Source organism: Phalacrocorax carbo, chromosome 23, assembly GCF_963921805.1.
Source record: "Phalacrocorax carbo chromosome 23, bPhaCar2.1, whole genome shotgun sequence".
Lineage (NCBI taxonomy): Eukaryota > Metazoa > Chordata > Aves > Suliformes > Phalacrocoracidae > Phalacrocorax > Phalacrocorax carbo.
Window position 1 is genome coordinate 2224116 of NC_087535.1, and position 58618 is coordinate 2282733.

At 58.4% G+C, this 58618-nt stretch overlaps 3 protein-coding genes across 5 annotated transcripts; 2 read left to right on the forward strand and 1 right to left on the reverse strand.

Annotated features, from left to right (window-relative positions):
- Positions 1-2756: 2756 nt before the first annotated feature.
- AHCYL1 (adenosylhomocysteinase like 1) lies at positions 2757-29148 on the forward strand. Of its 2 annotated transcripts, none has more exons than XM_064471775.1 (17): positions 2757-3097; positions 17898-18009; positions 18389-18532; positions 19314-19414; positions 19709-19811; positions 20072-20166; positions 21036-21142; positions 21222-21338; positions 21550-21613; positions 23047-23135; positions 23608-23678; positions 24130-24224; positions 24309-24407; positions 24986-25054; positions 26237-26315; positions 26794-26918; positions 27060-29148. In XM_064471775.1, the coding sequence occupies exons 1-17, from the start codon at positions 2990-2992 to the stop codon at positions 27108-27110; spliced, it is 1629 nt and encodes a 542-aa protein (XP_064327845.1). In that variant the 5' UTR covers positions 2757-2989; the 3' UTR covers positions 27111-29148. The 2 variants fall into 2 exon arrangements, with proteins under 2 accessions (XP_064327845.1, XP_064327846.1); XM_064471776.1 differs by having other exon boundaries at positions 26794-26914.
- Positions 29149-29721: 573 nt separating this feature from the next.
- STRIP1 (striatin interacting protein 1) lies at positions 29722-40424 on the forward strand. 2 transcript variants are annotated; one of them, XM_064472251.1, is made up of 21 exons: positions 29722-29873; positions 31546-31615; positions 31903-31977; positions 32495-32629; positions 33003-33123; positions 33462-33530; positions 33954-34060; positions 34508-34635; positions 35072-35254; positions 35373-35590; positions 35869-35934; positions 36171-36234; positions 36750-36821; positions 37096-37170; positions 37365-37462; positions 37755-37881; positions 37974-38074; positions 38301-38367; positions 38642-38746; positions 39041-39245; positions 39541-40424. In XM_064472251.1, exons 1-21 carry the CDS (start codon positions 29823-29825, stop codon positions 39786-39788), a joined length of 2385 nt encoding a protein of 794 aa, XP_064328321.1. In that variant the 5' UTR covers positions 29722-29822; the 3' UTR covers positions 39789-40424. The 2 variants fall into 2 exon arrangements, with proteins under 2 accessions (XP_064328321.1, XP_064328320.1); XM_064472250.1 differs by lacking the exon at positions 29722-29873 and adding an exon at positions 29887-30047.
- Positions 40425-41769: 1345 nt separating this feature from the next.
- On the reverse strand, positions 41770-49721 carry ALX3 (ALX homeobox 3). Its single transcript, XM_064472302.1, has 4 exons — positions 49429-49721; positions 45812-46116; positions 44446-44508; positions 41770-43828 (listed from the first exon to the last, which is right to left on the reverse strand). The coding sequence occupies exons 1-4, from the start codon at positions 49673-49675 to the stop codon at positions 43511-43513; spliced, it is 933 nt and encodes a 310-aa protein (XP_064328372.1). The 5' UTR covers positions 49676-49721; the 3' UTR covers positions 41770-43510.
- Positions 49722-58618: the final 8897 nt, after the last annotated feature.

A 58618-nucleotide genomic window follows, 5' to 3' on the forward strand; every position in this document is an offset into this window, starting at 1 on the left:
CCCCTTCCCAGGGAAGTGGGACCTATATATATCCCGCCAGATTCAGGCCACAATCATTATGGTCAGATTTGGGGGGGGTATTTAAGGTCAGAGGCTGCTCTTACGGGTGGGCAGGGTGCCTGGGCTTTGGGGTGCTGGGGGCAGCGAGACCCTGTCCTGCAGACAGCGCCAGGTGGAAGCCAGCTGCGCAGGACAGGGTGTTAACTCTGGAGCTGAATGATGGCACAGCTATGATAGCAGCGTAATGCTTTGGTAGATCGCGGAGGAGCAGTGGTGGGAGCATCCCTGGCTGCTGGCCGGGATGTGAGGAGCCCCCTCTGTATTTACACCCCACAAAGACTCATTACTGACCCCCCCTGGCTGCTTCAAGCAGCCCAAACCTGTGAAGGCACATGGAAAATGCAGGAAAAAAGTGAAAAAGCATCTCCCTGCCCCAGGGTTTGGGCCACGGGGGCCCCTCTGCTTTTCATGTCCCCAAATGGTGGCCCCTTCCCCACCCTATCACCAGCCCGGCTGGGAGGGTGGTGGCACTGCCGGGGTCTCTCCTGGGGTGTAAAATGGGTGTTTGTGCCTTAAAAAATGGCCTTGATGGGGTGAAAAGGGTGATTTTTTGGGGGGGGGGAAAAGATGGCTGGCAGAGAGGAAAGCAACACTGGGTGGCCCCTGGGACCTCCTGGGGGTGGAACAGAGCAGGGGCACCCTGCCCCAGCACCATCCCCTGGCACCCCAGCACCGAACCTGGGGGGTCCCTTGCATCCCCAGCGCTTGTGGCATCGGAGAGGGGCTGAGATCCCCAGGCTCATCCCACTGCCCCGAGACCCCAAAACTCCCCTCAAGCACCCTGAGAAGGCTCTGCCCACCCTGGGAAACCTCCCCCAGCGCTGCTGTGGGCACTGCAGAGCTGCTGACGGGGCAGAGGCGCCCGGAAAGGGCCCAGGGGCCGCGGTTCCTGGGGCACAGCGGGTCCGGGACAGGGTTTTGGCCAAGGAGCTGCTGGAGGATTTTGGTGGCCAGAAGCCATTTTGTGGCCAGACGTAGCGATTTTGGTTAAAAAAACAAAGTTATCTGCAACCCCCCCCTCCTGGGGTTTTAACCCAAATGTTGATGTTTTCCCGGCTTGTATTTTAGGGGAATGCCCCTGGGAAAGCAAAGCCTGAGCAGGGCTCGGCCACCCTGGCTGCTCGTGGGGGGTTTGGGGACAGGGACGGGGTCAGGGTGCCCCGTGGGCAGGGCTGCTGCCATCCTGCCTGTCCTGGGACAGAGGGGTGGGCCCGTCCCCAGAGCCCGTTTGGGGACCCCGCGGACACGGGGGGTGATGCGGGCAGGGTGGGTGAGCACCCGTCGGCGGGGCCAGGAGCGGGGTGATGCCCAGCAGGACAGACAGACACCCACCGGCAGGGTCACGACCCATACGTGCACCCTACCCCCACCTGCACCCTCAGACTGGCCCCCCTTGCGTGCTGCCCGAGGGGTGCGGGTGCTCTCGAGGGTCCCGGGTGGGTGCTCAGCCCTGAGCCCCGCCATGGTGCAGGATGCGGCCCCTCAGCGTCCCTGGCCCCGTGGGGAGGGTGCGGGTGTCCCTGCCTGACACGAAGGGGCCAACGCCGACCCTGTGGCGGGGGAACCCGGTCCCTGGGGGCGGGGGAGGAGGAGGAGGTGGGGGAGGAAGGCAGCCCTGCCCAGGCCCAGCACCCCCAAACAGGGCTGAGCACCCTCTGCCTGGACTGGGGATGCTGGCGGGTGATTCCTGTGGACTTCGGAGCCCCACTCAGCTCATTAATGGGTAACGAGGGTTGGGGAGGTCAGGGACCCAGTGCTGTGCTGGCGCTGAGCCCGGGGCTGCTGCGCTGGGAGGGGCTGACCCGGCCTGGCACCCAAGGGTGCTGGCACCCACGTGGGACCGTGCACCCACCGGGGGCTGTGCACCCACCCGGGCACCATGCACTCGCTGGGGGCTGTGCACCCACTGCGGAGCTGTGCACCCACCCGGAGCTGAGCACCCACCCGCACAGGACCACGCACCCACTCGGGGCCGGGCACGCCCCCCCGGAGCTGAGCACCCCCACCCCGATGTCCCTGGCTCCCGTCCCCCTCTGCCTTCCCGGGCTCAGAGGTGACAGTGGGCCAGGATCAGGCCCGGCACGTCCCCGTCCCACAGCCCTCCACCCGTGCCCCGGCACGCACAGGCCGCATCCTGCTCCTGCCACCATCCTGTGTCATCGGCCTTTTCCCTGTAATTTCTCCATTTTCTTAAATTTTAATTTTGTTTCCCGAATTATTTCCCTCCCCGATTTATTTCTTCTATGATTTATTTTAATTTTTTTCCCTGATTTATTTTTAATTTTTTCCCCAATTTATTTCTTCCCCCATTTATTTCCCCCCGTGATTTATTGTATTTTTTTCTCCAGATTTATATTTAATTTTAATTTTACCCCCGATTTATTTCTCCCATGATCTAATATTTTCCCCTGATTTATTTTTAAATATTTATTTTATCCCCTGAACAAACATAAATATTTTTCCCTGAAAAAAACCCCCACCTTATTTTACCTTTTATAATTTAATTTGGATTTGTTCCGTGATTACTCTCCCCGGCCCCGCCCCGGCCCCGCCCCGGCCCCGCCCCCGGCCCCGCCCCCGGCCCCGCCCCCGCTCGCCGCCGCCAGGGGGCGCCGCTGCGCCGCGCCCGTTCCTCCCGCCGCCGCCGCGCGGCTTCACTTGCCCGGCGGGTGCGCGCTGACGTCCGTGCGCGCTGACGTCACGGCAGGGCCGCCCCCGGCGCCGAGCGCGGCGGCCGCAGTCCCCGCCGCAGCGCCCCGTGAGCCGGCGGCAGCGGAGCCTCCGCCGCGGCACCGGACGGGCCCCGCCGAGCCGGACCGGGCTGAGCCGGGCCCAGCCGAGCCGAACCGGAGCGCTCCCGCCTGCCCGCCGTGCCCCGCCCCGCCCGGTGCCGCGGGCGGCCGCGGCCCGCCGCCGCCTCCTCCTCAGGATGTCGGTGCCGGAGCCCGCCGGCGGCGAGGAGGTGAAGCAGGCCAAGGAGGTGGAGGACGCCGAGAAGTATTCCTTCATGGCCACCGTCACCAAGGCCCCCAAGAAGGTACCGGTACCGGCGAGGGCCGGCCCGGTTCGGGGGGGCAGCCCCCGGTTCGGAGGGGGTGAGGCTGGCCCGGCTCTGGGAGGAGCAGCCCCGTGGTGGGGGGGACACGCTGAGAAAGTGGGGACTGGCCCAGTTGGGGGTGACTGGGAAAGGGGGGGCTGTCGCCATTCAGCGGAGGAGAGGGAGGTCGGTACCGGCGGGGGGGCGGGGACTGGTACCGGCAAGGTGGGGCTGGCCCTGCCTGGGGGCGGCTGGCGCCGGGTGTCGGGGGCGGTGGTGCCTGATGGGGGATGCTGGCCCAGTTTGGGGTGGAACGGGGAGAGGCTGGACGCTGGGGTACAGCCCTGGCCCGGCGGGGGGGCGGTGGGGGCCTGGTTCCGTGGAGGCATGGCCCGGTTCGCGGGAGCTGGGACCAGGTCTGGTTCAGCTGCGGGGAGGAGGAGGAGGAAGGTGGGGAGCAGAGCGGGGGGGCTTGGCTGTGGTGTAGGGGTTCCTGGGGGACAGGGTGACCCCAGGCAGGTAAGGTCAGGGGGGCAGGTCTGGGGACCCTGAGGCTCTGCAGTGGGGTCAGAGGAGGGGGACCTGTTAAATAGGACGGGCTGGCAGCAGTGACCTGCAGATCCTGCGGTAGGTCACCCCGAAGGGTGGCAGGAGGAAATTCGGGGTGTTGAACTCTTCTTTGGGGTAGGGGATCTGTTGGTGCTGTGGGTGGGAGCACCTCTGGGCTTGGGGAAGAGGCTGCCAGAGCAGCCCCCGGCGCTGACCTCTCCTGAGTCACCTCTTTACCCTTTCATCCTTGAAGGCCTTCTTGCAGGAGCTCCTGAGATCTCCTGGTGCCGCTGCCCGTGGTGTAGGTCCTGCTTGCTTAACCCTTGCGGGGTGTACGGATGGCACCGTGGGTGGGCGAGCGCTGGCTGTGCCGCCATAGCAGGGTGCAGGACCTCCACTAACTTGGGTAGTCAACCAGCTTTTAGATGAGTGAGCGTACGGAGACGTGCGTTCCTGCCTTGGTGCGGACCTGCCAGGCTCGGTAACGTGCTGCTGAAGTCCCTGGTCTGGCCAGTGAGGTGGATTTGTGCTCCGAGCGCTGCACGGATCTGCGCAGCTGCGGCTGGAGGTCCCCGCTGTGCTGAACATCGGGTTTCCCCTGGGGCTGCAGCTGCCTGCCTCCGTGCTGGAAGCAAAGGCAAAGCAGTGGCAGGGAATGCGAACGTCCTCCTTCTCTGGGGGAACATCTCTCTTGCCTGCTCCGGCCAGCGGCGGGATTAGGGAGCATCTGACCCTCGTGGAGGGGCTGCTGTCAGGCAGCTGTGTCTGAGGCATCTCTCCTTGCCCAGGCTTATGGCTGCTGCTGGAGAGCAGGGGCCTGGAGGCTCTCCCTGTGACCTGGCCCTGCTTATCCGGGCTGCGGACATAGCCTGGAGGAAGGAGCAGAGGAATGTGGAGCTGGGATCTGCCTCTTCCAGCAGTGGCTCAGCACAGCTCAAACTTGAGGGTTGTTTTTACCTTTTCATTACTGTCATCTTTCTTGAAGCTGGGAGCTGACAGTGCGAGGCGGCAGCTGGCTGATCTGAGAGGGGAGAGAAAACTACTAATCCTGGAGTATCCTGTGGGGCCAAAATAAGTGTTGTAAAAAGAAATGCGATGTATGTGTAGGGGGGAATTGATGCAGCACCCTCAGAGCTAAAGTTTGCTGGTGTCTTCAGGGGGTATGGGATGTTGTTTCACCTTGAATTTGCTGCTGCACAGCCTTGTTTGCACGGTGTGAGGAGCCACAGTCAGACTCGGCGGCTGCTGCAGCCTTTCCTGGCTGTGAGATGATATTAAAGGTGCCCAGAGCGACGCACGACATTTGAGGTTGATAACATCAGCAGTCAGTGAGATCTTGGGGAGCATGCGATGCGGCTGAGGTCAAGGAACAAAATGCTTCAGGCCACTGTTTTCCTTGCCTGGCTAGTTAATGCGAATAGTGCTCGCGGAGGCGTTGGCAGAAGGATAAAAGGTAGAATTGCCCTCCTGAGATAAGATGTTGAGTGCCCCCGGCTCAGAAGCCTTCGAAGCAGGATCGCAATTAAACTATTAAAATGCCTTTCTGATTCAACGCAAGTCAAAGTGACTTTTGTGCTCGCTGCCTGCGGAGCTCTCAGCCTGGTCAGAGGCCAGCAAGGAAGATGGTTGAGAGAGATGATTTACCAGCATCGAGGTAGAGGAAATCGTGGCGTGCTGCTGAAGCAGCTCCCTCCCTGGGTTTTTAGGCTCCTTGAACTTTGCCAGTGCAGTTTGCATAAGGAGTTCGGAGATGGGGAGGGCGGGAATGCGGCCAAGCTTAGTGCAGGCTCCGTCTCCTCCGTGTGACCTGCTGCTGAATAGCTTTTCAAAGAGGGGGCCTTAACTTGTACTGGTGCGTGGGGAAAGAGCCAGCGTGCAGCGGAAGAGCTGGCGTGAGCCCACCAGCATCCTGTGCCCAGCTCGGACCTGGGGGAGTATCCTGGATGTAGCTGGTGGCACGTCGGCCCTGTGGGTGCTGTGGAGAAGTCGGCGTCCTCGCTGCTGTTGGAAGGCTGCGTCGGGGGCTCCCGGAGCGAGCCCGAGCTGCGCAGCCAGCCTGGGGGATCGCTGACGTCTTTGTTTCCTCTCTTGTCAGTGACTTGTTTAAGGTGAAAAAGTGAAACAGCGGGAGGTAAGAGATTAAGAGATTAAATATGATCAACTCCGGATTTAAGTAGAAGCCGACGCAGTCGAGGTGAACGGAGCTGTAGCCTTTCTGCAGAAATGGGGCGGTTTTCCCCCAAGAGCTGGGGTTGCCTGGCTCTGCCGACGCTCCTTTTTCACTGCAGTTTATGGGAAATTGGGCTGTCAGCAAAATAACACCGGCTTTGGTCAGAGTGAGGCGGTTCTTTGGCAGGGAGTGGTTTAAAGGCAGAGGTGAGCGATGCTGAGCTTTCTACTTTCTCCAGTGTGTGCCTTGATGTTGCTGGGGGCGGTTTGGAAACACTGAGGCTTGTGTCTTGCCCAGTTTAAGTGAATGCGGGCGTGGGGATGAAGGGAGAGCTTAAGGGCACAGGTTGTGCTCTTCCAGATCCCCGTGTACCATCACCACTGCATCTGGGCATCTGCTTTTCTGCCTCCCTGGAGGCTGTAGGTGCCCTTGACAGCAGTTGCCTTCCGAATCCACGTCAGCCAGTCAGCAGAGCCTTAAACTCCCAGCTGAGCCGAACCGTGGGAGCGGGCAGGACGCATCGCTGTGCTTAGGGATGGGTGGCAAAGCAGGGGGGCTTGGCAAGTGCTGTCCCTGTCTGTCACTTCACTCGATCCCCATTGCGTCCTTGTCGTGCTGGGATCGCCGTCCGGCGGGCTCCTTCACACCTGGGTGCCGACAGACAGACGCTCTTCGGCCAGATCTGCTTACTCATGCAGCATGCCCGGGGTGTGAAGTGGGGCTAAAGCCTGAAATTTGCTTTCGGGGAGGTGAGCTACAGGGCACCTCCGTGTCCCAAGACGCCGGTGAGCCCGCAGCCGGTGTGTTTGGGTTGGTGCTGTGCCCCTGCGGATGCTGGCGCCGGAGGAATCCCGCTGAGGCTGTGCGGCGGGGAATGCTAATGCACAGCGCTGCAGCTTTGCAGTGGTAGTGAGCCGGAGCGTGCGCTGGCTGACGGGGGTGGCTGGAGATGGGAGCGGGGGAAGGCTGGGGAGAGGGGGATGGAGCCCGCGGGGAGCTGCCCTCCCCTGGGGAGGGCTGGATGCCTTCTCCAGAACATCGTTTCTGCTGCTGCTTTTTGCAGTTGCGTGCAGAGCTGCTCTCCTGCTGCCTGAGCAGGGTCTGACCTTGCTGCAGTCTGCTGCTTCCCTGCCTGCACACAGCCCCTTCCCAGGGCCGGGTTTTCTGCCCCATTTTTCTTAGTCCCGAGTCATCTCAGGTCCCTGCAGCTCTGGCAGGCCGGGTGCTAATAAACCACCTTCCCTTTTGGTCTGTTGGGAGGATGAGACTGTCCTTGTTTGTACTGACAGAGCTCCCGGAGTCGCTCGTTTTTCCTTTCTTTAATTTCAGCCCTTAGACTGGCTGCTCGTAAATCCTCTGCCTTTGTGTGCTTGTCTGGGGCAGTGGCCACCACCTCCTCTCCTGGTTGTTCAGCCAGATGCCGCACACTCGACCGTCTTTGCTTCCTTGCCCAAACCCTCTGCTCTCTTGCTTTCTCGCGCTCCTCTCCCTGCAGTTTTTCCTGCTCACAATAAGATGCCTGGGCTGGGATGAGTTGAAGGGCTCATCCTACTCTGTATGGACCTGGGATGGGTCTGGCCTTCCTTGGGGTGTGGGAAAACCCTAATAAATGAACACGTTGCTGTGGTTAGATGGTCACAGGCTGAGCTGGTCGTATCCTGACCTGTGGTGAGAGCAAACCACAAGGGTGTTTTGAATGGAGATGATTTACTGGGGGCTGGGAGCACACAGGTCACTGGTGGTGCTATGGTGAATGACAGAATCGGAATTATTTCTGTTAGAAGTTGCTCTTGGGTCCTTCTCGTCGCTTTGGCTTTTTGGAGGGCCTCATTGCTGTCCAGAGGGAGGCTTGTCCTTGTGACCCAGCACTACTGCAAGGCCAGAAGATGCTTAATTAAGTTATTGAACTGGAGAGCAGGAAGAAAGGAGGCTTTTGGGGTCTGGCAGACACAAGCCGTCCTCAAAACGATGTACCAGGGCATGTGGCTTTTGCTTCTCCATTCTCATCCTCTTGCAGTTGCGTGAGGCAGGCTGGGTTTCCACTCTGATGCTTGGCCTTTGGAGATGGGAGAGGAGTTGGATATTCATTCTGCCCAGTCTTCAGAAGCATCTCTCGTCATCTTTTGATGGTGTGGGTGTGGAGGCCACCCATCTAAGCAGCGCTGGTTCTCCTGCGAGCCCTGCTGTGCTTGGTGGGAGCCTCCTTCCCATGTGAGCAGCCAGGTCTGGAGCATGGGAAGTCTGCTGGCGGCAGGAGCGCTGTGTTTTCTTTAGGCCTTTTCCAAAATGCAAGATTATCTCTGCTAGGGCCCAGCCTACCACAATACTTTCTTTGGGACCAGAAGAGTTTTCACCCTGCTTTCCAGCCCATGCGAATGTTGGAGCCTGTTCCTGCACTCCCTGTTAGAGGTTGAGGCTGGGGTCTTTAGCTCGGGAAACCAGTTCTTCAAAGCCAGGTTGGAGCTGATCCTTTCGGATAACTACCTGGCTTGATGCAGGGCTTTGTAGGTGAGGATCCTGTCCGTGTTGTTCCTCCAAGGGATCGGTGAATGCCTTGTCCCAGGTGTTTGAGCAGGGGAAGGTGTGGGACTCGCCTGCTCAGAGCAGCGCTCAGCTGAAGAGATTTGCTCGTGCCTGGCTGTGACTTTTATCATCAGGAGTTTCCTGCAGGTGACGTTCGCGTTTGCAGAAGGCTTGTTGCGTTTCCTGCTGAGCCCTTTGATCAGGGCTGCTTATCTGGGGACTCTGACTCACCTTCACTCAGTAGATTGTGGTGACGTTTGAGGTGACTGTCCCAGGCCCTGCCGCTGGCCCTGTGGAGCCGTGGGTGCAAAGGACCTTTTGCTAATGCTTCTGGCAGAGCCTGGCGCTGCTCTTTCTCAATGGGACTGTGGGTTAGGTCAGTGCGGGGCTGGGACCTGCTGTAGGAGCGTCAGGCAGCCCTACCATGGAGGAACATCTTGTTACCATCTCAGCAGGGTATGCTGGAGCCCCTTTCAAAGCCCTGGAGACTTGGCCACCCTCAGCAGCACCTGAACCTGCTCTGCACCGTACCCTTCGAACCTCGGGCTAAGCATCGTCTCGGCACGCTTCCTTGGCGTGGCTAACCCTCGGCAGGGCACGGCACGGGGAACGGGTGCTCTGGGGCATCTTGGCTGATGGTCCAAAGAGAAATCTGTCACTGCGGGTGGTTTTTGAACAGCTGATCTTGTCCAGTGGGCTCCCTGCCTCTGAGAAAGCGGGATGCGGAAACTGGGGCTATTCATGCCTTTAGGAGGCTGCCCCAGTTGCCCTGTTGCATTGAGCTGCTCTAACAGTGAATTTTAATTACACGTTGGGATCAATACGGTGGCCTTGGTAACGAGCTTATTGCTGCTGCAGAATCTGTTTACTTCAGGTTGGTGACAGCCAAAGAACTTAGGTGGCCGAGGACATGATGTTCCAGCTTGTCAAACAGGCTGCATTATAATTCGGGTGAGGCTCCTGCAGCCCTCGGAGGTGGGTACAGCTTCCCCGTGGCTGCCTCCTGCGGACCTGGAGTTTGCTGGCAGGACCTGATCGTGCCTGGCGGAGGAGCTGCCTTAATTCATGAACTGTGATTTGGGTGGGGGTTGTGGAAGCCTGGCTTATCTGCAAGGTGTGGGCGTAGGGAATAGCTTCTTCCAGGCTTTTGCAGGGAGAGAGAAGGTAGGCAGCTTGGAAAGGAGGTTCCTCAGGGCTTTGCCTTGCCAAAATTCATGTTTTGGTGTCCTCCTGCCAGATGGCCTAGGGTTGAGGTTCAACCTGTGTCTGCTGTTTTCTGTCTGCTGATTTTTGTCTCTCTTCCTTTCACCTCCCCACAGGGAGCCCCGAATATCGCACATTCTTGCACCATGGGGAGAGGCTTGCATCCAACCTGGGCATGTTTTGGAGCAGGAACGTCTGGCTGATCCCTGTTGACCTTGGAGCTGTCAGCTTCTTACAGGCACCGCAGCCGGTGTCTCTCCTTACTTTAATCAACCCCTTCTCCAAATATTCTCTGAGCTCGCCATCCCCGCAAGGATGTCACTTCTTATCCCTCCTGCCCCATTTAAGAGAAGGGGGCTCAACTGAATCAACCCTGTCTGCAGGAAGGGGTCGGCTTTGCTCCCACATCAGGAGTTGGTGTCCGGGAGGGTGATGTTTGTCCATCCTGGTAGTGATTCCTCTGAGTCCTGACCAGCAAATAGCCTAAGGTGAAGCCTGGGATTTCCTTCCTTCCTTTTCCTCTAACCAGATGTATCAAAAGCAAACTCTTTTCCAGAGCTGAAAAGGGAGTACGTTGGTGAATGAGAAATGGGCAGCTCTAGGTGATGCACGTGTGGAAATACCACTGTGAGGGGCTTGGGGGGATCAGCCAGGGCTGGAAACATGGGGAGGAGGTATTTCCAGTTTTCTGACTGCACAGCTGTATTTCCTGGCTCTTGGGGATGTACTGTAAACAGGCTGCTCCGCTTTCCATGCTGATCCTGCTGGGCATTTTCCCTTAGAGCCGTGGTGTAGGGATGGAGGGTTTTCTAAGTGTAGGCAAGGGTAGCTGGAGCCTTGCCTGGGTGGCGTTTGCTGTATGGGTCTCTTGAAAGACCAAATGCTGTGATTCTGCAAGCCAGTTCTCAGGGAGAAATGAAGGCAGGTGGGGCACGTGGGGTGCTGGGTAGACTGGTTCCCGCCCACCCCCCAAAACACGGGGACTGCTTTAGTATTATAGGGGAGAGGTTTGGGGTTTTCAGTTTGGGATTTTTTTTGTGGCTAACCCTCGCTTCAGACCCCTGTGGTGGAGCTGAAGGAGCCTTCTGACAGCACTTTTAAGTGTTCCCTTGGCCTTGTACAGATGTGGTTATAGGGGAGTTTTCTAATTCATTTAAAAATTGATGCTGATTAAAGATGATTCCCTATCAGCTGCGACACACAAACACATTTCCATGGAATCCCAGCTCTGAAGCAGCCAACCGGCCCATTTGAAGCCGTTAATCCTTGGTTTGCCCCACAAGCCGCTGCAAATGATTTAACCCACAGTCCTGTCCTGTCCATACAATGCTCCCAGCAAGGTAATTCCAATTAATAGGAATTATTCTGTTGCCCAAACATGTGGTGTGCCACAAGCGCACGGCTGGGTGGGCACCACGGATGAATCAATAGGTGAGAAATCTGGGATGTCTTTAAACCGATTGCTTTTCATACTGTGGGAAGCAATGTTTGCCCACCCGGGTAGCTGTACTGGGTTGGTCGCGTTAACCTGTGAGTTAACTGCTCTTAAGGATCCCAGGTATCAGACTTTTGCTGTTCCTGCTGTGAAGGAGATATCCCTCTGTGTTAAAGCCGGGAGCAAGCCTTTGCCTCAATTCCTGGAGTCCAAGGACTAGATGCCTTATCTGCTGGTGGGGAGCTTTCCCTCTGCACTTGCTGGAGGCAGTGCACCTTTGACCTCAAGGTGTTTATAAGGCAGTAGTTATTCCCAGTTACTATTTAACAGCTGGGCACTCAAAATCACATTTATTTTATTTAATCCCACCTTCTGTTTATTTTTCCTTTAACTAGCATTTATAGTGATTCCCATGATGACTGAAATTTTGTGGTAGTTTCCAGCCTATTAACCTTTGGAATGGGCTCATTTCTTTCCTGGTGTTTCTTCCCTGCTGAGCTTTGGGATTCATGTGAAAGTCCTTAATTCTCCTCTTGTACTCCCAGGAACTTGATTTCATGTTTCTCCACCCCGCCGCCAAGTGCTTTACCCAACCAGCCCTTCTCCGCCTGTGAAGGATGGAGGCTGGTATCAGGGCTTGGCCAGTTTACTTTGCCAGGACCTCAGTGCCCTTTATTTCCTTGTCAGGAATGGTGTAAAGGTTTCCAGGCAGAGATCTGGCTGTGGTTCCTGCTTGGGGAGTTGGTGGGGAGAGTGCCAGGCAGGTCTCTGCCTCTCCGGGGAGAAAACCTGCCCTGTGAATCACCCTGAAAGAGCTACAGATCCAGGCAGCACTGGATTCAGCACTGATCGTGCTTCGATCCCCAAAGCAGAGCAGCCCCCTTGGACAGCTCTTCCCAGCTCTGTTGCCCGAACAAAGCACTTTGAGGTTCCTTCTAAAAGTTTAGGTTAAGGGAACCATCAGGAGAAAGTCCTCCTGTTGCAAAGGCCACACCTGGAGCAGAAGCAGGTCCTGTTCCTCCATATAACTTCTCCAGCCAGGGCTGTGATGCATCTAGCTCTCCCCAGGGCCCTCAGTGCTCTGCCAGTGGATGTGGAGGATCAGAAGATGCCTGCTGAGTGCCCGGCTGCCGACCTGCTCCTCCAGCATCCCTGCAGCACGGTGGGGCTGAAGCCGTGGGCATTGCTAATGCCAGACCCCCTGCCTACGCCCGGCCTCGGGCTCTGGCGGGGGTATCGGTTGCTGCTGAGCTGATTTGAATTGGAAATGTGGTTGTCCCATGAGCTTGGTCGCAGCCTCGTGTGAATTTGTGCAGCTGCTTGTCATCTAGGTGTGTGCTGGCTCTCTTGGCCAGAGCTTGGAGGTGGTTTGAGTCATGTAGCCAAATCTGCCTCAAAAATCTCCCCTTGCTAGTTGTTTGGGGGTGGGGATGGTGAGTGGTCAGGGTGGGAGCCTCACTGATCCTGATGCACCCATCACTCTGCTCCAAGTACCTGATTTTTCCCCTTTCCTTCAATCCTAATGGGATGCTGTGGTCCGGAAATACCTCTCCAGGGTTGGGTAACCTCACAGGAGAGGAACCTTAAAAACATCCATGTCTGCTTTCCTGATCTCCACCCCAAAAGTAGACGTGTCCTGTCGGGTGGTGGAGCTGGAGCTGTGTCCCGCTGCATGCCAGAGGGCGGGGGGCCGCGGCGAGTTCCCCATCCCTTGTCTAGACGCTGTCCTGTGGAAGGCTGTGGGAACAGGCTCAGCTCTCCCAGCCTGGAAGCGGGGCAGAGGGGCTCTGAGGACAGCAGCAAAGTCCTCTAAACAAACCAAGCGCCCTGGCACGGCCACGCTCGCCGGCTCCCCTGGCCGTGGTGGGACTGCTGCCAACCCGGGGCCAGCGTGGGGAGAGGCACTGGGAACCTGCAGCGAGCCAGCTTGGGGCTACTCCAGCCCGTTGTCCCAAGGGGGACAAATGTTGCAGGAGGCTGTGGGTGGCTTTGGGGAGGGCTCTTTTCTCCTGGCTGGGAAGCGTGGGCTCCCCTTTGGAAGCCAGGTGGCTGCAGGAGCAGAGCCCAGAAGAGTACTGCCCTCAGTAGTCCTGGTCTCTGCTGCTGGCTTTCTGCAGTCAAGGGAAAGGTCCCAGGACCCTGGATCCTTTCAGGCTTTCTCCTGGGAGGGCAGAAGTGGGTTACGCAGACTTTCTTGCTTTCCGGGCAGTTGGGTTGCTGCGAGAACATGCTCTGCTCCGATTTTGCTGTTTCTCCCTGGGCGACTGCACTGTGTCATCAAGTCCATGGATGTGGTGGAGGAAACTTGGGAGGCTGGAGGGTTTGAGGTGGTTGGCTGCTTCCTTCTCATCTTGGGTGATGTGCAGAGCCTACTCTTGTACCCTGCCCCAGTTACTCTAGGGCAGAAGTGGCTAAAGCCACTTGTAAGGGTGTAAAGGGCACCTTTTTTTTACACCGCTGTGGGTGTGCCATCACTCACGTCCCTAATAAAAATAAAAATAAAAATGGGGGGGTTGCTAAGGCAAACGTGGTGGTGGTAAGGTGGGAGTCTGGAGCTGCTCCCTGGCACGTGCCCTTTCCCCTGTGGAGCCTGCGCCTTGGTGAACCAGGTCAGCACACGGCCTCAGGGATGGCTGTGAGTTGGTGGATGCTTTCCAAATCATCCTCCTTCTCCTCCTCCTGCAGCCTCCTCCACTGCTGTCCCCCAAGGCTGTGTGGGATGCAGTCGGGGCTGTGTAGCACGGCAAAGGAGCTCGAGCATCCTCTCTGGAGCTGTTCAGGGCATGGAAAGAGTTTTAAAATTAAAAGTGGGGTTGCCTTGTGTGAGAGGGAAGTGCCTGGCTCAACTGTGCCCGAGCTAAAGCCAGCTGGATTTACAAAGACCTCTGCAGCTTAGAGGTGGCGGGGAGGGGGGGAACTTCTCTTACTCGGTAAGCCCAAAAAGCTGCTCTCTAGCCTGACTGCTGGGGAAAAACGCAGGGTAAACCATTGAGGATGGCACACCCAGCAGTCACGAGCTTCCAGTTCATTTAGATGGTAGCAGTCCAGATCTGGAATCTGTTTGCCCTTCCTATGTTGTAATAATTAAACAAATGAGGCTGTATGTGCTGGGGCACCTGTGCTGCTGGGTTCGGGACTGCCCGGCCAACGTCCCGACATATGGGCAGGTACCCTTTAATGTCAGGAGAAGCTCAATGAAGCTGACCGTTTATCTTCACGGTGGTTTGGGGATGCACCAGGCAGTGCAGCTGAACAAGGTGGCTGGTGTTGGCCTGGGGAGAGCCCGGGGGTCCCTAGCACCTCTTTTGACCCTTTATGGGATGCGGTGCTCTATCAGCGAGGATGATGCTCCTGCATCTCCTGCCTGGCCAGACCTAGTGCCTGGAGGGGTGGTTTGAGCTGAAAATGAGCGGCTGTTGTTGGGAAGAGTTGGATCTGCAGGAGTGGGCATGGTTGCGCCAGGTTTCGCAAGGGGAGAAAATGTACTTCTGGCTTGGCAGGTGTGAGTGAGAGCAGGCAGCGTTCGGCACTGCTTTGCGAAAACTTGGCAGGAGGTGTCAAACCCTGGTGTTTTCCTACAGGGCATCTCCCTCCCCCCAAAAATCCCCTGCTGTACAAGCGAGGAGCCGCTCATTTGGCACAGGGCTCCACCAGGACCCAGCCCTGTCTCCTCCTGTAAGGGGGTCGCGATGCTAGAAACCCCCCAGCTCTGCTTCTGTGCAGAGAAATCAGTGCTGTGTTGTTTTGCCTCCTTGGTCACGAATTGCTGGGACGAAGAAATATTTTCCTTGTTCTAAAACCCTTGTGCTCCACCCAGTTGGAAAAGCCTCTTGCAGCAGGATGAAGTTTGGGATGTGATTCGCGATCGTGCTCTCCGCAGCTGGACGGTCCCGATCCCGGTCCCCTGTCGCTGCAGCCAGCCCGGCTTCGGTCAGCTGCAGCCGACTCATGTGCAGCCCCCGGCCGGGGATACCGTTCATTCAAATTCCCATGACAAGCTGAGGGATTACGAGATTTTCTCTGTCGCCTTAATGCAGCTAGAGAGCCCGGCACGTGGAAGGTAATGTGGCCGACGGTCATGCACGTCGCGGGTTGGCTCAGTCACTTTGCCTGACCGTGGCACCCGCCGTCCTCCCTCATCTTCCTCTCGGCTGGTTGCCGGACGCTGCGTTAATTTGCTGGGCTTGGAGGGGGTTTGATGTGCGAACGGTTCCTTCGATTCGGAAGCTGCTTGCAATGTTTGATGATAATTTTAGACAGGGCAGATTTTGCTAAGCTGCGGAGTTCAGATGAGCTCTGGTAAAGCCACGGCGGGGATTACTGTGGTTAATTCAGCGCTTGGTTTCTTTAGCGGTGATTTTTTTTTTTCCCCCTTGAATTCAAACCCCCCATTTCTAGAACTGCTGTTTCTCCTAAAAAGTGGGACCCCGTGCCTTGGAGCTGGCTCGACACCCAAAGCCGGTCCCCCAGTTGTCTTGCTGGTGTGGGGATGGTGTGGAGCTGGGGAGCGCAGCAGCCCTCCATCCCCACCCTCTCCTTTCCCATCGCATCCCAAACCAGCTTCACTCCACGAGACCATCCAGGCGGCACGTTTCACTGCAGGGAAGTGTTCTGGCCCGGGCTTCCTGTGTCCTGGATGCTGTAAGCAAGGACAGACACCCACCTGCACCTGGGCTGGAGCAGCAAAGCCTGGGTTATCTGGGTTTTTTTTCCCTCCTGGGTTCAGCTTTTCCCTGGAAACCTTTCCCTGAGATAGAGAAAATTCCTCAGCTAACACTTTAAGCTGTTTTAATGCCAGCAGCTGTTTTATGGGGCACGTTTACACCCTCTAGTTTGATAAGTTGCCAGAGGAAGAGGTGGGTGCGAAGGGGTGGAAATCTTGCTGTTCTGAAATTGCTGATCTTTCCCCCGACCCTGGAAATGCCCATGAGCAATAATGCTGGCACGGAGGTGGCCCAAGCCTTTCTCAGGCTGTCTGGGGAAGATTGATCCAAGCAACAGACCTTGAACAAATTCCAGCAATATTATTCCTTGGCTGGAAAACCACTGTGCCTGCCATCTCTGGCCCTGCACCTTGAGGGCACTGCTGTTACCTGCCTGGTGTTGCTTGGAGAAGTGCTTCTGCACCTCTTATCTCTTGGTACCAGCTCTGCCAGCAGTGCTGCGGGTTATGACGCCCTCCAGTTCCTCCCTCTGCACCAAATGACCTAAACCAGTAGCAAAACCAAACCTCCAACGGCATTTAGCATTCCCATTCCTTCCACTAGTGCAAATTCACACAATTTCTGTCAGAATTGCACGGATCTGCTGGGAAGTCTGGTCTGGGAAGCAGATACCAGGCATCCAGTATGGAGGAGCTGGCTAAAAACCTTTTAGCAGCAGCACCCACAAAAGTGCCTGGGACGCCTGCCTGGGTGTGGTAATGGACTTGATCTGGTGCAAGCCTTGTTCCCCGAGGGGATGCTGGAGTCACCTCCGTCACTCCACATCACCCCGCCTGTCCTCCCTTGGGCTGACCTGTGGCTTTCATGTCCCTGTTTCCCCTCCTGAGCAGAATACCAACACTGCTTCTGGCCCATCGGCTGGGTTCCTCCAGGAACCGTGGCTCCGTTTTACAGCCCCAATGGCCATACTAGTGGTGCAGATGCTCCAGACCCAGACTGTGCAGATCCCTCCTTTTTGGGATGGATCATCCCAACCAAGTAGTTTCATTCTTCTCCCTTTGAAGGCTGTTTCCTGCATCAAAGCTTTCAGGGAGCTTTTGGGATTGTTGTGGCATGGAAAACCCCTCCTTGAGGCCTCTGTGGCCTGTCTCTTTCCATCAGCTTGATTTCTTCGGGACTCTTCTCGAGGTCTCTTGGGTCCGTGGGGATGCTTTGTTAATCCCACTCCCTGTGATGATGTCTCATCCCTGTTAAGTGGCAAAATTAAATCCTGCAGTGACGTGATCAGAGGGAAGAGGCCGTGCTGGGGCTCTTTGTCGGGGTCTCCTGTGTGGCAGCCTGCCAGGGAGGGGGGCATCAGGCTGGATTTGCTGGTGCTTTTCCTAATTCCCTTTCATCTCCGTTGTCTTTCTCTTGCAGAAGCAGCAATAAGGCTTTTTGCTGGCTGGTCACATGGCATGAGTGCAGCAGCTGAGCATTTTGGGGCTATTTTTCCCCTCCTTTCGGCCCAACACACTTGAATTTGATGAGCCGGTGGTAGGTGCCGGAGCCCTGAGTTGCCTCTGGCCGAGACAGGAAGGAGGGGTGGCTGTTTTAGGGTTTCTCTTACAATGGAAACATCTGTAACACAGAGGAGACTGAAAAGCAATGCAATGTCAACTACTTTTTGTTGAAATGTTCTCTCTTGCTGGTTTTTTTTTCCCTCCTGCTTTTAGCGTTGATTTTGGAAGGATGTGCCATGTTTTTAACCTGTGGGAAGAGCCTGGAAGCACCAGGGATCTGAGTTTCTGCTGGGACCACCCCAGCTTTCTCGCTGCTGCACTTTTGGGGCAGAAATCAGTCAGGACCGGTTGAGGTTGGAGTTGGGGTCTGCCTGCGCAGGGCTTGTCTGGAGGGCTGCACGGTATTTGTGTTGTACAAGCAGTCTGACTTCCTTGGAGGAGCCTCAGGGAGCCAGAGGTGGGCTAAAGGGGATGGTTCAACCTCACTGGTTGCTTTTTTTTCTTTTACCTTCAGGTGTTAGGCGTAAAATCTGTCGTAACTTTCTGGGGACAGATGGTCAGGCAGAGGAGGGGGTTCAGCTCTTTGCATCTGTAGCCGCAGATCTGTTCCGTGGTGTGTTTGGTGATGCTCATTTCTGCGACTCCGGCAGTCAAGGGGGACTGAAGGGAGCCATGGTCCCGTGCAGCCTGGAAGGATGATGTGCTGTAAGAAGCACCTGCTGATTTAGCACTTCTCTTCCTTTGCACTCCTTAGCAAATCCAGTTTGCAGATGACATGCAGGAGTTCACCAAGTTCCCAACCAAGACGGGCCGTCGGTCCTTGTCCCGCTCCATCTCGCAGTCTTCCACCGACAGCTACAGCTCCGGTAGGTGCTGGGCTCCTTGTCCCTGCCTGGGCCTCTCCCAAATCTGGCATTGGTGCCGCTGTGGACGCGCTGCTCACACCGTGTCTCAGGGTGCTCCATGCTGGTGTGTTGTACTGGGATGCAGAGGGATTAATACTGGGGGTTCCTGACGCTCAGGCATTGATTACCCATTGATAACCCCGTCAGTTCTGCGTTGTTATAGGGAGCAAGAGTGCAAAATTCCTTTTGGACATTGGCTTTCCTTAGGAGAGTTGTAGTTTGAGCCATGAGTGGGTGCGTGCGTGAAAGCTGGGAGGCAAAATGGAGCAGAAACCTGAAGGGTGGGAAGGTCCCTGGACTCCTGAGACTTGGGGTAACATGCATTCCTCTCCCGCTTTAGCTGCCTCCTACACGGACAGCTCTGATGATGAGATGTCCCCCCGAGAGAAACAACAAACCAACTCCAAAGGCAGCAGCAATTTCTGTGTGAAGAACATCAAGCAGGCAGAGTTTGGGCGCCGGGAGATTGAGATCGCTGAACAAGGTAACAGTGGAGTGTGGGGCTTCCAGCCGAGTGCCGTGCTCTCGGGAGACCAGGAGCTGAGCCGTGGCTATTCCCATGCTACAGCCTCGGGATACCCTCTCTTCCCCCCCCCGAATCAACAGATTATGTGGGGAAGAGCTAGACGCGACAGCAAGCGTTAATGATGTGTGGCATCCATTTTCTAACAACAGCAGGGCTCTTGCAGGGTTTAATGTTCTGGTGGCTTTGGACGAGAAACCTCAGTGGGCAAGGATCTTGCAACGCCTTCAGAGACATGAAAACTGACAGTCCCAACCCCTTCCCCTGGGGCTTGTGGGATGCTGAGTTACCATTTCCAGTGGGGTGATTGGGTAACTTTGCTTTCGGGCTCCTCTTACACAAATGCTGCCAAAGCCTTAGAAGGGGAAGATAATCCAGGCCCATTTAGAGCAGCTCGTCCTAGATGTGGCGGCACTGTTTCCATCTTCAGGTGCTTCTCCACGATGCTGTTCTGCTGCAGGGCTGGTGACTGCCCTTAGCTGGGGCACGTCCGATGCCTGCCTTGGGCAGTGCCTGTCCCAGACTTCTGTTGTTATGTGGTCAAGTGACACTGGTGCTGTGGTCCCTTTTTGGCCAGACCTGCTGGGCCAGGGATGAGGAGTTTTCTCCCCAGCTGTGTAATGACTGCAGCAAAAACTGGGGCTGGGTGTAGCCTGGGAGACCCCAGAAAGGAGAGCAGGTCTGGCAGAGAGGGGCCTTTCTGGACTAAGCCGCCATTAAAACCCCTCTGTTCCTTTTGCAGACATGTCTGCTCTGATTTCACTCAGGAAACGAGCTCAAGGGGAGAAGCCTTTGGCTGGAGCTAAAATTGTGGGCTGTACCCACATTACAGCACAGACTGCGGTAAGTGGCTGCTTATTCGGGGCATCTGGGGTAGGAAAGACTATTTCTCCCCGGGGGAAGAAAGTCTCTTAAGTTTCCCAGCTTTGGGCAATTGGAGGAGGCACCTTCACTTTTCTGGAAACATCTTGGAGAGGTTCTGCTGCCCACATTTCCCCAGGGCAATGTTTGCTGGAGCCAATCTCTGTTGCAACGCTGCCTGTTGCGTGAGGCTGCGCCTGGGGTCCTGTGCCACGCTGGTGTGCTTGTGCCCATCACCGCTCCCTCGGGGCTGCCGCTCACCCCGCTGTCTCGCAGGTGCTGATCGAGACGCTGTGCGCGCTGGGAGCGCAGTGCCGCTGGTCTGCCTGTAACATCTATTCCACCCAGAACGAAGTGGCGGCTGCCTTGGCAGAAGCTGGTGAGTACAGCTGAGCCTAGGGATGCAGAGCCCTTCCAGCCCCTCCCGGCTCTGTAGCCTTGTCCCAGCCGGCCAGTTTAAGGAGTGGTTTGGACCACGTATCTTTTAGGCTGGGATAAACAGGTCTGATCCTGTTGTGGACTGTGGTTTGATCTCTGCACGGCCCCTCTGCCCTCCTGTCTGTGGCTTTCCTGAGCTGGCTGAGCAGGAGAGAGCTCTGCCAAATGTGGCAGATGCCAAGGATGCTCCTCTTCTTCTAGGTGTTGCCGTGTTTGCCTGGAAGGGGGAGTCGGAGGATGACTTCTGGTGGTGCATTGACCGCTGTGTTAATGTAGATGGCTGGCAGGCCAACATGGTAATGACCCTTCTTCCAGCCCTTCCTGCTTTGTGGAGTGGTCACTGGGCATTCCTCACCCTTCCTGCCCCAGGGCTGTTCCTGGGAGCCTGCTGGGGCTACCTGAGCATCTGCTGGCATTGCAAAGGCCTCTGAGCCCCTGTTAAACTGGGGGTCCTGGAGAGCGGCAGCCAGCGCTGGGTTGGGCCCACCGTGGGCATTGTGGGAGCTATAGAAAGTGTCCCGAGTTGGTACAGCCTGATGGCAGCTCCGGCAGGAGATGCTCCCATGCCAGCGAATCGAGAAACTACAGGACCTCTTTTCCCACGGGGTCAGCCCTATGTGAGCTGCCCTAACCACTCCCCTCAACACAGATCCCATCCACCCTCTCCCAAAGAGGCAGTGGCCTCTTCAGGGGACCTTTCCCTTGCTGAAAGCAGATGACGCCTCTCACTGCCTTGATGCATGGTCCGTGATCGCTAATGATGCGATAGCATGGGCAGTGGGCTGTGACAGCTCCTGCAGCCTTTCCTCTCAACTGTTTGCTCTCAGCACATGAATGTTGTGGCGTCCTTCTGATCTCGGCTTGTTTAGTTAGTGCTGCCTGTGGTCACGTTTCCAGGCTGCAGAGCAATAGCAAGGGCAGAAAACCCTGCTAGGATCCACGAGCCCCATGCAGGGGGTAGGAAATCCTCTGTGTTTTGGAGGAGACTTCGAGCTGCTGGCAACTAGGTGAACCCAGGAGTCCTGACCCCCAGGCCTCTGCCCAAACAGCCCCCCATCAGTGCCTGAGGATACTCTCCATCTCTTTTTCCCCATCCTGTCCCTTGTGGGTGCTTTTCCCAGTGGAAGGCCTGACTGCTCCATGTTCTTCCTTGCCTGTTCTCTAGATCCTGGACGATGGCGGGGACCTGACCCACTGGGTTTATAAGAAATACCCCAACGTATTCAAGAAAATCCGAGGGATTGTGGAGGAGAGCGTGACTGGTGTGCACAGGTGGGAGGTTTAGGAAGGCTGATCTGGAGATCTGTTGGGTTGCTGCTCCCTGCTCTGACCTGCCTTCGTCCTCTTCCAGGCTGTACCAGCTCTCCAAGGCCGGCAAGCTGTGTGTCCCAGCCATGAATGTGAACGACTCTGTCACCAAACAGAAGTTCGATAACCTATATTGCTGCCGGGAATCCATCCTGGACGGGTGAGTCCAACCCTTCTCTCCATCCAGTCGCTCTCACACCACTGGGTTTGGCTCCAGCTCCCCTTGAGCAGAGATTGGGCTCTTTGCTGCTTTGCCCTTGCTGTGTGCTTGCAGGACCTGGTTTTTGGGGCTCTTGCAGCAGAGCGCTGCCTTGTGCCATCAGCGGTGCGCGCTTGACTAATCCCAACACAGGTCTCTCTCTGTCCCCCAGCCTGAAGAGGACCACGGATGTGATGTTTGGAGGGAAGCAAGTGGTGGTTTGTGGTTATGGGGAGGTGAGTTTCGTAAGCGGCAGTCGGTGGAGCTGTGAGTCAGTCTCCCCCTGAGCCATCCTTCCCCTGAGCTCAGCATCCCGCTTCTTCCCTGGACAAAGACCGTGTGCCCTTGATATAGAGTAGATCAAACCTGGTGAGCAATTACCAGGGAAATGTTGCTAGAACCTGCTGGGAGGCTGGAGATCAAGCATCAGATTTCCCAGTTTGCTTGCAGATTAGCTGGGCTGCAAATATGACAGTAGCTGGGAACGCTGGCCTGAATTGCAACTACTCATGGGTGCTTCCATCTGCTGTCCCTGGACCGAGTTCAGCACCCAGCCCGGCTGTCACCGAGCCTGTGGCAGAGGAGGCAGAGGGGCAGGCTGCATCTCACTGGTGGATAATGTTCTGGCAGAGGGGAATCATATCACGAACTTGTAAGTGATTCTGCCCTGGAAGAGTGCGGAGCTGGGAGCTGACACCTTCCCTCCATCTGTGCACTGTCTGCGTGGGTGTTTATCTTCCCGCGCTGCGAAGGGCCTGGCAGTAGCTGCAAATGCTCTTCCCAGCAGGAACACTCTTAATTTATTTAGACACCAGTGGAGCCCAGCTCTGCTCGACCAAGAGGCTGCCGTCTGATTCTCCAGCCATGAGTTGTGCTAGGAGTTGTAATCCCCAGGGCATGTCCTGAGTTTTACTGGACTTCTCCAAAGCAAGGGAGTCCTTCTACCCTCACTGTTTTCCCCTTTGGATGTGGGTTGGAGTCCCAGTTTGCCCTGCTTGGCTGTTTTCAGTAGACCTGAGATCAGAGGTGGGTGATAAGCGATGGTGCTTCTGGAGGTGTTTCTTAGCTGGCAGCATCTTGCTGGTCAGAAAATGGGGCTGAGCATCGGTACATGCAGGTTAGCCATGTGATAGTGTGGGTAAGTGGCATGGAGAGCCGGACTTCTGTTTAATTTTGTAGAGGGGAGAGGGATAGAGTCAGAGATACTGTTGCAGGAGCTCTGCTGTCCCCCATGCTGATGCAGGGGGTGTGGGATGCAGGATCTGTCCCCTGATCAGTGCAGGAGAGCTCTGAATGCCAAAGAAACCCTTTGGCTTAAAGGCAAGTAGGGGAAGTGCATGCTTGTCCAGACTGGCTTTAATCTCCCCTTGGAGGAGAGCTCGGAAGGGCGCCTGTGATGCCGGGGGCTGCACAGGCTGTGAGCGTGTTGGTTTTGGAAAGCTTCTGCCAGCTGGTGGCTGTGCTGGAGGGCTGGTGGCCTTGGAGGGGGAGCTGGGCTTGCGGCAGAAGTGCCACTCGCCAGGTACATCGCTGAGCTGCTCCTGGCATCAGGCAGATGGCAGGGATGAGCCTCTCCCAGCCTGGGACACGCTCGGGCTGTTTTAGGAAAGGGCTTGTAGCACTCGGCGCATCCCGTGTTCGGCTTCACGCTGACGCTTTGTCTCGGCAGGTCGGCAAGGGATGCTGCGCCGCTCTGAAAGCCCTGGGAGCGATCGTCTACGTCACGGAGATCGACCCCATCTGCGCTCTCCAAGCTTGGTAAGATGTTACATGCTGCTTGTGAGTGTCTCTTCATCTGCTCTCTGGCCTCCTTTAAACCCTGACAGAGGCTGAAGCACAGCCAGGAGGATCTGTGGCTCATCTCGGAGAACGTATATCTTGTTGGGTTGCGATGGGGAAGGGCTGGGGCAGCTTTCAGGGCTGAGAGGTACCAGGCAGTAGGCACCAGCTGGCTTGGGAAGGCTGCTTGAGGGTTCATGCAGGGCTGGCTGAATGCTCCACACATCCCCTGGCTCCTCCAGCATTTGTGAGAGCAGGTTTGATACTGCATCCTTTGCACAGCCCTTCCTCTTGCACCTGGTGTCCCTGGGGTGTGGAAGGATAGCCTGGCTGCTGTGTGAGCAGTTCAGAGCCGCTGCAGCAATACAGCGCTGAGATCCCTCCTGGCCTGGGGCAGAGGGGGAACAGGCTTCTCCTCCTCATGGTGGTCCATCTCACCCTTTTTTGCCAGCATGGATGGATTTCGGGTGGTGAAGCTGAGTGAAGTAATCCGTCAGGTGGATGTCGTCATCACCTGCACAGGTAGGGATGGAGCAGGTCGTGGGTGAGCCTTGGAGCAGGCTGAGAAGGAGCAGTCATTCCCAAGCGGGTGTCCCAAGGGCTCTGGGGGCGTTGGGATGGGGGATACTTCACTGCCATGTGCCGCAATAGCTGCGCTCTGGCAAGAGCTTTTCCTCCTACCCGCCAGCCTGCTATTTGGCCACAGTCTTCCTCAGCCCCTGGGAGGAGGGACGTCACAGCCATGTGTTCCCAGAGGTATTTTTGGGTTTCCTAGGGCCTGGTTAATTTGTGGGACCACAGATCAGCACTCAGCCCCTGTGTTTCTCTGTTGTCACAGCCAGTAAGGCTCTCGTTCTGGTTGTAGTTATCTGATGTTGCCCCAAGCTGAGCTTCTCTGACCCGAGTGCCGGGAAGGAGAAATCAGAGGGTTTATATTTCCACTGCCTTGGGTTCATCTGTGCCCTCTCTGCAGGAAACAAGAATGTTGTGACCAGAGAACACCTGGATCGGATGAAGAACAGCTGCATCGTGTGCAACATGGGCCACTCCAATACCGAGATCGATGTGGTGAGTCTGCCTGCAGCCTCGACGGCTGCGTCCACTCCGCCGTCCTCCCGCGATGACTCCAACCTCTTCCTCCTGCTCTTGCAGACCAGCCTCCGGACCCCGGAGCTGACCTGGGAGCGGGTCCGCTCTCAAGTGGACCACGTCATCTGGCCGGACGGGAAGCGGGTGGTGTTGCTGGCTGAGGTGCGTTGAGAGCTGTGCCACGACGTCGCTTTGGGCAATCACTGCATGCCAAGTTTGTAACAGAGGTTTAACCAGGTGGAGAAGTGCCGAGACGTTTCGGACCTAGGAGGAGGCTCAGAGCTCAGGAAAGGGTTTCCTGATTTTTAAAATTTTCCTTTTCTTGAGGCAGGGAGGGGTATCACGTACCACATGCAGCCACAGAGATGCCATCTGGTTCCGTTCTTTCGAGCCGAGAGCCTTCCCTATCAGCCAAACGCCGTCTGCTTCTGGCCTTGGCAGGGTTTCCCACGCAGCGTACCGGCTGGGTGTCTCCTCTTCCCACTTGAGCTCTCCTGGCAGTAGGAGGGCCTGGCTCTTTCTAGGGACCACAAAATCTCTCTGCCTTAAAGCTGAGGGTTAGGGTGGAAACTGAGGCAGAGTTTGAACACTCTGGTTATGTAGGTGGCCCTTGAATCACCGTGCTCTCGTTGCCCCCTGCCCCAGGGAGGGGGTAGAGGTGAATTCTGTCTTGAGACTTGATTCGGTTTGGCTTTGGGGACAAGTTCAGCTCTCTGCAAACTCCTCCTGCTGTCTCCTAGGGCCGTCTTCTCAACCTGAGCTGCTCCACGGTTCCCACCTTTGTTCTCTCCATCACAGCCACCACTCAGGTCCGTATGCCGCAGGGCTGGGGTGCGAGGGGTGGGGGATGCTCCAGGGCCTTGCACGGGCCTTGGGGCGGGGATGGTTTGGAAGAAGCTGGGAACACACAGTTGGATGGGTCCTTGGGATGGCACCGGTCCCAGAGATACTGTAGCCCCCACCTCTTGGCTGGGATGTGGTTAATGATGATGTGAACTTACTACTTCGGTTACAGCTGGGAGAGAGCATTTAAATGAGCCAGGCTTTGTGGCAGAGCTCCTGCTGTGCTGTAAGCCACTGTGCTAGGGCACAGGTTTAAGCTTATCTCAAAGCAAGGCTTTTCTTTGTCTTTGGACTCTTGATTTCTACATCACTTAAGAAAAAAAAACAAAACTTGGGGTGAGTTTTGGGGATCTGGAGGCCGGTGGTTAAAATGCTCCCCAGCATCAGTGCCAGCTCAGCTGGGTGGACGCTGTTTGTCATGACTCTTGCCTTTCCAAAGAAAATGTTGATTAAATTTGGCTCCGATCTGAGATCTGCAGTTGGCGCTGGCTGCGCAAGCAGCCGAGGCTGGTGCAGCCCTTGGTTGGCGAGCGATGGAAGAAACCCACCGGGCTGGAACCACAGAGGGACTGCGATGGTGGGGGAGGACAGCCGCGCTAATGGTGGGGACTTTCCTTATCCTCACACTTGTCAGACCAAATGGACAGGGACCAGGCTGTGTTTTGGACCTTGCGCTCAGCTGCGTGAACTGGCACTCGGGGGAGATGCAGTTTTATTCCTGCCTGAAGCAGTGGCTATGGCTTTTGGAGCGATGCTGCCAGCTTAAAATGAGCAATCCCTTTATTTCTGCGTGACGCGGCAGCCATACGGTTTAAGAGAATTAGAGCTGCTCCCCTCCCTTCTCTCCTCGTGTTCTGGTTTTTCCCGGGGCGTTAAGCCCAGGTGCTGCAAACAAGCTGGGTGACGTCTCATCTCCCATCTCTCTGGTCCTCCCCCAGTGGTGGTGGGATTATGGAGACCCAGAGAGGGATGTACCCTTAGGTGGAAGCCTTTCCTTCAAGGCATTTTGGAAATGGTTTCCCCCTCCCTCAGGCTCCCAAACACTTACCTCTGCTGCCGAGAGCTTTGTGCCCCTGTGGGTGTTCAGTGCTGCCCGGCTTGGTGGCCGTCCCTGACTGTCCCCGGGCTGTCCCCTGTGATCTCTGCAGGCTCTGGCTCTGATTGAGCTCTACAACGCTCCTGAGGGTCGTTACAAACAGGACGTGTACCTGCTGCCGAAGAAGATGGGTGAGTGAAGGGAACCCAGACTGACTTAATGCCCTGGGCTGCTCTGGGCCAGCGGTTTTGGATGTAAGGAGAAACTCAAACCTGGGCTGGACAACACTCAGGGAGATGAGGAGTTCAGGGAAGCCATCAGAGGCAGCAACCTTAAAACACTTGCAGGTTGTTAGATTTATTGTCCTTAATGTTCCGCAGCGTGGCAGGCGTTCCTTATCCTGCAGACTTGTTGCTCCGAGGCTTTTCATGCAACCCCTGTGCCCTTTGGTGCACATCTGGCCCTGCTCAGCTCCGGGGCTTGGGCTCAGCTCTGCCGTAGGCTTACCTGAGAGTGAATCCATGGTGCTAGATAGCAAGGTCTGCCTGGCCAGACCCAGTATGGTGCCCTGGCCCTTTTCGTGCCGTATGAGGTGTTCATGCATCGTCTCCTTGACAGTGTAGTGGGGGTGTGCACCCCTGATCCCCTCTTTCCTCTCCCCCTTCCCAGATGAGTACGTCGCCAGCTTGCATCTGCCTTCGTTTGACGCCCACCTGACAGAACTGACGGACGATCAGGCGAAATACCTGGGACTCAACAAAAACGGGCCTTTCAAACCCAATTACTACAGGTCAGTGCTGGCCGGGGCAGGGAGCCGCCGTCTCCCCACCCAGTGGGTGCTGTTGGGGCACCTCCTTGTGCTGGGACAGCATCAGCTCCCAGGAGCTGTGTCCCCAGGCACCCACGGCCTCACTGTCCCCTCCCTTCTCTTCTAGATACTGATGGACCATACCCATGAAGGACCAGACCACACAAGGCAACATTAGAGAGATTATTTTTAAAGATCATTTTATTTTGTTTTACCTTTTTTCTTTTTTTAAAAAACCAACAGAGAAACCTGTTTTTACATTTATGAGTGTGATTTTAAGGTCACTCTTTTTTTTCCTCCTCAGTTTCACCCTTTTACGTGATCACATCTCTGTCTGATCTTGGCAGACAACCTGGGATTCGCTTCTTGCTTTCATGTGGCTGAAGCCGCTGGTGGCTCCCAGCTCTGGCTCCCAGAGAGGGGTTCCCTTTCCTGATGTGCCAAGGGCAATTCATTCCCGCAGCAATGTTTTTGGTTTTGGTTTTGTGGTTTTTTTTCACCTTTCCAGCCTGTGTTAGTCTCGGCCGGGATCCCTGCAGATACGGAGATGCTGTTCTATCTTATGTTTTTGTTTTTGTTTTTTTTTTCTTTGTGTGGATTATCTGCAACTTCTAAATTGCCTTAAAGAGCCCAGTTTTAGCTGCTAGATCAATGCTCCTAGCGCTGCTTGGGAGCAGAGTGGCGCCTGCTGGCCACCTCGCGAATAGGTGACTGTCCCCAAGTCTGGCCCAGGTCCCTCCGTTGAGGTGACCCAGGTTTGGTGGCCACTGGCCCGGGTTTGGTGGCCGGCCGGGTACGGGGGAGTTCACTGTTTCAGGGTGCTAATCTGAATTTGGACGGGGGTCACTTATCCAGCATTATCCTCATCTCTCCTAGGTTTTTTAGCCAAACTGCACCTTAATTGAGTTTAAAATATTTTCGTTTGGTTTTTTTTTTCTTTTTCTTTTTTCCATTTTGATCATTAAAGAGACGTTTTAAAGGGGGGGGGAGCATTGGGGATGCAGCTGCCTGCCGAGTCTGGGTGCTCGCTGCGTCCGAGCGGCCCCATCTCCCACTGAGAAGCACGGGGTGGTTTTGAGGGTGTCTGGGTTGCTTTTTTTTTTTTTTTGGGTGTGTGTGTTTCACTTTTTGTTTTGAGACGGATGCAGAGATGAGCCTTCCCCATACCCCAGCCTGGGCCATCTGTGCCACAGACCCCTGCGCAAAGCCCTCGGCTCCCCGTTGCTGCCCCGGCCCTCGAGCTGGGCTTTCTCAGCTCTTCCCTGCCCTCTCGCAGTGCGTTTCAGCCGCTCTCATCGCCTCGTTCATCCCTCTCCCCATCCTCGGTGGTGACATGTTTCTCTTTTCCATCTCTTGGAGCCTGTCCTGGGATGGGGGGAAGCTCCTTGCAATCCAGTGAGGTTTCTCTTGGCTTTTTTGTCCTCCCCCCCCAATGCCTTTTTTGTCCCCCAGCCAAGGCCAGAGCATGGAGGGAAGGAGGTCCCCCGCTGCCTGCCCTGCCTGCATCTCCTGGTACACGGATAATGGAGATGCTGCGGTACCCACGGCCGGGGCTGCTCCATCACCTCCGGGCCCCCCGTCCTGTGGACCAGGGATGCCTTTTTAGTGCTGCCCTAGCTGGGGCCCTCCCTGGGGATGTTCAGGGTTGGGGGTGCCGCTGCTTCCCCCAGGGGTGCAAAGCTCCTTCATGGGGATGGGAGGGATGCTCGTGTCTTTGATCGCCCTCCTCTTTTCCTCTCCATCTCCTACTTTGACTATTCCTCTTTCTCACCCTGCCCGATCTCCTCCTGGACTGTCACTGGGTCGCTTGCTCTCCCCACAGATTGTGGGGATCACCTGCCTCGCAGGGTCCCCGTCACCGTCCCTGAAACTTCATGGGGGACTCAGGCCTGGCTCAGGAGCCAGGATGGGTGTCTGCAGGGAGGCAGGGAGAGTGTCCCACCTTCCCCCTGAGGGGACCCAGGCCGGGACCCTTGCATTTGGGGGTCATGGTCCCCCCCTTTCCCATCCACCTTAGGGTCAAACCTCGGCGTAAGGGCTCCATCTCTGTATAAGCCATGTCGTGGGGGGGGGGAGCCCGGGGATGGCGGTGGCAACGTCGGGCCGGGAGGGAGAGATTTATTTTGTATATGAATGATTTTTAATGAATGCAATATTAATCCTTGCAGATGAGCAATAAATCATTAAAGTCTAATTAAACTATTAGGAAAAACGAAGCGCTTTTGCTTGTGGGCAGTTTATTTGGAAGAGCCAAGCGACTGTAGACCCTTGGGGACCCTGAGTTGCATCAGAGCCCAGGGCCTGGGATCGGATCTGCCTTTGGCCACCTTGAGATGGGCTTTAGGCCCCACCAGGACCCTCTGAGCATATCTGGGATCCTGAATTTTGGGGTCTGACCCCCTCTGGGACCTTTCACTTGGGGTTTAAACCCCATCAGGTCCCTTTGTTGGGGTCTGGCTCCCCTCTAAGCCTTCTCAGACCCCCTCTCTGGGGGGTCTGAGACCCTCAAGCCCCTTGGTTTGAAGGTTCACTTGTTCCAGGTGCCTCGGTTTGGGGTCTCGTCCCAAACTGCCCCACCTCGGCAGCCCTGCCCCTTCCTGCCACTCCCAACATGGCGGCCTCAAGCAGCCGGGCCCCGCCTCTCCGGGCCAAGGGAGGGGCGGAAGTGCCGCTCCCAACATGGCCGAGGCCAGAGGCGTGCCACACCTAAGATGGCCGCGCGGGGGCGGAGCTCGCCGCCCGGCCGGGTGCCGCGCCGGCCGTGGCCACCGGGGGCGGGCGTCGCTGGGCGGTGACGCGACCGGAGCGGCGGCGGCGGCTCGCCGGGCCCGGCGGGCGGAACCCCATCGCAACCGCCCGAGCGGTCGGTACCACCGCTGCCGCTCCCAACATGGCGGCGGCGCTGCCCCGGCTCTCCCTGCCGCTCCCGCGAGAGGGGGGGGTGAGTCCTCGCGAGAGCTCGGCGCGGTGGAGGGCGGCCGACATGGAGCCGGGCGGCGGCGGCGGCAGCGGCGGGGGTGCGGGGCAGCTCCCGGGCAACAACAAGGCCCGCGGTGGGTCGGTGCCCCCCGGCAAGGCCCGGGACTTGGGCCGCCCGCCGCGCAAGGACTCCGAGGTCAGCGCCGCTGCCGCCGGGCCCGGCTCCGCGGCGGGTGGGGGGGCGGCCTTCCCGGGCGGGGCGGGCCGGGCCGGGCCGGGCCGGGCCGCGTCGTCCTCCCCGCTGTGAGCCCCGGGGCCTGCCCATGCGGCACCGGTACCTCCCGCCGTCAGCTTCAGTCCTGACCCGTCCTTGGGCTCCGCCTTCCCCTGGGCCGGGCCCGGCCCGGCCGTTCCCCACCGGAGCGGGTGCTTCGGTACCGGCTCCCCCGGGCGCAAAGCCTTGGCCTGGAGCGCCGGTACCGGGGCTGTGCGGGCCGGCACCAGCTTTGTGGAGCCGCTTTGGTTTGGTACCGGGCCTGCCCAGAGCCCTCCCGGCTCGGTACCGGGCTCGGTGGGCGCCGGTTTCCCGTTCATCCATCACTTCCCCAAATTTTGGGTCGGTTTGCCCTGCCTGGGGTATGGGGGGGGCCCGGCCCCGGCCACCCTCCTTCCAGGGCTGCTCTGGGCTCTCCCCGCCCCGGCCGGGGGCTTTGCCGGTCAGGACGGGCCCTGTGCGGCGGTGGCGGGGTCCGGCGAGGGCTGGGCTGTCGGGTCGGTCCAAGGATGGCTCTGGCAAGAGGTGACCGATCCCTCCGAGAAGACACCGAGGTCCCGGGGGGGACCCCTGAGCCGTGGGGGATCGGGAGGGTTCCATGGGGCTGGATGGAGCCGACTTATCCCATGGCTTTTCCACCGTGTCCCCCAAATCCAGTCTCATTGCTGGGATGGTTCCAGGGCCATCCGTTTCCGCAGGTGTGCCCTCACCAGGGTGGGGGATGCTCCCCGAAATGATGGGAGAGGGGCCGTGAGGGGGTCTGTGTGAGGTTTGGGTGCCAGGGAGCGGCTCGCAGACCCACCACCCTTCGAGGAGCTGGAGGGTTGGATCTGCCCCTCGCTCGGGAGTGGCTGCCCTGAGATCCAGCAGTGTGTCCACGTTGACGATTTACTTAAAGGGAGCAGATGTTTTGTGCTCTAAGACTTCTGGATGTTTTTCCAGCCTCGCTAAAGCTGCTTGGAATTGTTTCATTCCCACTATTTGTATCTGCTGGCGTCCCTCCCCTCGGCGCTGGGGGGATAGCCCAAATTTTCACACATCTCTGCAAAATGGGCGAGCTGTGAGAGCTGCCTGGTCCCACACAACCTGCTCCCCGCCCCACGATTAAACACGCCCCATCTCCTGCTTTATTATTTTGGCCTTTTGGGGCTCCCGGAGTGTTTTAGAGGTGGTGCAGTGGCAGGGGCTGCCCACCAGCGAAGCGCAGCGTGGCTCAATGCGGCGGAGCTGGGATGGAGATGCCGGAGGTGGGTAGGAGTTGCCTTGGTAACGTTTAGGCTGCTGCGGGTACATTTTTGGTTTCTTAAACAGAAGATACAGTCCTGGATTCACGGGAGGAGGAGGTGAATTGTGAATGTCTCAGGGATTTTGGTTTTCCTGAGAAATGCTGTAATGTAATCGAATTCTCCTCTGCTTCCAGGGCTATTCGGAGTCCCCAGACCTGGAGTTTGAATATGCAGATACTGACAAATGGGCAGCAGAGCTCTCTGGTAAGGAGCTTGTCTGCATGGATCAATTAACCAGCCATTATTTTCTTCCCTGGTAGTGATTAAAGGAGCTCTGTCAACTCCAGTATCACTCTAATATTGTCTTTAAACACCTTGTTCACATAAAAGGGAAGTGATATTGTGTAATTAATTTTTTTAGCCTTATGCTGGCTGTGTTTTTTGCATTTCCCTCATCTTGGATAAAACCGCAGTTACCGTGGCCAAGTTGCAGCTTCCTCCGATGGCTCGGTGCAGGCTGTTGGAGATTTTCCTCTGTGCTCTTTTGGCAGAGCTGTACAGCTACACAGAAGGGCCAGAGTTCCTGCTCAACCGCAAATGCTTCGAGGAGGACTTCAGGATCCACGGTAAGTCCCTTCTCCTGGACCTCTTGCCCCTCTGGGCAGGGACAGGGATCTCCCGAAGGCGGCGTGGGGACTGATGCATTAATGCTGCGTCAGAAAGCTTGAGCCACGCGCTGACAATCTTCATGCGGTTTGTACCGGAGACCTCGCTGGCGCGCGTGGGCTGGCCCCGGAGCGCAGCAGCGTTCAGCATCTGCTGGTGTTGATGGCCGAGGTGCTTCATCGGCGCCAGGATGGCTGTGCTGGATACTGGCAGTAGCGAGACGGTCCAGCTCATTTCCCATCAGCTGCCAGTGCCGGTTCAGATGGATGTGATTCATCTAGTTGTCTGATGGAAGGCAGGAGACGGTCCGTCTGGGCCGATTACGTATGCCTGAGTGTTACTCCCAGGAGCACAGTGTTCCCTGTGGCAGCCCTGCTTTCCGTCATCCTGAATCCTTTTGATCTGTTCCTGCTATGTTTGTGTCCGGGTCAGGCAGAGGCGCCCCGTGCCCTCAGCCCGCCTGCTTTGGCTTTTCAGTGCGGGACAAGAAATGGACCGAGCTGGACAAGAACCAGCACCGCACTCACGCCATGCGGCTGCTCGACGGGCTGGAGGTCACCGCGCGGGAGAAGAGGCTGAGGGTTGCCCGAGCCATCCTCTACGTTGCCCAAGGTGACACCAGACCTCTGCCCCCTTAGTTTCCCCATTGCTAAATGCAGGTAATGGATTGGAGGCTATCAGTTTAAAATATTGAAAACAATTTCTTTCCTTGCATTTTTTTGTTTCACCTGGGATGTCTGGAAAGCAGCTAATTCTCGTGGGAGCCAGACAGTTTGGTCCAAAATTTGGCCACCTTCCCTGTGCTATCCCGGCTCTGCCAGACCTGGGCTGCGTTACCCACAGGAGGGCAGTTCTGTCCTCTGCATCCGACTTTTTGCCTTAAAATTAAGGCTGTGTTTTTCATTCCCCCTGCAAAGTGCTCTGGCGGTGTGGGAGGGCCCCGGGATCCCTGCAGAGATGGGATCCAGCGAGCGTATCGTTGCAGGCACGTTTGGGGAGTGCGGCTCTGAGGCCGAGGTGCAGGCTTGGATGAGGTACAACATCTTCCTCTTACTGGAAGTGGGGACGTTCAATGCTTTGGTGGAGCTGCTGAACATGGAGATTGAGTGAGTACTGGGGGAAAGCACTTCCAAAACGGCTCTGGAGCTCTTTGGCAGGAGTTTTTCTAGTTGTGACAGTGCCATTCCTTGTCTGTCTCTCCCTAAACTGATTTCTGCAGCCACTGGAATGACTTCCCGTTGTTCTGGGTGGATATACAGTAATTCACTATGAGCCATGCTGCCTGGCAGCAAATAGAGACGGGTCTGTTCCTCCTCCATCGATGGCACTGAACAGGGGACTTGCTGCAGCAATATCTATTCCAGGGTTTGGCTCTGGTGTGTGGGTTGCTCGTGGCAGTTAAAATGTCTCCAAAGGCCCCTCTGAGGCTGTTTTCCCTCCGCAGCAACAGCGCGGCGTGCAGCAGTGCCGTGAGAAAGCCGGCCATCTCCCTGGCTGACAGCACGGACCTGAGGTGCGGAGCAGGGCTTGGGAGGAGGGGATGCTGAGGGGTGAGAGGGGGACCCTGTGTTTGGTGGTTTCTTTGGTGGGCTGAGACAGGCCAGCAGGCACGGACGGGTGTCCCAGGGCTCTCCCAGCTTCTGCCCCGGCTCCCTGAGCAACACAATAAACATCCCTGGCGCTCAGCCTGCGCATCAGGCGTGTGGCCGGCTGGGGACACAAAAGCAGCAAAGTATGGAGAAGCGATTTTTTTTCCTGCTTTGACTCACAGAGCCTTTTTCCCCAGTGCCCGAGCACTGGTCTCCTGGTGTGGCATGGGTGCGTGGAAGCTGGCTGTGGCGTGGGCAGATCCAGCCTCCCCCAGAGCCGTGGGTGCTGGTGGTGCCTCCGTAACTCATCCCAACCTCTGGTGATTCACCTGACCTGCTTTTTGCAGGGTGCTGCTGAACATCATGTACCTGATCGTGGAGACGGTTCGGCAGGAGGCCGAGGGGGACAAGCCCGAGTGGAAGAGCATGAGGCAGACCTTCCGAGCAGAGCTGGGTGAGGACCGGGCGCCTGGGGGTTGATGGGGACAGGGGTTTCCAGGGCTGAAGAGTGAGAGAGTGAGATGGGGTTTGGCTCTTGGCCTCATTTAATAGGGGCTGGCAGTGCTGGGTTGGTTTCTGCTAGGCTAAACCTTGCTGGTGGTTCAAAGGGGGATGAGCAGAAGGCAGCAGCCAACCTATTCTCCTGCCTGGTTGCTCTCTCCTTCACAAAAAAAAATTGAATATTGGGGCTGTTGTTTCCTCTTGACCCAGAGGTAAGAAATTACAGTGGGTACAAGGCCTTGGAAAGGAAGAAAGGAGCTGTCTGGGCTGAGATGAGGATCTTGGAGGTGGGAGTGCCAGATTGCAGAGGCCGTGGGAGGGCGACGTGGGTGGTGGTGCTGGCGGTTGCGGTGAGGACAGGGAGGAGGAATGCCTGGCTATTGCTGCCATGTGGTTCCAGGAGCCCCCCTGTACAACAATGAGCCCTTCTCCGTCATGCTCTTTGGGATGGTGACCAAATTCTGCAGCGGCCACGCTCCACACTTCCCCATGAAGAAGGTGTTGCTCTTGCTCTGGAAAACTGTGCTGGTAAGGAGAGGCCGTGGGGCGTGCCAGCACGCATCTTGTGGTTTGACATTCGGCAGGGGAAGGAAGTTCTGCCCTCTGAGCTGGCTGTAATTGCTCCATCCCCTTTTTTCTGGCATTCAGCCGAGTAGTTTGCACCCTGTTAAACCCCCTGCAGGTTTCACCCCAGAGGGGAGCACTGGATATTGGTGTCTGGAGCTGGATACCAAGGAGAGACCCAAAGCAAGGTCCCCAGCTGGGGTCTGTGCAAAAGAAAAGGTCCGGACACCTCAGTTGTGGGTGCCTGTCCCTCCTGTCCCTTCTGCCTTTCACAGTGATGAGCAGTGTGGGGACGGGCAGCTCTTGTTTTACACCTGGAGAGTGGACTTGGGGAGGGCAGGTGGAGAAGCCATGTGTTGGGCAGACCCCCGTGCTCAGGGTGCCGTGGTCTCCCTTGCAGTGCACCCTGGGGGGCTTTGAGGAGCTCCAGAGCATGAAGGCAGAGAAGCGGGAGATTCTGGGCCTCCCGCCGCTCCCGGAGGACAGCATTAAAGTGATCCGTAACATGCGGGCTGCCTCCCCGCCCGCATCCGCCTCCGATCTGATCGAGCAGCAGCAGAAGCGAGGCCGGCGGGAGCACAAGGTGAGGCCAGCGCGAGGAGCTGGGGACGGTGACATTAACGAGGGGACAGCGGGGGTCTGGGCACTGGCCTTGGAGCAACTTGCCTGCAGGATGTTCACCTGCCTCTTCTTCTCTCCAGGCCCTGATTAAGCAGGATAACCTTGATGCCTTTAACGAGAGGGATCCTTACAAAGCTGATGACTCTCGTGAGGAGGAGGAGGAAAACGATGATGACAACAGCCTGGAGGGAGAGACCTTCCCCCTCGAACGGGATGAAGTGATGCCTCCCCCCACTCAGCATCCCCCCAGCGACCGCATCACCTGCCCCAAGGGGCTGCCCTGGGCCCCCAAGGTCCGGTGAGTCCATGGGGCTGCCCTTGGGCCAGGCTGCGGGGAGAGCTGGAGCGGGTTGTGGAGAACAGAGGCTCTTAAATGATCGAGGACTTCAGCAGGGTGTGGGGACGATGGGGCGGCCGATCTGACTGTCACTTTGGTGGCTCTTCTCTCGGCGGAGTGGGCTCGGCACCACCTCCTTTACCTGACCGCGAGGCTTTTCCTGACGCCCTGTGCCTGGGGCTGTGGTGTACCCAGGCGGGCAGGAAGATGTGACTCTTCCCCATGTCCCTTTGCTGCAGAGAGAAGGACATTGAGATGTTCCTAGAGTCCAGCCGCAGCAAATTCATCGGCTACACTCTGGGCAGGTGGGTTCCCTCAGAATCGGAATCTGGAAAACGGCAATTGCCAGCCCGGGGGGCTGCCGATTTGGGGGGGTTGCGGTAGAGTCTGCTAGTGTGGGGGCTGCCGTTGTCCTCCACTTGGCAGCAGAGAAGTCCTGAGCTCGCTGGCTCTTCTCAGGGTGCTGGTGTCTGACCTGCCTGTGGGGGTGGCTCAGGTTTGCTCCCACCTCCACCCAGCCTGGCTTTTCCCTTCTCTCTAGTGACACCAACACCGTGGTGGGCTTGCCCAGGCCCATCCACGAGAGCATCCGAACCCTGAAGCTGGTGAGTACGTTGATGAATTCCTCCAGCCCCTGCTCTTGTGTGGGTGCCCCTTCCCCATTCCCCTGCACCGATCGCGGGTCAGGGCCAGTGGTGTTTTGTTGGCCCCTCTCCCACTTGCTCAGCCCTGTGACGGGAGCAGCCTTATGTTTTCGTCCTATCCCTGCTCTCCCAGGCTGGCTTCATCCCTTTCCTGGCTGGCTTCATCCCTTTCCTCGCTGGCTTCATCCCTTTCCTCGCTGGCTTCATCCCTTTCCTCGCTGGCTTCATCCCTTTCCTCGCTGGCTTCATCCCTTTCCTCGCTGGCTTCATCCCTTTCCTCGCTGGCTTCATCCCTTTCTTGCCGGGGTAGTCCCAGAGGCGAGGCCAGCAGCCACCACCCTCCCCATCACCATCGGTCACCTTTGGGACAGGAATAACAGGGAGGGGCTTAAAAAGATGATGGGGCCAGGCTGGGGCTGGTGGCATGGGCGTGTCGGGGGGGCTGTGGTGCGAACCCCTGCTCTCTCCCCCTGCAGCACAAGTACACGTCGATCGCGGAGGTGCAAGTGCACATGGAGGACGAGTACCTGCGCTCCCCGCTCTCTGGGGTGAGCGTGGGGGTGAGGATGGGACGAAGCTCCCGGGCTGGGAGCTGGGGTACTCAGTCCCGCCAGGCCTTTTGGCTGTCGATGGGGCTGGGGGTTTGCTCCGCTGTGGAGGGAGGAGCGATTTCTCTGGGGCAGAGGGTGGGGTGTGCGGGGAGGCTTTGGGCAGGAGCTGGGGGTATCCTGCCCTTGGGGTCGGAGAGCCTGGGGCTGAGCCAGGCCCACGGCACTGGTAGCAGCTCCTGGTATGAGGTTTTCTGGTTTCTCCTGGCACCAGGGGGAGGAAGAAGTAGAGCAAGTCCCTGCGGAGATCCTGTACCAGGGCCTCTTGCCAAGCCTGCCGCAGTACATGGTGAGCTGGGGAGCACTGGGGGTCCCCTGGGCTCAGTGGAGGGGCCCTCCTTCACTGCTCCATCCTTCTCCAGTGATGCCCCCCAAGATTTTCTTCCCACATACACATCTCTTACTCCCTGCTGCAGTGAGGAGGGGGGCCTGTGGCCAGTCCCCTTGCTCCCATCCCCTTTTCCATCTCTCCCTTCCTCCCAGATTGCTCTACTGAAGATCCTCCTTGCTGCAGCCCCCACCTCCAAAGCCAAGACGGACTCCATCAACATCCTGGCAGACGTCTTGCCGGAGGAAATGCCGTGAGTGACGGCGGAGGGCGAGCAGAGGTGCTGGGTGGTGGTGGGAAGGGAAGGGGGCACAGGAGGGAGCCAGGCAGGGTGGTGCGGTTTGGGCTGGGGCTGTGCTGAGGCCTCTCCAGGGTGATCTGACCGTCTTCTGCTCGGTGGTGTGCCAGGAATTGTGCGTTGCTGCAGGAGCTGTCTGCAGGTGGCTGCGGAGAGCCCAGGGGATGGCAGGACCGTCCGCTGACACCTCCGGGGCTGGCAGGGTGCGCACAGTGCCCCAGCCCAAGGATCCTTCTGTGTCCCCCAGGACCACAGTGCTGCAGAGCATGAAGCTGGGGGTGGATGTCAATCGACACAAGGAGATCATCGTCAAAGCCATTTCTGCCGTGCTCCTCCTCCTGCTCAAGCACTTCAAGCTCAATCACATCTACCAGGTGAGGCGGGCCAGGGTCTGGCCGCCCTGCACGGGGCTTTGGGGATGGGGAGGACCCAGGGTGGGTCCCTGTTCACCCACCTCTCTCCCCAGTTTGAGTACATGGCCCAGCATCTGGTCTTTGCCAACTGCATCCCGCTCATCCTGAAGTTCTTCAACCAGAACATCATGTCCTATATCACTGCCAAGAACAGGTAGTAGAAGGGGCTGCCCACCCGTGTCTCTGCCGTGTGTGGGGAGGGGGTCCCTGCTTGCTTTGCCCCCCCCCCAATCCCTCCTTGGCCATGGCTTGGGCGCAGGTGGACCCTGGGAACTGCCCACCACAGCAGATCTCTGGAGGGTGGGAGGTGTGGGGCTGTGTTGCCCCCAGGCCAGGTAGGATCTGGGGGAGCAGCATGACACCCTCTCTCTTTCCTGCAGCATTTCTGTCCTGGACTACCCGTACTGCGTGGTGCACGAGCTGCCGGAGCTGACGGCAGAGAGCCTGGTGAGTCGCTCCCTGCTCTGCCCTGTGCTGGCACCCTGGGGCGCTTCCCGGGGCGGATCCTGGGTGTGGGGAGGCAGCAGGACTGCGGCACCCTCAGCACTCCTGCGCTTGGCCCCTGCTGCTGCTGGGGCCCTGGGGGGTGGGTGGGGCTGGCAGACGTCTCCTCCCTGCAGGCTGTGCTGTACGCCTTTGGGCAAGGGTCCTCAGGCCAGAGCAGCCTCTCCTCATCCCCGCTCCGATGTCTTGCCTGACCCCTGCCTCTGCTTTCCCGCAGGAAGCCGGAGACAACAACCAGTTTTGCTGGAGGAACCTTTTCTCCTGCATAAACCTCCTGCGCATCCTGAACAAGCTGACCAAGTGGAAGCATTCCCGCACCATGGTGAGGGCTGGGGAACGCTCTGGGGCTCAGCCCAGCTGGACTGGGCTCTTGCAGGGGGCCTGGACTGGGTGAGGGGGCTGCAGATACCTTGGGGTGCCCTCTGTGCTGCACCCAGACCTCGCTGGGGAGCGACAGGTGAGGGAGGGTGGGTGGAAAGGGTGAGGTGCACACTGCAGGGAAAGGTTTGTGTGTGCTGGAGGGGAGGGTTTGGCGTGTGTGCGACAGGAGATGGGCACGTACCCATGCCAGCCACGTCACCCCTGTCCCCGGCTGCCCGCGGGCTGTTCCCTGCAGATGCTGGTGGTGTTCAAGTCCGCACCCATCTTGAAGCGGGCGCTGAAGGTGAAGCAGGCCATGATGCAGCTCTACGTGCTGAAGCTGCTCAAGGTACAGACCAAGTACCTGGGCCGGCAGTGGAGGAAGAGCAACATGAAGACCATGTCGGCCATCTACCAGAAAGTGCGGCACCGCCTCAACGATGACTGGGCTTACGGCAACGGTACATCCTTCACAGGAGCTGCAGAGCATCCCGTGACCCGCTGTTCCTCCTGTCCCTTTGCTGCTTAGGGCTTGTGCAGCCCTTAGCTCTGAGGTACAGGGAGGGATTTGGGGCGGTGGCGTCAGGGAGAAGAGGGAAAGGGCGGGCAGTGGCCCGTGTTGGAGCTGTTGGTGGTTGCCTGCTCCACACCCCACGTGTTGCTCTTTGTAGAGACCTGCAAAGACCTTTCCTGAGGGACTTGGGCTGGCTGAAGGTCCCCTAGCTCCCCTCTGACACCCCTCTTCCCTCTGCCCAGACCTGGATGCCCGGCCCTGGGACTTCCAGGCGGAGGAGTGCGCCCTGCGCGCCAGCATTGAGCGCTTCAACTCACGTCGCTACGACCGGGCACACAGCAACCCCGATTTCCTGCCCGTGGACAACTGCCTGCAGAGCGTGCTGGGCCAGCGTGTGGACCTGCCTGAGGATTTCCAGGTCAACTATGACCTGTGGCTGGAGCGGGAGGTCTTCTCCCGGCCCATCTCCTGGGAGGAGCTGCTGCAGTGATGGACGTCGGGGAGGCAGGAGGGGCTGCTTTGGGAGATCTCGAGGCTGGCCTGCTGCCGAGGGGCAGGGGGAGTGAGGCTTTGGGAGGTCTACGGGTGCCTGGACCCCCTGTGGTGGGCTTGGGGAGAGGCTGGAGCTGTGGGGTCCTCGCCAAGACACCGTCCTGCCCCTCTGCCTCCTTCCAGGCTGAACCCCGAGCTGAGGGTGAAGGCTTGGCGGAGGCCACGGTGCCCTGGGGGTTTCCCTTTGGGTGTGGGGACCTGTGTGCGCCCCTGGTCGATGCTTTCGGAGGCAGCACTGCCATCGCCCTCCTCCTGCCCCCCACCAGCTGGAGCCAAGAACGGGGAGCAGGCGGCGGTGCAGGGAGCGGGGCGAAGCGGGGTGAGGGTCCCTTTGGCGCTGCTGCGGGACGGGGGGAGCAGAGGCTACGTGGCAGGAAAACAGTCTATGCCCCTGCCCAGACCCCTGGGGCCACAGCGGCGGGTCGGGGTGCTGGGAGGGAGATGGCGGGGGGCGCGAGGGGCTCACCTCTCGCCGATGGGCTGGGGAGGGCTGGAGGCTGCAGTCTTCCCTCGCCCCGCTGGGTGGGGTGGGTGAGCTGTACATATGAATATATATATTTCGCGATATCTCTGACCCGAGTGTGTCTGGGCTCTGTGTGTCCCCATCCCTCCTGCTCCGGGAAAGCAGCAGCAGGTGAACCCAGCGATGGGGCTGGCCTGGTGCATGGGGTTCCTCGGCTGGTGTCCTTGACCCCACTCCCTCCTCAAGTCCCACTGGGGCTGGATTACCTGTTGCCGAAAGATTTAATGTTTATCTTGCAACTGGATCTGTTGGCTTGGGGGAGCTGGTGACCTCAGGGGCGTGTGGGCAGGAGCTTGGCAGCTCCAAGCAGGCATGTTTACCTGTCCCCTCCCGCGTTCTGCCCTGGGATTTCTGGCACTGGCATCATGGTGTCACTGGGATTTCCTTTGGCCCCTGCTTCCAGCAGAGGAGCCGGGCGTTGAACCCACTATCCCCAAAACCTGGCCTTGACAGAGCTCACCCTTGCACCTTGCCGTGCCTCAGTTTCCCTGGCAGAGAGGCCGCAGCAGCCCCAGCCAGCTTGGGTCAGTGAAATCCTGGGAGCTTTACCCCTAATTTGAGGGGGGAGAGGTGGGGCAGGGGCAGAGGACGCTGTGGCAGCCCCGATTTACTCCCCGTTGCGTGCCAGGATGCATCAATGCCAAGCCCGGGGTGCTCCAGGAGTGACCCTGGCTGCTCTCCCTGCCCCGCGGCTCGGGGCTGCTTTCTGGACACGGTGTGCAAAGCTGGGGTGCATCAGCGTGGCACAAATTGCAAGGCTGTGCCCTTGTTCCTGCTCCCCCGCTCCCCACCCAGCCTTGGGGGTTCTCAGCCCCTGCCCTGGAGCCCCACCCCACAGGCTTTGAAGGCAGGAGGCAGCAAACTTACCTCTTAGTAGACATCAGAGAAGCCACACCGGCTCATGGTAACGTGCCTTTAATAAATGCACAGCCATGAGCTGGGCGGCGGGGCCCATCCTGCCCTCCTCCCTCGTAGCCACGGGCCAGGTTGGGTGGTGACGGTGAGCCAGAGCCCGGTGACCCCCCCCAAGGGCCCCAGAGCTGCCCTTGTCCCCCTGGGAGCAGGAAAAAAAGGGGGGGACAGACCACGTGTCCCCGCGCAGGACCCGCCCGGGGGGGCACAGCCACCACTGTCACTGGCAGTGGGTGCCGCATGGCTCTGCAAAGCGTCCTGAGCCCCCCCCCAGGGGTGCTTTCCTTCCGCGGGGGTGCCCCCAGCACCCACCCTGGCCCCCAAAACCCGGGGAGCCCGGCGGGACGCTCGCAGATGAGGTGTGAGCCGGGCCGCGCTCTCCATCACACCTCGCTCCCCTCCGCCTGCTCCAAAATGTTCCCCAGCTGTGCCGAGCGATCACAGGCTGCGGCTTTTATAGCGCTGCCGGAGCCATAAATAACTTATTAAAAATGTGTTTTATTGTTTATAAATGAATAACAAAAATCCCCGCTGGTGGGAGGGGGGCTGCGAGAGCCAGGGCGCGAGATGGCCCGGGCGAGGGTGGGCAGCGCTGGGTGCACGGCCGCGCCGTGGCTGCCTCCCGGGGCGGGGGGGGGCACCCACCGTGGCCAGGCTGTGCCGGGGTGCCAGGCCTGGTGGGCGAGGAACAACATCTGCACGGGTCTCGGATCGTTTGGGCTCCTTTTGGCTGGAAACCTTGGGGTTTCGGCCCAAATTGGGCTGGACTGGCAGGCTGGGCGCCTCCCTGAGGGGTCCCCCCCCCAGCATCGGGATGCAGGAGCTGGGGGTAGGATGGCACCGCTGTTTGGGGGGTTTTTGGCACGAAGGAGCTCTCGGGGGGGGGTTTAACGGCATCTCCTGGCGATGGGATGAGCGGGAGCAAGGGGAGATCCCGTTTGTGACTTGCTTTGGGCCATTTGCCTGCGGGGCGGGGGGGTCACGCTGGGGGGGGACAGGATGGGACACGCTGCCCCGACCTGGCACTTGGAGGGACTTGCGGTGCACCCCGGGACCCCCGGAGCAGATGAAGCACATCCAATGCGATGTCATTGTGTCCCTCCCCCCCCACGGACGCCCAGGGCTGGCCATAGAGGCACCACCACTAACGGGCTTCCTGCAGGCCCCCAAAATGGGGAGAACCCCTCCAAATTGACCACTTGTGCCCCCACCACCCCAGCTGGGGCACTGGGGATGGTACCAGGGATGGGGGTCCCACCGCTGGGATTAAAGCACCTTCCTGCTTTATCAAGCTGAGGGGTAACAGGCATGGGGTGGCTATGGGTGACCCCACAGGGGGTTCCATTTAGGTGTATTTATCCCCAAAGCCCCCCATCCCATACTGGTTTATTGCCTGGGGGATTCTGGACATTGCAGGAGTTGGTGACTGGGCCAGGGGCTTGCCCTGAATCTTATTTCCCCTTTGAGGAGGAGCAGAATGGGCTGCTGGTGCTTTGGGGGGCTTCCGAGGGCTCCTTGAACATGGCTGGGGGTTTTGCTCTGCCCCCAGTAACCCCGTCTGATCACCAGCAGCTGTCCCAGTTTGCATGGGTTTTCCCAGTATGGCTGCACTGGGGACATGAAGAACCCAGGTTCTCCCATTGCTGGCTGCACTGGGGAGGGGTCAGCAGCCAAATTTCAGCTGGAGAGGGGAGCGCTACCCCCAAAACAACGCGGTGTCCCCTGCCACGGTGCTCCCCTGGACATACCCGCAGCTGGTGCCCCCTGGGTCGGGCGGGGGGTCCGGGCGGGGCGGGGGATGCAGCCGGGGGTGGCCAAGAGGCTGCGATCCCACTGCAAACTGCCCGGTATCTCCATCAAATCCCATTCTCTGAAGGTGCTTGGGGAGGGCTCAGGTTTTTTGGGAGCCACTTCTGGGGTCCCGAGCTGCTGGGGCCAGCCCCGCTGGGACAGGCTGGGTGTGGGGGGGGCCCTTCTCCCTCCCCCAGCAACCCTGCTTTGACCCCCCCCCCCCCCCCCCACCTGGGGGGGCCGACAGCAGGGTGATGGAGTGGGGTGGGATGCAGGCAGCTCACAGAGATTGGGGTACGTGGGGAGGGGGAGGTGAGGGTGACCCACTGCCCGCAACCTGCTCCCAAACCCTGGCGCTGGGGGGGGGAAGGATGCCCTCCAAGGCCGGGGTGGGGGTGGCGAACGCTCTGTGTCCCTCCCCGGGTGGGGGGGGATCACGTAGCCCAGTTCAGCAGGCTGCTGGTCGCCTCTTTGCTCTTCATCCTCAGCGGCACCAGGGTGGGTGACTTGTAGTCGTGTTCGGGTGCCGGCTCGAAGGGGTGGGTGCCCAGGGCCGGGGGGGGGAGGCCGTGCAGGGAGTAGAGGCTGTTGATGCCGGGGTGGGGGCCGGGAGAAGCGGGGATGCCCATGAAGCCGGCGATGTTGCTGTGAGCGTGGGGGTACGGAGACATGCAGGGGGACGGGATGCTCTCGGGGGACAGGAGCCCCGCAGCGTTCCCGGGGCCGGAGCTCGGCCACAGGTTGTTCTGCAGCTGGAAGAAAGGACCAAAACAAGAAAAAATAAGCCAAAAGTGAAGCGGGGGAGGCCAAATGTGGGTGGGGAACCACATCCCCCCCTCCTTGATCCCCCCCACCTGTGAGGTGCCTTTAATAGCCTGGGGCGGGGATGTTGAGTCTTCCTCCCCCCGCCCCGTGCAGGGCGCTGTGGGAGAGTTCAGCATTGGGGATGCACGTGAAGCTGAGTTTTAAATTATTTTTATGCTTTTCAATGTGGGGAAAAAAAAAAAGGAAGTCTTGCAGAAAAGAGGGGCAGGAAGCACTGATGGATGTGGGGCAGCTAAAGGGGTTTCTTTGTTGGGGAGGACCCCAAAACCTGCCCCAAAGGGCATGTTCCCACAGGAGCTGGAGGGGGGCATAAAGCAGCATCTTCCTGCATGTGGCAGAATGTGATGCTGCATTTTCTCCCCTTTTCCATCCAGGGCCACGTGCTTTTCCCGAGGGTGGATGGAGCTGCAGGGCCCGTAGGAGAGAAGGAGCAAAAGTGGGTCATGTGGGTCACCCCATGGGGACCCCGGCTGCAGTGGGATGGGACCCCTGCCCTGGAGGGGGGCACAGGGCTGGGGCAGGCAGCCGCCGCAGCATCTCTCACCTCCTGGATTTTCCCGTAACGTTCCCGTTTCCGCCACTTGGCCCGTCGGTTCTGGAACCAGACCTGGGGGATGGAGGAGGGGGCTGAGGCACGGGGACCCCCTGCCCACCCGGGGTGAGATGGGCAGCCCTCTGCCCAGGTCCATGCTCATCTTCCTGGCAGGAAAAGAGCCCTAACACGATGCTCCAGCATCCCGGTAAACTGGAGATGACCGCCGCCCTTCTGCACACCCCTTTTTGACCTCACCAGCCTTTTTCTCTTATCCCTCTTGGAAAATAAGCAGTCCCGCTCCATGCATGGTCCTTTTTTCTCCCTTGTGCTTCTGCGTTTCATTAACCCCAGGTTTTGATGCAGAACGAGGCTCTTTGGGTCCTGTGTGGTCACGATGACCCACCTGCACGTTCCCTCCGTGCTGCTGGCTGGAGACCGGAGCTGGCTAGGGTGGTGACGGCTCCAGCAGCATCTCCCGGAGAGGAGGAGGAGGAGGTGGGACCGGGATGCTCGCCACAGGGCCCTTATGGTTACAGGTAATTTCATCCAAATCCAGCCCAAATCAGGGCTCGGAGGCTGTGGTGGATGTTGGCTGGCCGGGTGGTTGCAGGCTCAGGGTGCACATCCCCTGCCTGTGCCTTGTCCCTCGGGCCTGACCCATGGGGTGGGCAGCACCCAGAACTCAGTGGCTCGAGGCATCCAGCACCCAATGGGTGCCCCCTGCTCACTTTGTCACCCACCCACCTTCACTTCTCTCTCTGCCGGGTACCCCCTCCAGCTGCCTCTTCCCGCTGGGAGCCTCAAGCCACATGGAGATGCCTCTGGAAGAAGCTCGCTGGCCTGATGCAGGCATGATGTCGGCAGAGCTGGGGCAGCGAGGGAGGTCCTCATCCTGCCCCATGCCCTGGGACGCACTGCCCCCAGCCCCATCCACACTGAGCCCCCGGGGACCCCTATCCTGGGATGGCAGCTCCATCACTGCTAGTCCTGGGATGGAGGGAGCTGAGCTGAGGGAGGCTGGGGATGATGGAGGCGTGGCGGGGATCACGTTAGGGGATGCTGGGGGCGGGGAGGTTGGCAATGACCTCCCAAATTTTGGCTCTTCCCACCCCTTGGGTGCTGCAGAGAGGGGATAAGGGGAGAACTGGAGAGAGCTCAGAGAGGCAACTGGCACCTGTACCCCATGGCAGTGGGTGAAGCGAGTGCTTGGGCTGGGATTTCCCCTCCGGGGCTTAGCAAAATCCTCCTGGGAAAAACAGCTTCTAACTAAGCATCACCCTGCGGAGGAGGAGGAGAAAACATCCCCCAGCTCTGCCTGGCACCAGCCGGGGTGGCCGTGCCCATCCCTACGGGAGCCAGGGACCCACGCCCCTACCTGCACCCTGGCTTCGGTCAGGTCTGTCCGTAGTGCCAGCTGCTCACGGGCGTAGACATCGGGGTAATGCGTCTTCTGAAAGACCTTCTCCAGCTCCTCCAGCTGGAACGTGCTGAAGGTCGTCCTGTTCCTCCGCTTCTTGCTCTTGCTCTTGCCCAGGGCCTCGTGGAGCTCGGGGACCCCATGTTCCCGGAGGCTGCCCAGGGGTGCTGCCAGCGGGCACCCCAGCTCCCCTGGGGCTTTCACGGGGGCCCTGCAGGCTGCGGGCATCGCCTGGTACCCGCCTTTGCAACCCTTCTCGCCGCCTGGCAGGGGGAGAGGCATAAGATGGGGGTGGTGTTAACAAAGCAAAGCTCCCCCCCCGTCTGCAGCCCCAAACCTCCCCTCCCATCCCTGCAGGACACAGTCACCCCAGGGGGAATGTGGGGGTACAGTTCTAGAAGAAAGGGGCTCGGTGCAGGCAGGCAGCAGTCAAATCAAGCACTGGGAAGGGCAAAATCCCAGCTCCCGCAGGAGGCTGTGGGCTGGTGCTGCTCCCCGAGGGTGCGGGAGGGAATCCTGGTCAGAGCAGTGGGTGCTTGGGGACCCTCTTGGATGCTGCTACCAAGGGCTGTGGGGTGGGCAAGGGGGGGACAGAGACAGCGAGCATGGGATCATCTTGCAGACAGGGCTTTGCTCAGCTCTCCTTGTCCTTCTCCTCGTCCCTCTCCTCATCCCTCTCCTCCTGCTCCCTTCCAGCACGGGCTGACGCCTCCGCCCTGCTCAGCTGCGCCCGGGGCAGAGACATCGGATCCACCAGTAACCCCAGCCCACCCCGGCACTGGGCTGTATCCAGACCCCCGCGCTTGAGCTCGGTTCAAGGGGAGCCTCTGCCTGCCCCGGGGCCAGCACTTCCCTGCAGCTGTAACTCCCAGGAAACCATTTGGAAAGGAGTGAAAAATACCACACACGCCCCCGCCCCGCCTTTTTGCTCAAGAAGAGCTCTCCTTTCCCACCGTTCCACAGGGCTGGGGGGGCCAGGGGAAGAAATTTGGGGGTTCCCCTCTTCCCCTTGCTGCTGTGGCATCTCTTGGCTGTCTCGTGAAATAGGTTCAAGGAGATAAGTCGCTGCCAGGCGTTTCAGAGGTCATCTTTGTCCCCCGGGAGGGTTTTTTGTCCCCACACGAGGACATGTGGAGGTCAGCGGCTCTGGCTGATGCTGGATGCTGCTGGGACCCAAGGAACTGAAGGGAGAACTGAGGGGGGACTTGGCAGATGGGGGGGACAGCCTGGGTACCCCAGCAGCAGCGGGGACATGAGGGCTTTACCCAGGAAGGAGATGACCTGAAAATGCTAGGTTTTGCCCTAGTTTCACTCCTACCCTGAGCATCAGCTCCAAAGCTTTGGGCTTGCTGCAGGTGGAGACCACTAGCCCCCTCAGAGGGGCAGGATCGGGCCCGCGGCTGGGCCTTGGGCACAGCGCAGCAATCGGGGCCGGCGAGGGGGGAAATCGCCTCCTTCGGGACAGATCCTCCTTCCCAGCCCATTAACCATCACATCCCAGTGGAGCTGGGCATGGGGTCCCCACCCCTGTGGGTCCACCCGGGGCTCCGCGCCCCCCAAACAAGCCCCCGCCACGGCCTTTTCCGGACTTTCAGTTTTGATTTTTCGTTGTTTCCTAATTAAGGCAATTTGGGGGTTACGGCGCACAGCCGAGAGCCGAGGTCCAGCTGCTTCGAATTAATGGGAAAATGTTATCTGGGGGAGGCTCGGGGGGGCGATTGCTCCTTCCCCTCTCGGTACTGACCTGTCTACGTGCCCGGTGGTGGGTAGCGGTGAAGGGATGAGGCCAAATTGCCATTTCCACCCCGCTTTGTCCTCCAAAGGGCTCAGCCGCCAGACCAGAGGGTTTTAATGATAAAAAACAAGTCCCACCAAAGAGTGGAGTGAAAAAAACCCAAACATGACCAAAAATAAGGAAAGAAATGGCTGAAATAAAAGAATCCCGCTGTGCAAAGCGGTCCGATAAATGCATCGGGTTTGGGTTTTTTTTCCTCCTTTTCAAAGGCAACGTGCCGCAATTCCGAGCGACCCGTGGGTTTCGGCATCGGAGACAAATAAATAACTGGCCAGAAAGTAGGAGTAGAGGCAGGAAGGGAGCAGGATATGGACGCGTAGCTAAATAAACACGGCGTCGCAGGGGGACAAAGAGGATGGGAAAAAGGGAAGATATAGATATCCCCCCCCCCCTTCCTAAACTGACACCCCCTGAAAGATTCGGCGGCGCTGGGGAAGTCAGCAGCTGGGGAACAGCTGTACAATTCTTGGGTTAACCGGGAGGGGAAAGGAGAACTCAAAGGGATCATTAGTGAAGGGATGGGGGCACTGAAAGGGCTCTGGGGAACCAGGGGTGGGGTGGGGGGAACACCGGAGCCGCCAGGGAAAGCCACCCCGGGGCCGGCAGCATCCCCCCGCCGCAGCGGGAGCAGGTAAGGACCGGCCCGGTGTCCCCGGGGCTTTTTCTACCTGTTCCCCCCGCGGCCGGGAGCGGGGCGGCTTTGCCAGGCCCCACCTGGTTCCCATTACACCCGCGGCGCTGCCTTTTTCTTCTTATATTAAAACGAAGGGGGGGGGAAATAAAAGGCCCGTGGGACGGGGGAGCCCCGGAGGGATGGGACGAGCCCGGTGAGTCCCGGCCGGAGCCCCCGACGGTCCCGGGCGGGCGGGAGGGAACGTGCGACGTGAGCGGCGGGAGTTGCTCGGCCGGTGGAAACGACGGGGAGAGCCCCGGGGAAGCGCCTCGTCCTGCCCGAGCCTGGAAAGGGGTGCGGGGCACCGGGGGCACCGGGGAGCGGCGGGATCTCCGGAGCCGGGCACCCCGGGGCCACGCACCGGGGAGCGGCGGGAGCCTCTAAGCCATGCACCGGGGCACCGGGAGCGCCGGAGCCGGGCACCGGGGAGCTCCGTGCTCTGCGAACCCCCGGCCCGGCCGGGAACCGACGGCGCTGCCCCGGGCCCGGAGCCCCGGGCCCGTCCGTGCGGCCGGTGCGGGGTCGCTCCCGCCCGGTGAGGCCCGGGAACGGGAGGCGGCGGCCGGACGCGCCTTTCCAGCCTCCTCCGAGGGACGGGGCCCTTCTCCGGCCCCGGTAACGGGCTCGGTCCCCGCCGCTCCTCCGCCCGGGGCGAGGCGGGCCCGGGCCGGTCCCCGCCGTCGCGGCAGCGGGGCCGGGTCTCTCCCATCGCCTCGTCTCCCTCTTTTCTGGGAGAGCGAGAACGATCCCGGAGCCCCTTCTGCTCTGTCGCGACACAGTCCCGGCTGCCCGACACACGGGAGCACCGGCCCGGCCCTTGCCGGTTCCCCGGCTCCCGTCGGGGGATGCCCTGGCGGTCTCCGCTCCGACGGGGCCATATCGCGACAGCGGCCGCCTCGGTGAAGCCGGAGGGAAGCGTGTCGGCGAGAGGACGCTCTGGGGAAGGGCGTGGGGGGGGTCAGGGCTGGGGGGCCCGGCAGACACCGAGGGCAGCGGCAGGATCAGGCCCCCGGGCGGGGGTAGAGAGGAGGAAAGAGGAGCAGAAGGGGCCGGGGAGGGGGATGGCGGCCCCGGCTTCCCCCATCCACCCGCCGCTCGCCCCGGTACCTGCAGCCCCGGCCGGGTAGAAGGGCTTCCCATTGACGGCCACGGCGAGGGGGCCCGGGCTGGCGACCCCCAGGTACCGGGGCTCTGCCTTGTCCGGTGGGCAGCGGGCCGGGCGGGGGCTGAGCGGCGGCGGGTGCCGGGGGGGTCCCGGTGGAGCCACCGTGAAGGCGGTGGGAGGCCGGGGGAGCCCCGGGGGGGGTCCAGCCCGGCGAGGCGGGGGGAAGGCCGGGCAGCCCGGTGCCTCCATGGCGCAGGTTGGAGGGAACGGGGGGGGGCGGCCGGCGGGGAGCGGATTTTGTGCGGGGGGCCGGGGAGGAGGGGGATGGTGGGGATGGGAAGGGAGGGATCGCCCAGCACCCCCCCCATGCACACCCACACCCACTCGCACACCCCACACCCACTTCCCCCACTCCACAGCCAGTCACGTGCGTCCTCCCATCCACTTCATTAACCCTCTAATCCCAATTTCACCCCCACCCCAGCCCCCAGGCCCCTTTCCCGAGTGGGTCGGACCAGAGCACCAGTTCTCCCCCCCATCCTCAAGGCAGGGGCTGTGGGGGGAGCCCTGCTCCTCCCCTCCCAGCGCTCCCAGTGTCTCCCAGCTACAGGAAATGCCCAGGGCCCTTCCTTCATTTAAAACTTCATCCCCAACTGCTCCGAGCAGCTCAAAATCCCAGGCAGGGGGAGAAACTTCCATTTTTCAGACACCCTCTGGTTTCCTCCCTTTTCCCCAGCTGTACCGAGCCCATGGGCAGCCTTTCCCATCCCAAGGCCGCAGCTGAGGCCTGGGTAGGTCGGTTCAGGGATGGTCGTGACCATGGGACATGGGATCGAGGATCCCAGGGTGCCGTGTCTGCCCTTGGAGCAGGCGCTGGGCTCTGCTGGTGTGGGTGGCGTTTGCCCCCAGCACCGATGAGGTCCTATCCTGCTCCCCACGTGCCCCAGCCGCCGGTCCCACAGCCCAGGATTTGGGGACCCCCCCCCATCCCAGCAGGCTGGCTTTTGCAGCAGGCGCCGGTGTTGCGGGAGCGGATCAGAACTTGCCTGGATGTTTTTTCCTCCTGTTTCACCCTCTGTCCTCCCTTTTTGCTCCTTTGCAACCGTCCGCTTCGGAGCTGCCTCGGCTTCTCCCAGGGCCTGCGTTTGGCTTCGCAGAGGGGAGGGGTTACACAGTTTTGGGGGTGTTTGAGTGCAAAACGATGGGGCAGGTTTGGTGATTGAAAGGCTCGGTGGGAAAGAGAGAGGGGATTAAATAACGGGCACGGAGAAGTGAGCGGGTATCTGGGCTGACGGGTGATGTTTTACGTCTCCGTTTGCTGTTTGCCCCTACGTGCAACACAGACGGCGGCTTTTAACTCATCCCAGGGCACCGCTCCTTGCTCTGGGTCTAGGGGACAAATAACGTGCAGGTATTGGGGCTGCAGGGCAGGGGATGGACTGCATGGGAGCAGCAAAAAGAGGCAGAGAAGGACCAGGCGGATCACAAATGTGTGATGTTAAACACCGGAACAGGAGGATAACGCTGACCATTAAATAACGTTATGCAGCGCGCTATTGCTTGCATTGGCGGTGCTGGGGCAGTACTTTGTTATCTCAGGCATCCCTTGTGATTGTGTGGAATCACAAGACAATCTTGTTTCAAAGAGCTTATGATAAACACGTAATGTAACCCCTATGTCTTGGCAGCACTTGCAGGGCTGATACGATGTTGTCGGGTCGTTGCAAAACCCGGTGTTATCGCAGCAGCGCCGGGTTTGTAGCGTGAGGGATAAATCACGGCTGGATTTTCCAGTCCCTCGTTAGGGAAACTGTATTTGCAGTAAAAAATAGCGGCTGAGCTGCAATCCTGGGCTCAAACTTATTCTGGCAGCGAAGCCTGTGAGGGGCTGGCTCTGCAAATGGGGGTCTGGTCGTGCAGTGCCCTCCCCCCCCCACCTACCCTTTAATGCCCGCGATGGCTCCCTCTGCATCCCGCAGCGTTCCCCGACCCTTTCCCTTTGCAGCAGCTGGTGCTGCCGAGATTTTCCCTGTTCGACTGTCCACAGCTCGCTGCGTGTTGTAAATTATTGCTAAATAGGGACTCTCAGTCCTCTGGCACACAACAAGTCATTAAATATTATTAAACATAGCATAACTCCTGTAAAGGCTTATTAGTTTCAATGTATCTCTCCCAGTTTTACTGCTGGCATTTAAAGGATTTTAACAGCAGAGGGATGAGTCCGTCCATGTGTGCCGGTGGTGGGGAGGGGGACGGGCGGGCTGGTTTGGGATGTGCTGGTTTTCCGGGCCGGGGACCCTCTTGGGCAGGTGGAAGAGGTCTAGGGAAGGTGTTTGGTCTCTGGGATTGGGTGTATTTGGGAGCTGAAGGCAGCGTGAGAGGCTTGTGAGCCCTCTTGGATGTTCGTGGGGGTGCTGAGGGGTTTGGTCCCTCCAGTGAGCCGGGCTGAGGACCAGGACCCCTGGGGTCTCCTTCTGAACCTGCCACCAACCCTCTGCCCTGGGTTTTCTTGGGTGTAGGGCCAGACCCAGGGTGCTTTGTCCTCCTGGCTTAGTGGATGGATGTGTTGGGTGCTCTGAGAGTGGGGTGAAGGCTGCTGGGGCAGACCAAGGTGGGTGCTTCTTCTTAGGGCACCATGGATGGGTGCCAGTACGGGACTGACCGGGGCAGGCAGGTCCCCATGGTGCTCCCAGGGCTCGCTGGGGCCCATTTGCCACAAACCAGATTATTTGTGGGCAAAGGATGACCCCAACAAACTCCTTGGTTGAAAAACATCCAGGAGAAACTTCACAATGTCACGGAGGCGTCCGGCTCCGACACCTCTGCAAGGGGAAGCACCGCCTGGTTGGCTCTTGGATTGAAATGACCTTTTGCAGCCCCATTTTAATTGCATCTGCCACCAAACGAGCCACACACGAGAGCCGCCAAGTGCAGCAGGAGGACTCCAGCAGGATGCTCTGTGGGCAAATGTTTTCTGTTTTCGGTTTCTCTCTTGTTCGCCGGGAGGAGGAAATTTTTTCCTCCTCTTTGCATCCCATTGGCTTTCCCGCCTGTCTCCAACCATCCCAGAGAGCTGCCTCACCTCCCGTGGGATCACGAGATGTCACTGAAGGGCTCAGCAGGAGGCGTGGAGGGTTTGCATAGCTCTGTGGTTTGTACAAAGGTCCCTGCGCAGCCAAGACGGCGTTACCCGGAGCCTTGGAAATGCGGGCGAGGCATGGAGCCATGCCTAACGCACAGGTCTGGGAACAGGCTTCTCCTTCTCCAAGGCTGCGTTTTCCCTCCCAGCCTGAAGGTCGGGCAGCGTAGATGAGGGCCAGCAGTCACGGTCCAGCCCCTGGGCTTTTTCTCAAGGGGGTTGATTTTTATTATTTTTCCCTCTGCCATCTGCAGTTTGGGAAAAAAGCCCGATGTTGGGAGCCTGCTGAGAAAAAGCTATAGCTTCCTCTGGAAAGCAGGGAGGCGGCTCAGCTCAACGTGGCTCTGGCACACGAGCTCCAGGGCCGAGGCAGAAGGGGCAGAGTCCGGGGATAATTGTCCTCCCGATGGCACTTAGACACCGAAGCCCCCTCCAGCCTGTAGCACCCCCAGCTGGGCTGGGTGACTGCTGACCAAGCTTGGACCAGGGCTTGGAGGCTGTTCTCCAGTTCTGCTGCTTCTCTGCATGCCCAGGCCAGGTCCTCAGCCTGGAGAAACACCACGTGTGGACAAAAGGAGCTGGGACAACATAACGAAGGCCGTTCCCGCTGTCCTTTGCAAGGACATGCGTTTTGGGGAAGCCCATATGAGGTTCTTCCCTTGCCCGAGGAAGACGTGGGACTCAGTTGGCCATGCTGGCTGCTCTTCTGCGTGTGTCCCAGCCTGGGCTGCCCCAGCTCTGCGCCCGCGGTGAGGACCTTCCCCGAATCCCCGGGGGAGATTCATCCCTGGCTGGTTTATGCCCCTGGTTGGGTGCCAGCATGGCCCTCTGGTTTGTCTTGGGCACGTCCCTGCACCTCTCTGTCCCGCAGGGGCAATGGCCTCGGCCCTGAGCAGCAAAGGGAGTCTGTTGTTCTTGCTTACGTTTATCCTTTTTCTAAAGCTGCAGAGCTATCACGGGTTCAATCCTCAGCCCTTGTTTGTCTGCGCGTCCCTCTCTGCCTCCCAAATATCCCAGAAAACCCTCCAATTCCTAACGTCCGACTCCTTGTAGAGCTTCATCCCAAGCTACGGTTTGATCTGGCTCAGGAACGTGCACGCTGATGGCAGCAAAAATGACTTTATTAATTCACCTGGGGAAATGGCCCGTGCTGATCACAGCCCTGTTTTGCGTTAGCGAGTGGGAGTCGGAGCCCCTCGGTCTGGCCCTCCGAGCCGGGGCCAGATTTGTTACTTAATGAGGCCGACGACGTAGAAAACGGTCCCGTTTCCAGGTCTCACAAAAGCAAAGCACAAACACAAATATCCACCCACGTGTAGTAACGATGCACAAAGGCAGGCGACAGCCTCCGTGTCCCACACGTGCTTTACACGCACGTATACACGTTATATACGCACGCACATTTATGTACGCGTGCATTTTTATAGCCAGCCAGAGAAACGCACTGATAGCTTAATCCCGTGCAAATGTGCATTATAATTTTGCACACAAACGGTGTGTTTCTGCGTCGGTTCACGTTACCAGCGCACGGACACTAAAATCGTGTAAGTTTGTGTCTAGATTGCAGCGAGGCGCAGACGAGCATGCGGAAATCGCACCCGCATAGCTGCAAAAAATACCTAAATTTGTGCAAATATATTACGCTCGCATCGCCCGGACGTAGAGCCCCGTGGAGCTGGATTAGAGCCTTGTGGATGTAGTGCGGAGGGATTCACGTCTGCTGCAATAACCCATGGACACCCTCAGCATGGGCGGCAGGGGGATTTTTTTTTTTCCAGAAAATAGTGAATTTGTTGAAATTGCAATTTTTTTTGTCAAAAATTAATTTTTTAAATTTTTTTTTTTTGGTTATTGAAATCTTGAAGTGACCGTTTTCGTCCTGGCGCTGCTTTGCAGCGCTCGCTTCGGAGCAGCGTTCGGTGTCGAAGCGTGCCGTAAATTAATGATAGCAATAACAATCGAGGAAACAAAACCCGTGAAAACAAACTGCGGGGCTGCGGACGGGCTTAAAGCCGGCGGGAAAGCCAAGCCCCATCGCTTCTGTTTTCGTATGTATTTCGTGGAGATAGATTACAGGAGGAAATTTAAAAAAAAATAAAAAATCAACATTATTTTGGCTTGATTCAAACCGATGTAAATACTAGCAGTTTTTTTGCAGCTGCTGAATAAAAACCCAAGCGTTTATAAAGTGCTTTGAAGATGTAGCGGCCTTTAGAGGAGCTGCAGGAATAAATCAGCTTCATTCCCTCAGGCTGCTTTAAACAAGGATCCGGCCCCGTCCTTGCAGTCGGAGGTAGATTTCCACCACCGGTTAATTTGGTCTCTATAAACTCAATTTTACGCTGGGAGGCAGAGGGACTCGTGAGCCCCGCGTCGCCGGCTGGCAGCCGGAGGGATGGATCCCTTCTCCCATCGCCGTCCCGATGCCGGGCCGTTACGCCGGGCGGCTTTCCGCTTTACTAAGGAAAGATTTGTACTTGGTCCGTGTGGGGGATTTTCAGGCTGCTTTGGAAAGTGCTTCAGGATGCCAAGTTCAGGCTTGTTTTGCCTTCCAGCTGCTCCAAATATATATATATATTTTATATATTTAAAAAAAAGGGCTGAAATGAAGCCTGGAAGTGGCAGCGAGCCGCCGGCGGCTGGGATTCAGGGGAGGTGCTGGGCTGGATGTGTGCTTATGGCTTTAATCACAGTAAAAGATGTGTAATTGGGGGCCGAACCGGTCTTTTGACTCCTAAAATTCTGATAGAGGTTGCAAAATCAGGAATACATCTAGGGATTAAAGGGAATTTATTCCAGATTTGCTCCGTCGGGAAGCGGTAGGATTCGAGTTGATTTGAGTTTCTCATTTTAGAGTAACGCCATTATATGGCATAAATCTGAAATGATGGTGCTAAATAAGGAGGGGTCACTTTGGATTTAATATATACATAACCGGGAGCAGGATCCGGCCCCTGAATTAAAGCAGCAGCTGGTGAAATAGGTGTAAATCAGAGTAACTCGCTGCTGGGTGTTAGTGCAGATTTATGCTGCCCGTCGGATGTACAACAGCCCGGCCGCGGCCGCGGGAATTAATTCCCCTGGGGGGTTTATTCCCCATCGGTGCAGGGCTGGGGTCGGCTCAGTTATTCTGCGTTTGATGGGGTGACCCTGGGCAGAGTTTGGTCTTTATCTGGAAGATGTTTGAAAAACGGTGGAAATGGAGGGGAAAAAAAGCAAAAGGGAGGGGATGTGGGGTATGTTTTTGGGGTGCTGGGTGGGGGGGGAAGTGAGCCCAGCTCCTTCTGTGCAGTGAGAAAAGGCTGAACTGACTCTCTGATCCCAGGAGGGATCGGGAATAAATCCAAGCCCTTCCAGAAATCGGCTTTGTAAAAGCAAATGCGTTTGGCTCCAGGTTTTCCTGCTTGTTCGGGATCTGTGGAGCGGGTCCCAACCCCGCGCTGGGGGGCTCAGCACCCCCCCCCGATTCACACCCGGCTGCCACGGGGGAGCAGGACCCGCACCGCGCCCAGGGACGCCCCGGGATGCTTCCCCCCACTTTGGGGGCTCGTTTGACCCTGCAGCCGGGGCTCCGCCGTCCCGGCAGCCGGCTGGGGGTCCTGTGCCGTGCTGGCCGTGCCGAATTTCCCCGGCGAGGGCCCTGCTCCCTGTCCGGCTGCCGCGGAGGGAAACCCCCAAACCCTGCCTTGGGAGTTTTGAGCTGGACAAAGACCTTCCCTTCCCCAGGGAATTGATGGATTTATTCGCCTCATCCCCTAATGAGCCGCTTCCAGATCCCAGTAAATTATACGCACCGGGACGGATGAAATCTTGCTCCATAAATCAGATCTGAGGCTGACAAGTGCTGCCTGCATCATTATCCCGGCGAGTTCGGAGATCCCAGGTATCGCCGCCTCCTTTGCAAATCCCAATAAATCTGGGAGTAATCATTCCCGACAGAGAGCCAGAAAAAGCACCGGAAAACATTTTCTTCCCTTAAAATGTAAGTGGAAAATTTATTGCAGGGAAAGGAAAAGTTTTCTCCGGAGAGTCCGTAACAAACGACGATGCAAGTAACTCCCCAGGGCTGAGCCGGTGGGATGGCATCACCTTGTGATTACTGGGATAAATTTGTAGCAGCCCCTAAAAATTAGGGAAGATCTTTTTTTTTTGGGGGGGGGGGGTGTGAAACAAGGGGGAAAAAAATAAAGCCAAGTGTCTCCAACTGTGTCCTGAAAGGACAGTGGAGCCAATGTGCCGGAGTGCGTTGCCTTCTGGTTTGCGTTTAGCCTTTGGAAAAAAAAAATCTCCCCTTGAAAACCTCCTCTTTCCTTAAGGGGAAAATTTATTTTATTAAGTGGCCGACACCTGAAAGCAATCGGCTTTTTTCTTGGCGGGGGGGTGGGGGTGGGGAAGGAGCCGTCCCTGGGGGCTCCGCAGGGAAGAAAGCTGTATTTTCTCACTGTTGCTGCTCCTGTACTGCGTCCGTCCGTCCGTCCGAGCGGGTCTCCCCTGGCGGCGGGGCCCCGCTGCCGGGTGAGACCCGCTCGGACAGACGGACGCAGGACGGGAGCGTGCATGGTGCTGTGTGTACACGGGATGCTCTGGTCATCGGCGTTTAAAGTGGTGGGTGCTGGCTGTGTCCTTACCCTCATGGTCCCACCAAGGAGGCACCACCAGGGGACAAAGGGCTCCTTTTTCAGATGGGGAAACTGAGGCACGGGGCACCGCCATGGGTGTTAAGGGTTGCAAACATCCCGCCAGCTCTTCCTCGGGTGGTTTTGCTGATGGGTTGGTGGTGCTTGGCTGCCTTTACAACTGGAGGAAGCCAGGGGAGGTGAGGTTGACACCAAGGAACCACCTTTGTGCATCTCAGGGGCTGTTTTTCCCCTCCTTGCCGTGTGGTTTCCACTTCTGCCAACCAAGGGCTTGGCAGAGAGTTTTGCTTCCCCCAAAGGCGCATCAGCAGGAGCTCTTGTATTTCCATAACGGGATTGTGCATGTCAAGACTTCAAGAGATCAGGCTGGTGGTGATCTCTGTACCTGTCAGGACGAATGAAAGGTGACAACACTGAGAGCGCTGGGGAGGTCGCATGAAAACCAGATGGGCTGTCAAGGCTTCTTGCTTCCCACCGATTCGTTTCGCCTGCTCCGGCTCCTGGCGTGGCCGGGTCGGCTGATTGGAGGTGTGCGGAGAGCAGCTTGCGTGGGGAACGGGAAGGAGCAGGCAGGCAGGAGCAAGCGAGGGGGAGATCAAAGTGCCCGACAGCTTGGAGCCCTGGTTGGCTCGGCAACGTGGTGCTATGGTCCGGGGTGGATGGACGGGAGGAGCGGGATGGAGGCTGAGAAAAAGGCAGGGTTGCCTCGGAGCTGAGCCCAGAAGCATTTAAGCTTTGCTCTTGCTGGAGGATGCTTCTAGCACCCGGTTATTTGGGTCAGGAGGGCAAAAATGGTCTCATGGGACCCACATTATGTCGCTTGGCTGTGGAGGAACTTGTCCCTCAGGGCCAGGACTCTGTTCAGGCTCAGGAGACCTCGGTCCTGTAAAGCAGATGCTGCTTCGGGCTTTCTTTGGGGGTTTTGTGCCTGGCCACCACCATGTTTCTGCTCAGCCCTGGAGGGGTCCCAGCACCCAAACCCAACGTGGGTCCTCATCCGTGTGAGCAGTGCAAGCCAAACCAAGCCCAGCAGCTCTGGGAGGGATGTGGAGCACATCCAGGGAGCTGAGTGGCCACCAGTGGGGCCAGCCCCATGGTTGCAGTGGCCAAATCCACTTTGGGCAACGGTAATCCCCAAAACCATCACATCCTACAGCCTTTAGTTCTCCAGCGGATGGGACCGTGGGGCCTGCCAGGGTGGTGGGAAGGGTCGCCTTCCCCTCCGTGGCCTTGCTGTAGGTCTGGAGATAAGGCAAAATTCTTGTCTCTTGGGTTTCTTCCCACCTTCTGTCATCAGCGCCTCATCTCCAGATCCCCGGTGCCCCAGTGCTCTGTCCCCAGCATGACCTCCCCTACCCGACCCAGATGGTGAAAGGTTTCCTCTTGCCCGGCCAACGCTGATAAGGACAACCAGAA

What these genes read in the sequence shown, in the direction of transcription:
- AHCYL1 (XM_064471775.1), top strand. Translation starts at nt 2,990, where the DNA reads ATGTCGGTGCCGGAGCCCGCCGGCGGCGAGGAGGTGAAGCAGGCCAAG. An exon ending in TCACCAAGGCCCCCAAGAAG is followed by an intron (nt 3,098 to 17,897) that starts GTACCGGTACCG and finishes TGCACTCCTTAG; the next exon opens with CAAATCCAGTTTGCAGATGA. An exon ending in CGGGAATCCATCCTGGACGG is followed by an intron (nt 21,339 to 21,549) that starts GTGAGTCCAACC and finishes TCTGTCCCCCAG; the next exon opens with CCTGAAGAGGACCACGGATG.
- STRIP1 (XM_064472250.1), top strand. Translation starts at nt 29,916, where the DNA reads ATGGAGCCGGGCGGCGGCGGCGGCAGCGGCGGGGGTGCGGGGCAGCTC. An exon ending in GAGGCCGGCGGGAGCACAAG is followed by an intron (nt 35,255 to 35,372) that starts GTGAGGCCAGCG and finishes TCTTCTCTCCAG; the next exon opens with GCCCTGATTAAGCAGGATAA. An exon ending in AGCTGACGGCAGAGAGCCTG is followed by an intron (nt 38,368 to 38,641) that starts GTGAGTCGCTCC and finishes GCTTTCCCGCAG; the next exon opens with GAAGCCGGAGACAACAACCA.
- ALX3 (XM_064472302.1), bottom strand. Translation starts at nt 49,675, where the DNA reads ATGGAGGCACCGGGCTGCCCGGCCTTCCCCCCGCCTCGCCGGGCTGGA. An exon ending in TGACCGAAGCCAGGGTGCAG is followed by an intron (nt 44,509 to 45,811) that starts GTAGGGGCGTGG and finishes TCCATCCCCCAG; the next exon opens with GTCTGGTTCCAGAACCGACG. An exon ending in GTTACGGGAAAATCCAGGAG is followed by an intron (nt 43,829 to 44,445) that starts GTGAGAGATGCT and finishes CCTTTCTTCCAG; the next exon opens with CTGCAGAACAACCTGTGGCC.